We start from the raw sequence: 72,089 nt of genomic DNA on the forward strand, positions 1-72,089 counted from the left end.
TGTGGGTGTATAAATAAATAAATATATATATATATATATATATATATATATATATATATATATATATGTGTGTGTACATATGTATATATATATATATATATATATATATATATATATATATATACACACACACACACATATATATAATATACACTGTGTGTGTATATATATGCACCTGGGGATAGGTTGATTGGCAACACTAAAATTGGCCCTAGTGTGTGAATGTTGTCTGTCTATCTGTGTTGGCCCTGTGATGAGGTGGCGACTTGTCCAGGGTGTACCCCGCCTTCCGCCCGATTGTAGCTGAGATAGGCTCCAGCACCCCCCGTGACCCCGAAGGGAATAAGCGGTAGAAAATGGATGGAAATGGATGTATGTATATATATATATATATATATCAATCAATCAATCAATCTTTATTTATATAGCCCTAAATCACAAGTGTCTCAAAGGGCTGCACAAGCCACAACGACATATATATATATATATATATATATATATATATATATATATATATATATATATATATATATATATATATATATATGTACATGTATATACTTATATAAATTTGATGTAAAACAAATTCAGTTCACAAAATTCAAATGCCAAAAATTTGGTTATATATATTCAGTGTAAAAAAAAAATGTTTTCGTCGTAAAGACAGAAATTAACCTCCATATCTGCACCGCTCTTGTTATCTTCACTGATCATTATCATTAAAGATGATTAGACAATGGGGGACTACAACCTAAAATAACCTCTGTAGCATCAAATAGGGCCACATGTCACATAATGGTCGTGACGAACCCTAAGATGCAGAGACGGCAGGCTCGATGCAAGGAAACATGATTTAATGTCCAAAATAAGGCAAAACACAAACCAGGAACCAGGAACAGGCAAACTGGAGACAGGGGACAGGAACCAGCAAACAGGAAAACTGGAAACAGCTACAACGACAATACTCCAGCACTGACTGGAGGGCAAGGCAGGTATAAATAGCAGTCGGCTGATTGACACCAGGTGTGGCCAGGTGCCAATCAGCCGCAGCTGAGGGGAAACAGCGCTCAGGGAGACAAGCAGGAAACTGAACCAAAATAAGAGCGCTGACAGTAAATAAAAACAGAGGAAAAACCAAACCATAACTAAACTGTCAGTGACAAACCTGACACCACAGATCCAAAGAGCCTTGACAGTATGGATGCAACGACTATAGATGTTTATAGATCATAGTATGACTAATATTCACGGTTTCACGACTATCACGATTATTATCCATATTCTCTACTGTTCGCTCGTGTTTTGATTATTGTGTAAAATATGGGGAAGTGACTACAAAAGTACGCTTTATCCGCTAACCATTTAAAAAAACAAAACGTCAGATTAATACGTAATGTTTGCTATTGAGAACATTCAAATCCTTTTTTTTATTGAATCCAAAATATTGAAGAATGGACAACAATAATTTTAAACAAAAGAGGAGAAGTACGATTTATTGAATTTGTAATTTTAACAATCATTGTACTTATCTTTGCTTTCTTTTTACTGTGTGAAACATTTTATTGATTTTATGTTAGAGCGGAGAATGTCATATATTATTTTTATACTATATGACATAATATGCATATAATGTGCATATGAATTATTGAAAAAAGGAGACATATTTTGAGAGTTTACCAGGCAGGAATCTTAAGTAGTTTAGCTGCAAGCCTGACCATAGATAAAGCCAAAAGTAGTGATCCCTGGAAGTAAAAGCGATTAACCCTAAGTGGCACTTATCTTAGCAGTAGAAAACACAAAGAACGTTTAGTCAACTTCCTCAATGGTGGGTCCGGAAGATGCTCCGCCTCCTCCAGAGGCAGCACCAGCACCAGGGAAACCTGGCATACCCCCGGGCATACCCCCTGCACCCTGGTACAGCTTGGTCATGATGGGGTTACATATTTTCTCCAGCTCCTTCTGCTGGTACTCAACCTCGTCTTTCTCTGCAGACTGAAGGTAAACATGTTATTACCAACTGTGCATTATTTTATGTACAGTTACAGTGGGTTAGAAACAAAATCAAACATACCCGGTTTTTGTCCAACCAGCTGATGACCTCTTGGCACTTCTCCAGAATCTTCTGCTTGTCTTCATCGCTGATCTTGTCCTTCAGCTTGTCGTCCTCCACAGTGGACTTAACGGAGAAGGCGTAAGACTCCAGGGCATTCTTGGCCGACACCTTCTCTCTTTGCTCGTCATCCTGGGCCTTGTAATCTTCAGCTTCCTTCACCATGCGCTCAATGTCGTCTTTGCTGAGGCGACCTGTGCATGACAATATTCATTAAGAGACAATATACTGTAGGTGGTGCTATCATTTCTGACTTTGCAGCCATTTTAAGGCAATCAGAAGGCTGATGTGGGTAGAAGGTTTTTATATTTTCTTATGTAGTGCTTTTCCATAGTGAAACCCAATATCTAAGTTACATTTAAACCATTTAAACCAGTGTGGGTGGCACTGGGAGCAGGTAGGTAAAGCATCTTGCCCAATGACATAATGGCAGTGGCTAGGATACCGGAAGCAGGGATCGATCCTGGAACCCTTAAGTTGCTGGTACGACCGCTCTACAAACCGAGCCACGCCACCCACCCACAGAAGTTACTTATGACCTTTGAATAAATGGTTAAACCAACAAAGCAACATTTTAATAACAGTAAAGAACCAAACTGACCCTTGTCATTGGTGATGGTGATCTTGTTCTCCTTGCCGGTGCTCTTGTCGGTTGCAGACACATTCAAGATGCCATTAGCATCAATATCGAAGGTCACCTCAATTTGAGGGATCCCCCGGGGTGCTGGGGGGATTCCAGTCAGCTCAAATTTACCCAAAATGTTGTTGTCTTTGGTCATGGCCCTTTCACCCTCATACACCTACAGATATAACATGTCTAGGGTTATCATCACAAATTTCTTTATAGGAAGAGCTCAGCCATTGTGTGCATGTCTTACCTGAATGAGCACACCAGGCTGGTTGTCGGAGTAGGTGGTAAAAACCTGCGTCTGCTTTGTAGGAATGGTGGTATTTCTCTTGATGAGCGAAGTCATGACTCCTCCAGCGGTCTCGATACCCAGAGACAACGGGGTCACATCCAGCAGCAGCAAGTCCTGCACATTCTCCGATTTGTCACCCGACAGGATGGCAGCCTGCACCGCTGTAAAACAAAACATTTTACAGTTATTCATCTGCCGCTGAATAAGCTTTACTGCAGGGATGTAAATTTTGCCGATATTTATGATAAACCACGGTTAGTATTAACACTCGGGGCCTGATCTACTAAAGGCTTGAGTCTACTGAAAGATGTGTAAACTTGTTAGCATAGGGAATCTGTCGGTTCTGTCAGCTATCACATGGTCTTCCACTGCTTCAAAATACCCCTTCTGCTTAAACAGCTATGCTGGAGGGGTGAATTGAAGGTATAACGCTTGCTGACCTACAGCAGGAGACAGAGAAAAGCTGCAGACAAAAGACTGCATGCACAAGCTAAAGAAGGACAGAGCCTACACTGGAAAGACCACCTTGCCAAAGAGATTATGGCAAGAGAAATAGGGCGGCGCAGTCGCTTACAGAAACTGAATAAAGATTTACATATTACCCATAGTGTTAAGTCCTTTCTGTCAGGGTGTGAGAATGATACATTGTCAACACTGTCAGCTCCGCCCTCTACTGACATGATTCAGTTCCCTTGAGAACCGTTCAAGGAACACCTCTTCAACCATTGGTTTTTACCCAGCAATTCAGTGCTGCAACAGCCAAATACAGCCAAATCCATTGATTGCTCAAATACAACCTCCTACCTCTATTCCGTGATAGACATTGTCGTCAATCGCCAATCCTGTCAAGGCTGTCCAAACTTGTGTCTCTGCCATATTAGCCCCTGCTGCAGATTCTGTTTCTGTCACCTCGGCTGCATCTGTGTCATTCACAAGTCAACATTTGCCAGTCCTTCCCACATTTAGTTATGCATCCACTAGTATGCATTCGCCACAACACACACAGCTGTAGTGCCACAAACCTTGCAAAAGGCTGCCACAACTAGCTTCTTGTCCTAGTGGTAGGCTCAGTAAGAACTATACCACAACCAGTAGTCACAGCCGTGCTATCCCCTCCAACTGTGCAGTGTGCTAAATCCGCTATACCAACTGCAACACCAGTCCCAGCAGCACAGCCTTGGTTCTACCCGAGCATCAAGACACTGATTGCTACATCCTGTGGTATTCCCAAACTAGCACTTCCAAGGTTAAAAAATGGTCGGGAAAGAGATTTTGCTGAAACCAAGATGGCACAAGACAGCTTAATGGATAATCACCCTCACCTCAGCGAGCAATATAACTTTCAAATTCCCCTAAATCAGCTCAAACTCCATAGCACTGCAGTTTAAGTCATTCGTGTATGGCCCAAGACCGTATACGGCTGTTCTGCAAGACAAATGTGGCCAGCTTACACAATTAGTACAGAGTGAACAAGGAGCAATCCTTAACCTACTAGCTCTTAAATCGCGGATGCAGAATCATTCGACACCATTGCCCTCTCAGTTCAGTCTCGGAACACTTTGTATATGAGCTCAGGTGGGGTTCCCTCATTAACCGTCTGTTAAATAAGATTTATCCTGCTCATTGAGACAGCCACAAAGTTCTTCTAGCCTTTACACTTAAATGCACTTCACTGTTCTGCTTGAAACAATCCAAGAGTCATCAAGTGATTCAGCACTCGTTCGATGTGGACAATTTCCTCGACAGTATGGGTAAGGTTGAAGAAAGTTGAAGAAGTCGAAGAAGTCAAGGCTCTGATTGAGTCTGCATAAACTTCTTAGTAAGAGAGACTTTGAGCTACAATAGTAGACAAGAAACATGCCAGCGCGATTAGCTAGTAGTACAATGGGGTTATCCAAAGCAGGTGATGACCTAAACAAACCCGTTCTACGACTATGCTGGGTTTACTTCAAATAACACGCTGAGTTTCAAGTGTTACACTACTGAAACGTTGGTTGCCACTCTCCGAAATGTACCTTCCTAGGATTATTCGTGCCAGTAACCATCCAATGTAAGGTGCTTATCCATGGACATGTGGAAGTCCAACCTGGGCTGTGATGACCAGATGACCAGATGAACAGCCTAAAGACATATTTGACAAGTGGTTGAGCTTGGCACAGGAGTTTTCCACTCTACAACACCTCAAGTTGCCTCGTTCCTGTGTAACTTCGGCTGCTCATACTGCCACCGCAACTAGACACATTCACATCTTCTGCCTCTGAGCACGCCAATGGGTCAGCGCCCATGGGTCAGTGCCTATGGTTCAGTCACCTTCATGCAGACGGTGAATGATAATCAGCACACAGATGTGTCCTCACATGTTTCACAGTCTTTCACATAATCCCCCACTCAATTATGCTAGGTTGATTCTCTGAGAAATTCATCCATCCATCCATCTTCAACCGCTTATCCGGAATCGGGTCGCGGGGACAACAGCTCGAGCAGAGACCCCCAGACTTCCCTGTGCAGAGCAACATTAGCAACTTCCTCCTGTGGAATCCCGAAGCGTTCCCATGCCATAGAGGAGAGGTAACCCCCCCCCCCATCTGGTCCTTGGCCTGCCACGGGGTCTCCTCCCAGTGGGACGTGCAACGAGGACCTCCCTAGGGAGACGCTCGTGAACCGAACCACCTAAGCTGGCTCCTTTCCAAGCGAAAGAGCAGCGGCTCTACTCCGAGTCTCTCTCGGGTGACTGAACTTCTCACCCTATCTCTAAGGGAGATGCCAGCCACCCTTATGAGGAAACTAATTTCGACCGCTTGTATCCACGATCTTATTCTTTCGGTCATGATTTCGGTCATGGTTTCCATAGGTGAGAGTAGGAATGTAGATAGCTCGGTAGACCGAGAGCTTTGCCTCCTGGCTCAGCTCTCGTTTCGTCACAATCATGCGGCAGAGAGACTGCAATACTGCCCCAGCTGCTCTGAGAAATCCAGCAGACAATATTATTCATGGACTCACCCCGCAGGAATGATCCAGGAGCATCGCTAAAATAAAGGCCCACATTTCCCTTACCTGCCAGAAAGATTAGTAAAGACTTCCGTGGCCAGAATCTGCCCATCATGTTCAAACAAGTGACCACTATCCCTTCCCTACAGCGCACATTGCACATGAAGGCTGTGCTCTCTTAGGACAGTGATAGATGTGAAGATCCATAAATACAAGTGTCTAAGACAGAAAGTGAAACCGCATTTGGTTTTGATCATTAAGAGACACTAAACTTTTGGAAATTAAAACAGAAGAAGATAAACATACTTAAACACTTGAATAAAAATAGAATATGGCTTAAAATAATCCATAACAATATTTTATGCTTTTCTGCCAAGTAAACCAAATTCTGTGTCCATTCATGTGTGTATTGTTTTTAAGTAAAGCTTGGTTGAAAGATATCAGTGTGTGTATAAGTACTTTTTGAGCACATTTAACAATATCGTGATTATAATAACCGTAATAATTTTGGTCACGATGACTGTATGTGATGTGACTCATATTGTCACATCCGTACTTTAAAGTAATCTATTGTAGAAGATACCTGCTCCATAGGCCACTGCTTCATCTGGATTGATGCTCTTGTTGAGTTCCTTTCCGTTGAAGAAGTCTTGCAGCAGCTTTTGGATCCTGGGAATACGAGTGGAGCCTCCTACCAAAACCAGTTCATTAATATCACCCTTGTCCAGCTTGGCATCGCGGAGAGCCTTTTCCACAGGCTCCAGAGTTCCGCGGAACAAGTCTCCGTTGAGCTCCTCAAAGCGGGCCCTGGTGATGGAAGTGTAGAAATCGATGCCTTCGAACAGGGAATCGATTTCGATGTTGGCCTGCGTGCTGGAGGACAGGGTTCGCTTTGCCCTCTCACAAGCTGTGCGCAGACGACGCACCGCCCTCTTGTTTCCACTGATGTCTTTCTTGTGCTTGCGTTTGAACTCTGTGATGAAGAAGTTCACCATGCGGTTGTCGAAGTCTTCGCCCCCCAAGTGGGTGTTGCCTGCCGTCGACTTGACTTCAAAGATGCCGTCTTCGATTGCCAAGATGGACACATCAAAAGTGCCGCCGCCCAGGTCAAAGATCAGGACATTTTTTTCACAGCCAACCTGCAATTTTGGAATGATTTAAACATCAGATTTAGAAATGTCTTACTATAAATCATATTTGGTTTGGCTAAAATGACATACATCACGTCGCGCATCACAAATCACACATCAATTATTTTAAGATGGACCACTTGAACAAGGTCAAAGATGTTTGATACCAAAGGATTAGCAAGGAATGCCAATGTCCACAGAACTTAAAGAAAAAATGTCACTGCACACATTAACTGGCACGTATCTCTTCACCTTCTTATCCAGGCCATACGCAATAGCCGCAGCAGTCGGTTCGTTGATGATGCGAAGGATGTTGAGCCCAGAGATGGTGCCGGCATCTTTGGTGGCCTGACGCTGAGAGTCATTGAAGTAAGCCGGCACGGTCACAACAGCATTGGTTACAGTCTTCAAAAGAAAAAAACAACCCTTACTCTGTGTTCAAAATGTTCCAAAGGGCTATGGGAAAAACACAGCTATTTAAAGCGTGAAACACAGAGAGCCTCAATGTAATTTGTGCAACTAACATGTTAAATTTGAAATGATTAGTATGACAAAATATTCTTCAGAACCATAATTGCAGCCACAAATCCAACCAAATACAATGTAACGTCTCAACAAAAAACTTGCATCTTCTACACTGCAAACTGCTAAAGGGACACATGACTAGCTACGCAATGCTATGTTGCAGTTAGCTCACCTACAGACAAGTTGAGTATGTCATCAAGTTGGGAATCAGTCAGGCTACCTCTGAGTTTGGACATAGATTTCGAGGTTCATGACACCAAAAGTCTGCTCACAGATGTGCAGTAAGTGCTGCCAAACAGTAAAACCATCACCTGTGCATGTTTTTTAATTTGTGGGTAATTTTGCATTGTAAACCTTTTGGATTTACTGACATTAATGTATTGTTTGTATCACATTGAAAGTCAATCAACTCAATTTGAATATGCTCTTGGCTTGAAAAGTCAACTGCCACTGAAGACGGATGTGGAATTGCTGATATAGTTAGCCTACTAACTGCTAAATATGCTACTGTTCAAAATTACTCGAAGATGGTGGTGTACTAATGTTGTTTTTTTTATAAGTTGTGGGCTGCAGACAGCACAATTTAAGGATGTGGGAGACCATTTTCATACATGTTTTACATTTCCAAATGCCAAAACCAGTCAAATGTCAATACAAAGTATGCTAAGCAATCTGAGCAAACATCTTAGTTTTGTGTTGAAGGTGAAAAGTAAATATGTGTACTGTAATATCTGACTTAATAATATTTATGGCACCAACCCATGCTTTAAGTTGACTCAAAAACAAAGACTTTTTTTTTTTAGACCATCCTCATGCATCCATCTTTTCATCCATTTTCTGCCACGTATTCCCTTCATGGTCGCGGGGGGCGCTGGAGCCTATCTCAGCTACAATCGGGCGGAAGGCGGGGTACACCCTGGACAAGTCGCCACCTCATCGCAGGGCCAACACAGGTAGACAGACAACATTCACACTCACATTCACACACTAGGGCCAATTTAGTGTTGCCAATCATCCTATCCCCAGGTGCATGTCTTTGGAGGTGGGAGGAAGCCGGTGTACCCGGAGGGAACCCACGCAGTCACGGGGAGAACATGCAAACTCCATACAGAAAGATCCCAAGGCCGGGATTGAACTCACGACTACTCAGGACCTTCGTATTGTGAGGCAGACGCACTAACCCCTCTGCCACTGTGCTGCCTTCCTCATGCATCATTAACAGTAATCCAATCGATTTAACCCTACCAACACTAATAAAATTGTGTTGCTACAACTATTGAAATATGTTTTTAAATCAGTGGTTTACCAGTGACTTGGAAGATTTCCCTTCCAACATTCTCTTTTGTAAATAAAAAACATGCAGGCATACCTTGCCAAGGTATGCATCTGCAATCTCCTTCATTTTCAGCAGCACCATGGAGGAGATCTCTTCTGGGTAGAAGCTCTTGGTCTCCCCCTTGTACTGCACCTCAACTTTGGGACGCGAGTTATCATTGACGACATTGAAGGGCCAAAGTTTCATGTCGCTTTGAACATTGGCGTCATCAAACCGGCGTCCAATGAGCCGCTTCGCATCTGTGTAGCACAAGCAGGAAATATTGCGTTATCACGTAGAAAAATCATACATTCATTTGTCAACATAATCTTACGTACCAAACACTGTGTTTGTGGGGTTCATTGCAACTTGGTTTTTTGCAGGGTCACCAATCAGCCTCTCCGTGTCAGTGAAGGCAACATAACTGGGTGTGGTCCTGTTTCCCTGGTCATTGGCAATGATCTCCACTTTGCCATGCTGGAACACACCTACACAGGAGTAGGTAGTGCCCAGATCGATACCAACTGCTGGTGCCTTAGACATGGTTCCTGAGAATATTAAAGAAATGGCTTTGATGTCAGCCCCAATCCACAAGCTCCATGGGTGGACAACAGGAACGGTAATGGACATGGTAATGAAGCTATTAGCGGAGTCTGAACAACAAGTGGAAAGTGGCCACACCCCATTTGCGGCGCCCTGGTAGTATATTTTCCTCCCTAACGTCACTCACTCTTTGACGGTGCCATCCTACCAATTTCACCTCATATTGCCACAAAAAACACCAGCCACAGCTTATAATTGCAATTGATTTTTACTTAGAGTATAAGGGACGTGATAATTAAACAGCATTTTAAGATGAGGTTGAACTTGCAGCTTTGGGACCCACTGTTGGCTCATTCGGTTAATTCCCCTGGAGCAGAGATATTCAACAATTTTTTTAGGAGTACCACATTTCCAGAAAGCTAAGGACCTGGGTGCAAACTTTACTCTACAGGGCTCCACCTCTCACAAACTAAGGTGTTGCGCTTCCTGGTATAATCATAAAAAAAATATCAACCTAAAATAAGTTATTAATGTTATTTTGTTGCAAGCAATTTTTTTCCACACATAAAACGTTTTTTTTTTTAAAGTAAAACCTAAATTCTCTTATTAGATTAGTGATTTTAAATAATCAGTAAAATATTGAAACATAGACAAAAATATTGTATATATATATATATATATATATATATATATATATATATATATATATATATATATATATATATTAATATATGTAAATCTTACATAATAGCGTAACTGAAAATGTGCCTGACAAATCACATACTATTTGTTTGAATATGCACGACAGTATTAAAATCTGGCAATGTTGCGTAACGCTATAAAACCTGGAATGTTCCAGAAAGTTTTTGGCTCAAAGTGAAGCGCCACACCTTTTTTTTTACTTTTTATTAAAAATCTGTTGTAAGACAAATAACAACTGGGCTTACTTAAAATAAATGAAATGTAATGTATTCTATACATACCGTGTATATATATATATATATATATATATGTATACAGTATTTATAGAATACATTATATATACATTTAATTTATTTTAGATAAGTCCAGTTGTTTTTGTAATAATATTTGTCTTACAACAGAGACAAGAACTTTTTTTTTTTTTAAATAAAAAGAAAAAAAAGGTGTGGCACTTCACTTTGAGCCAAAAACTTTCTGGAACATTCCAGGTTTTATAGCGTTACGCAACATTGCCAGATTTTAATACTGTCGTTCATATTCAAACAAATAGATTGTGATTTGTCAGGCGCATTATCAGTTACGCTATTATGTAAGATTTACAGCATGCCATATACCAGACACAAGTTAGAAAAGTATCACATCGATACGGGTCATTTAAAGCTATTTATCTAGCTAGCACAAACAGTTCATGCTTGAAATCACCTGTTAAGCTGAACTTTCGTATTTGTAAGAACATGACCAAGCAAGCATCGATATAGTGCACTGTACTGTATGTGATATCGGAAGATAAATAGTAACTTTACTAGCAAGATAAATAAAAAAAAACATTTTCGCATTCACCTCTGTAGTCCTGGACTGGTCCACTCAGCTGGAGAAGGTACAGTAAATGAGCAGGGAGGGGCCTCCCAGCTTCTTAAAGAGTGCAGCATAGAGGTGTGTCAAAAATAACTCTCTCTTTCAATCTTTCTCTCTCTCTCTCTCTCTCTCTCTCTCTCTCTCTGCTCCAACGTGAAAGAGAACTGTTGCTGAGACACGTCTGGACAAATAATGCAAATAATACAAAGCATTTTATGACACAATCTCTGGCTATGATCAATATTTAAGGCTTTTGACAGCATGGAGACCAGATAATTGTGTGAATGTATGAGGGACCCTTAGGGACATTATTCAGAATGACCTCTCACATAAACAAATGTAATGTTTTTCTCTCACACACTACTGAAACAATCTCGCACACTACTGAAACACTGTCATACACATTACTAAAATGTTTTTCTCTCACACACACTACTGAAACACACACTACTGAAACACTCTCACAAACACTACTGAAACACTATCATACACACTACTGAAACACTCACACACAATACTGAAACACTATCATACACATTACTGAAATGTGTTTCTCTCACACACTACTGAAACACTCATACACATTACTGAAACACTCTCATACACACTACTGAAACACACACTACTGAAACACTCTATACACACTACTGAAACACTATCATACACATTACTGAAATGTTTTTCTCACACACACTACTGAAACACTCTCATACACAATACTGAAACACTCACACACACACACTAACACTCGCACACACACTACTGAAACACTCTCACACACAATACTGAAACACACACACAATACTGAAACACTCACGCACAATACTGAAACACTCACGCACAATACTGAAACACTCACACACTACTGAAACACTCTCATGCACACTACTGAAACACTATCATATGCATTACTGAAATGTTTTTCTCACACACTACTGAAACACTCTCACACACACTACTGAAACACTCACACACACACTACTGAAACACACACACTACTGAAACACTCTCACACACACTACTGAAACACTCTCATACACACTACCGAAAGACTATCATACACACTACTGAAACACACACACTACTGAAACACACACACTACTGAAACACTCTCACACACACTACTGAAACACTCATACACACTACCGAAAGACTATCATACACACTACTGAAACACCTATCATACACATTACTGAAATGTTTTTCTCACACGCACACTACTAAAACACTCTCATACACACTACTGAAATGTGTTTCTCTCACACACACTACTGAAACACACACTAGTGAAGCACTATCTTACACACTACTGAAACAACTCTCATACACATTACTGAAATGTTTTTCTCTCACACACACACACACACACACTACTGAAACCCTCAAACACACAACTGAAATGTTTTTCTCTCACAGACACTACTGAAACAAATGTTGCTGAAAACCTCTCACACACACTTTGAATTATTTTTCCACTACTATGTGTAAAAAGATTTCACTAAGAGCTTTTCACTAGTGCGTGTGAGATAAACAAGTTTCAGTAGTATTCGTAAAAGGATTTCACTTGTTTGTATGAGAGCTTTACACTAGTGCGTGTGAGAGAAAATATTTTCAGTGATGTGCTTGAAAGGACTTCACTTGTATGTGTGGGAGCTTTTCACTAGTGCCTGTGAGAGAAAAACTACTATTTTTCCAAGTTAAAAAAAATTCCAGGAATTCCCAGAATTCACGGTTTTCCAAACCCTATGTTCACAGTTTTTTCTTTCGACTAATCCTTCCACATTTTTCAACCCATTTCAACCGTTCCACCATCAAAACATTAATCTAAATCAGGACAAAAAAACTGAGTTGTTTTTTTAACTGGAAAATTTCCTGAAATTCCAGGAATTCCGTTATACCATTTAGCAATAAAAAATGTTACTATTTCACCATTTTTTGACCGATTAAAAACATTCTAACACCTGCAGTCTGCAGGTGTATCTAATACACAACTCCTCCAACACGAACATTATTGTTTTTGCACTTTTTGGCTTCTTATTAAATAACTTTTGTAACCTATTTTTATGGGCTTTCCTCTTTGTGATGTTAAGTTCCTGTTATGCGCTGTTGTACAGTATATGCCTTGAGCTCTTATTTTGAAGGTGCTAAGAGCGGAAGTGATGACACGGAGTGGAGCAGAGGTTTTTGAAAGAAGGTAAATAAAGTGGTCCTCGTGTAAACTGGAGCCTCCGTGTTTGTTATTTTGTAGTTTCATACAGTATAGGCGACATTTCTAAACCCTCGGTTACACTTTTTTAAATAGATTCAATCTTGCACGTAGAAAGTTTAAGTGAGGGCTTCAGTTGCGGCGCATGGACTTCATTTATAAGTAAAGGTAAGACCATAATAAAGTTTTTTTTATTAAATGTGCTTTTTTGTGTGCTACAGTTTGTATGTGTAAAGTTAAAGTTAAGTTAAAGTACCAATGATTGTCACACACACACTAGGTGTAATGAAATTTGTCGTCTGCATTTGACCCATCCCCTTGTTCACCCCCTGGGAGGTGAGGGGAGCAGTGGGCAGCAGCGGCGCCGCGCCCGGGAATCATTTTTGGTGATTTAACCCCCTATTCCAACCCTTGATGCTGAGTGCCAAGCAGGGAAGTATGCTGGTATGAGCTTTTAAATATAACCCGTTAACTGCTGCCAATCAAATGGTGAATAAGATACTCTTTAGGGTTCATATGTTTGTAAATCTGACTGTGATGAAGTCAGTGCCTCACCAGCCATCAACCTCACCGCACGTCACTGCTTTAAACCATAACCAAGCATGCATCAATATAGCTCTTGTCTCAAAGTAAGTGTACTGTCACCACCTGTCACATCACACCCTGACTTATTTTGACTTTTTTGCTGTTTTCATGTGTAGTCTTTTAGTTCTTGTCTTGCGCTCCTATTTTGGCGGCTTTTTCTCTTTTTTTGGTATTTTCATGGAGCAGTTTCATGTCTTCCTTTGAGCGATATTTCCCACATCTACTTTGTTTTAGCAATCAAGAATATTTCAGTTTTTAATCCTTCTTTGTGGGGACATTGTTGATTGTCACGACATGTTCGGATGTACATTGTGGACGCCGTCTTTGCTCCACAGTAAGTCTTTGCTGTCATCCAGCATTCTGTTTTTATTTACTTTGCAGCCAATTCAGTTTTAGTTTTGTTCTGCATAGCCTTCCCTAAGCTTCAATGCTTTTTCTTAGGGGCACTCACCTTTTGCTTTTTTTTGGTTTAAGCATTAGACACCTTTTTACCTTTTCTGCCTCCCGCTGTTTCCGACATCTACAAAGCAATTAGCTACCTGCTGCCACCTGCTGATATGGAAGAGTATTACACGATTACTCTGCCGAGCTCTAGACAGCACAGACACTCAACAACAACACACCATTTTCCGACTATAATTACTGGTTTGCAAAAAATATTTTTAAACCAAATAGGTGAAATTATATAATCTCCCACGGCACACCAGACTGTATCTCACGGCACACCAGTGTGCCGCGGCACAGTGGTTGAAAAACACTTGTATAGATAATATACAAACTCATTCTCCTGTACACAATTACCTTCATACTTGTTTAAGTTTGTCAAATAAAGTGTCTCTATAAAGCTTGATGTTCTCATGCAACAAAAAACTCTGATTAAATACGTTTAAATACGTAAATTAAATACGTCTGATACGTTTGATTAAAGAAACATTTGACATGACAAAAGTTGTGCGCTTTTCTGAATGTATTAATCACCCCAAGGTTTGTCTTCAATAGAACATGCAAAGTCAGAAAGAAAATTTGGTCACATTTATCAATTACAAAACATCTGTGGAAAAGTAAGCCCCACTCCCACCGCAGAAAAATAGTATCTCCAAGACATGAAAGTGATCCCAAAAATGAGAAGATAGAACAATACTAACTCAATTAATGTGTCATTTTAACAATCATTGTACTTTGTCGTTGTTTTCATTTTATTGGGTGACCTGTTTTATTGATTTTGCATTGGAGGGGAAGATGTAATATACAATTTAGTACCTAAATGTTTTCTTTATTGTGTGTATCTATAATAAAAGGGACGCATTTTGAGTTTATATAGCAGGAATCCATGAAAGCCCTCACCTTAGCAGTTAATCATAAAGGGGAACTGTATTTGTTTTTGTTTTAAATACTGCCTCACAACTCTAATGTGAGACAATCACACATGTTTCTTTTTTTATGCATTATAACTACTAAATAAACGTTAGCAAAAGTCAGCAAAAAATGGAGCCAATGGGAGTCGTTTGATTCCGCCTACTAAACAGCTTTAAATAAAACTCCATCAATAATTTCTATAAATGCTGTAAGTATATATGTAATGTAGTAACAAGCACATTCATAATATGTAATATTTATGTATTTTGATCATTCTAACAACGCTCGCTGTTCCCTTCAACAACAACAACTTACTACTGATAATCACTTCGGACTTCATGAGAGCCAACCTAGACCGCTTTGGACAAATGATCCAGAACCTTATATTTTGAAGTCTGAAGAAAAGCCGGATGAGTTATCAAGTTTTAGAAGCTTGGTCTGAACAAATCCAGCTTTAGTGAAACACTATAGCATTATGTCGCAGCATTGCCAACAGCTGAACAAGAAATACAAACTACAAATGTGATACAACGACCACTTACTGTACAATGTCTGCTCTCAATTAGATGCTGACTGATGGGTTGTGTGTATCTTTCTGTTTTGATGAAGAAATGATCATAATCCATCCGGAGTAAAAAAAACAAAAATCTCTGTGTTGAAGTTGGATGTAAAAGTACACCAACTTCTCAGTTTATGGCCACAACCTTCTACTGTCCAGGTAAGAGGCATGAATAATCATCTAGAATTGACTTTCACCAGCTCTCAGGCGATGCAGCAGCAGCTCACCGTAAATAACTGCATAACTCTTTGTGGTCATGCACCACTAAAATAATTGTGTCTGCGTTAGTCCTTGACATAATAATATTGCTAATACTCTATTATACAGGTCACGAGATGTAAATGTATTAATATTGTTGGCGCTTTTTAGATGTTATTTAAGAAGGCTTCGTGGGCACTCCTATTAGCTTGTCGTATTTTACGACTCGCATAAATGCAGACAAAAAAGAAAGACATGCGGTTCCTCTTTAAGTGACGCTTATCTTTGCAGCAAAAAACAGAAATACCATTTAGTCATATTCTTCAGCCTTTTTCTCTTTGCTCGTCATCCTAGGCCTTGTAATCTTCAGCTTCCTTCACCAAGCGCTCAATCTCGTCGTTGCTGAGGCGACCTGTGCGTGACAAAATTAATTTAGAGACAATGTGCTCGAGGTGGTGCTGACATGGGAGAAGCTACTTATGACAAGGTATGCACAAAACCCAAAAGCAGTGAAGTTGGCACAGAATACAATGATTTGCAAATCCTTTTCAACTTACATTCAATTGAATAGACTGCAAAGACAAGATATTTAATGTTCTAACTGAGAAACATTTTTTTTTGCAAATAATCATTAACTTAGAATTTAATGGCAGCAACACATTGCAAAAAAGTTGTCACAAGGGCATTTTTACCACTGTGTTACATGGCCTTTCCTTTTAACAACACTCAGTAAACATTTGGGAACTGAGAAGACACACTTTTGAAGCTTTTCAGGTGGAATTATTTCCCATTCTTGCTTGAGGTACAGCTTAAGTTGTTCAACAGTCCGGGGTCTCCGTTGTGGTATTTCATAATCCATCCATCCATCCATCCATTTTCTACCGCTTATTCCCTTTTGGGGTCGCGGGGGGCGCTGGAGCCTATCTCAGCTACAATCGGGCGGAATGCGGGGTACACCCTGGACAAGTTGCCACCTCATCGCAGGGCCAACACAGATAGACAGACAACATTCACACTCACATTCACACACTAGGGCCAATTTAGTGTTGCCAATCAACCTATCCCCAGGTGCATGTCTTTGCAGGTGGGAGGAAGCCGGAGTACCCGGAGGGAATAATGCGCCACACATTTTAAATATGAGACAGGTCTGGACTACAGGCAGGCCAGTCTAGTACCAGCACTCTTACTATGAAGCCACACTATTGCAACACGCGGCTTGGCATTGTCTTGCTGAAATAAGCAGGGGCGTCCATGATAACGTTGCTTGGATGGCAACATATGTTGCTCCAAAACCTGTATGTACCTTTCAGCATTAATGGTGCCTGTGTAAGTTTCCCATGCCTTGGACACTAATACACCCCCATACCATCACAGGTGCTGGCTTTTAAACTTTGCGCCTATAACAATCCGGATGGTTATTTTCCTCTTGGGTCCGGACGTCCACAGTTTCGAAAAACAATTTGAAATGTGACCATACCACCGAACACTTTTCCACTTTGCATCAGTCCAACTTAGATGAGCTCGGGCCCAGCGAAGTCGGCAGCATTTCTGGGTGTTGATAAATGGCCATGGCTTTGCGTAGTAGAGTTTTAACTTGCACTCACAGATGTAGTGACAAACTGTCGTTACTGACAGTGGTTTTCTGAAGTGTTCCTGAGCCCATGTGGTGATATCCTTTACACACTGATGTCGCTTTTTGATGCAGTACCGCCTGAGGGATCCAAGGTCCGTAATTTCATCGCTTACGTGCAGTGATTTCCCCAGACTCTCTGAACCTTTTGATGATATTACGGACCGTAGATGGTGAAATCCCTAAACTCCTTGCAATAGCTGGTTGAGAAATGTTGTTCTTAAACTGTTGGACAATTTGCTGATGCATTTGTTGACAAAGTGGTGACCCTCGCCCCGTCCTTGTTTGTGAATGGCTGAGCATTTCATGGAAGCTGCTTTTATACCCAATCATGACACCCACCTGTTCCCAATTAACCTGTTCACCCGTGGGATGTTCCAAATACGTGTTTGATTAGCATTCCTCAACTTTCTCAGTCATTTTTTGCCACTTGTGCCAGCTTTTTTGAAACATGTTGCAAGCATATAATTCCAAATGAGCTAATATTTGCAAAAAATAACAGTTTTCCAGTGTGAACATTAAATATATTGTCTTTGCAGTCTATTCAATTGAATACAGGTTGAAAGGGATTAGTAAATCATTGTATTTTGTTTTTATTTACGACTTACACAACGTGCCAACTTCACTGGTTTTGGGTTTTGTATATCGTTAGGATTTTATCAATACTGATACCAATATCGATATTCCTTACCGATACAGATACATTTATCAATTTTGTGTACTTTGTGTAAAGTAAAAAAAAACATTTCTTATTAGCATTTCCATTTGCACAAAAGGTTGTGCAACATCAACATCATGCTACAACGTCTCACAGCAGGGAAGTATGTTATCAACACCTGCTTTTTAGGTCTTAAACAAGTCAAGTATGTGTACATGTGCAAGGTGGAATGCAGTTTTGTAATCATCTTGTAAAGACCACACAGATCCATCAGTAAGTTTCTATTCATTACAATTACACAAAGATGGATGTCTATATTATTTTATAGACATCCATCAGTCTATAAAATAATAAATAATAAAATAAAATAATATTAATGTATGGTACTCATGTTCATTCACAGACCTTTAACGTGATATTTCATATCAAATACTGTATTTTCCGGACCATAGGGTGCACCGGATTATAAGGCGCACTGCCGATGAATGGTCTATTTTTAATATTTTTTCATATATAAGGCACACTGGATTATAGGGCGCATTAAAGGAGTCATATGTGTCAAAAGATTCAGATAACTGTTTTAATGACATTCAGACTTTACTAAAATCAATAAGTGTTTCGTAAATATGTCCCGTGAAAAGCCGTCCGACCGGAACCCTCTAATGACTAAAGTTCCTTGGGTGAATAATGTAAACTCAATAGACCGGTATGTTTTAGCGCTTTCATGGCGAGTTTACTGACAGATATAAGTAAGAACTTTACACTACTTTATATTAGAAATGGCAACAGCGGAGGATGAATATCCCATAACAAGATAGAGAAAAAGAAAAAGCTTATCGACCACTAGTCTGCACGGACTACAAAGGCGGACACGCGCAATTTTTCAGGATTCATGCAGATCCCAAATACAGATCAGCAGGTACCAGACGGTAAGAAAAGTTGCTTATGCATAGTATTGCAAAAAAAAAAACACCAGATAATATGTCTTACCTTATACACACACCATAATAACACTCGTATGTTGAAGCACAGTACAATCCATCAAGCGGTGCAGCTTCATAGCTTACCAAAGTCGTACTAAAACATTTTGATGGATTTGTGAGCGCCGTGTGTAATGTTCTATATTTTCAATGGAACATATAAAATGTTGGTCTTGTTTACTTGACTCATATTGCCATCAAATTGCAGTCTAAACATACAAATATCTTATGTTTGACTGGCATCTACAGGTCACACTTATTACACCATGTACCAAATAAAATAGCTTCGAGGTCGGTAAGCATAACCAGAATTATTCCATACATTAGGCGCACCGAGTTTTAAGGCGTACAGTCTATTTTTGAGAAAAAAACTTATTTCAAGTGTGCCTTATAGTCCAGAAAATACGGTGTTGAAGGGAGATGTGGCCAGCGCTGCCTGCAGGAGCAAAGGTCACCACCTCTGTCCATGGTGCTGAGGACAGAGCACCATCAGACAGGGGCTTGGCAGTGCTGACGGCGAGACACAGCTGGCAGGTGATTAGATTTCACAGGCGGTACGTGTTAATATAAGCGGCCGGGAGCAGGAGGAGAGAGAGGATATGGACATGGCTGAAAAGTCACGTTCTGCTGGAGAAAGAGTTGGACTCAAATCTATGCACATTAAAAACTTTGTTAAAACTGCACCCTTGGCTCTTGTGCCGTGTCTACAGTGGAGCTGCTAGGAGGCAACTTCCACAGCGGTACATAAACAAAAACACCCAATGATTATTTAAAATATTGTATTTTTTTTAAAGTGGATTAATATTAGCATTTGGATTAATGGATCGCTTAGAGAATGGTTGAGTCCATGAAGCACAGCACTTGTGACAAACTGACACTAACTCTGATTAGCGTGCGTATTTTAGGGGACTTGAAGGAAATGTTGAGTTACAAACTTTCGTGTGGCGTTGCTTCCTTATTTGTGATTATTCCAAAGTGATTATCTTTTACACGTGCGTAGCAGCGGCACTTGAACTGAATGTGACAGCATGTCAGCTGGATAAAAAAAGAAAAAATACTGATAGCTCTATCATTAGTTTTAACGGTCTTCCTGGACCGACCCAGTTAAGAATCGGTGCCAAAAAATACCACTTACTTATGACCTTTGAATTCATGGTTAACTTAGCAACCTAACATTTAAATGACAAACAACCAAACTGACCCTTGTCATGGGTGATGGTGATCTCCTTGTCGGTGCTCTTGTCGGTTGCAGACACGTTCAGGATGCCATTAGCATCAATGTCGAAGGTCACCTCAATTTGAGGGACCCCCCGGGGTGCTGGGGGGATTCCAGACAGCTCTAATTTACCCAAAACATTGTTGTCTTTGGTCATGCTCCTTTCACCCTCATACACCTGCAGATATAACATGTCTAGGGTTATCGTCACACATTTATTTATAGAAAGAGCTCAGACATTGTGTGCATGTCTTACCTGAATGAGCACACCAGGCTGGTTGTCGGAGTAGGTGGTAAAAACCTGCGTCTGCTTTGTAGGAATGGCGGTGTTTCTCTTGATGATCGGAGACATGACTCCTCCGGCGGAGACAACGGGGTCACATCCAGCAGCACAAAGTCCTGCAAATTCTCAGAGTTGTCGCCTGACAGGATTGCAGCCTGCACCGCTGTAAAGCAAAACATTTTACATTAGCTATGGATAAGCTTTAAAGGGGTACTCCGGTCCTAGTGGTCCTCCTGTATGGCTGCGAAAGCTGGACCCTGACACCCACCCTGCAGAAGTCCCGAGATGGGTGCTACAACAGAATGATACAAGCTGTTCTGAATGTGGACCAGAATATCCACATCACTAACAAGGACCTGTACAGGCAACTGCCTCAGCTCAGCAAGAAGGTAACAGCTAGGAGTATGAGGCTGGCCGGCCACTGCCACAGACATCGGGAGCTCCCGGCCAGCAGGCTGGTCCTATGGGCACCAACGCACGGGCATCGGTCGTGAGGATGTCCTGTGCTAACGTACATGGACATCCTGAAGAAAGATGCGGGAGCTTTCTACGGAGCTGGCCGGGTGTATGGAGAACCGCAATGATTGGAGACTCCGATGGAAGCTCGTCTGAGGACGACTGAGAGAGAGAAGTACTGCAGTTTTTTGGAAAGTTGCCCATCCACTACAATCCTAATGTGAAACGAGAACACATGTTTTTCTTTTTTAACTGGCCGGATTACTGTTCTGCTGTCTTCTCGGACCACTGTCCTTAAATACCTTTTACGGTACTTCGTAACTCTAGCCTTGGAGCCAGCCCGTCTGGACAAAAGCCCAACTTGTTGTTTGGCCAGTTAACCTATTTCCCTGTGATCAGCTTGAGTCGGACGACCTCCGATCCCTATCCTCTAGTCCTATCTTTTGGGGCTTCTTACCAGATGTTGCTAATCCAAAACTCCAAATAGGATCCCCAATTTCCTGGGGGCAAAAGCCACCACTCTCTCTTTCAATCTAATTAGTAAAAAGATGCGATCAAAAGTCCGCTTACAATGGAAACAATTGGGAGTCACTCTATTCTGCCTATAAAGAGCTCTAAAAACATCCAAACACCTCCATCAAGGTTTTAAATACATGCTGCAAATATATACAGTATGTAACGTAGTATCAGGCACATTTATTTAAATGCCATCGTTACGTATTTTAATCATTCGGCAGGGCATTCATTTCAAAAACGGACCACGGTGTTTGCTTTTCCCCTCTACAACATTGATTACTACAGACTTCATGAGAGCCAACAAACAATTTTAAAACATCAATTGCTGTACAAGGTCTGCTGTCACTAGGATGCAGACTGCTAGGATGTCCATATATTCCCAATTAGATATAGAATGACTCTTAATCTTCGTGACAAAAAAGGGGGGATGAAACCACGTCTTTCTGTGTCTTTCTCATCATTTCTGGGTCTAAATTGGATGATTATGTCTTCATCCTTTTAGTATCTAGGTGAGAGGCATTATTTATGATCTAGAACAAACTTATGAGGTATAAAAACAGCTTACCAGCTCATGATGTCAATAAAGCCGGCACAAGCTGTTAGCGCCCTCTCTGCCCCTAAAAAATAGTTTGCCTGTGTTAGCGCTTCTAATAACAATATTGCTAATACTTAATATTCCAGTCACACAATGTAAAGGGAGTATTGCTGGCGCTTTTTAGAGGGATTTATGGGCAGAATAGAGGATCTCTCAATAACTCCGTTATAAGCAGACGTTTATTCGCCGCTTATTTACGAGATAGAATGCGATTTTTTAAAAATACATCCGTTGTCTTGTCCCTCATAATGATTGTGAACGATTGGCAAAATCCCCCCAATGAATTGCAGTTCCCCTTTAACGTAGGGATGTAATTACCGCAAAACTCGCAAAGGTTAGCATTAACACTCAGGGCCTGATCTGCTAAAGGTTTGCGTGTATTGAAACATCAAGTGAATTAATTAACTCATATTATGTTTTGTATAAGGTGAATGTTTATCTTCATCTCGGAGAAAGCAAACCACCAGTTGAAATAGTGGTATTTCAGTTTGAGCACATAATACATTTGATATTCGCAGGTGGATTGGATCACTTCTCATAGGAAAGAGGCCCTAATTTGAACTTCGGAATGCAAACGTGATAGCCCTATCCTTGAGAAGAGACTACATGTTCAGCTCAACGTTTAAGTTATGGCTTAAAGCAGTTGTTTTTCAGACACGTACGCACAAACATCTCCTTTTATGGTCAGGATGTGTTCTCCTGACTGAGCACAAACACACAGACAGGAAGGAGGAGTATAAAACTGATGGTTTGGCTTCTCCAAGTTAGGAGAGACGTTTTTTGACTTGACCTCCTCCAGGAACTGCAGTCCTGTACGATGACGCTCGCTTGTAATAAAGCATTTTTTTAGTTCAGTAAAGCGTCTCCGTCGTCTCTTTTGATCCAGCCGCACTGCCGTGTCATCCTTCTGTCCGGGCGAGAGTGACGAGACCGGATATACACATTAAACACATGCAGACTTGCTTGCACAAGTTAAGCAATGCAGAGGACTGCATCTCTTAAGTGAGCAAATTAAGGGGCACAATCCTTTTAGCATGTCTGTCTTCATGTGTGTGCAGAATACATGCTGATTATCACAACGGCCACAATACTGGGAAGTAAAATGCATATATAGTTATTTAGCACACACAGTTTGATTTATCAAGACTATTATCCGATTATTATACTCCCTTCTCAACTGCCTGATGCCCAAATCTCCTTACTCCCAGTAGGACAACAAGGAGGGGGCTAACTAGAGCTAGGACATACTTGCCAACCTTGAGACCTCCAAATTCGGGAGATTTGGGGGGTGGCGGTGGGCGTGGCCGGGGTTAAGGGGGGAGGAGTATATTTATAGCTAGAACTCACTGAAATTCAAGTATTTCATATATATATACATAAAATAAATACTTGACTTTCAGTGAATTCTAGCTATATATATATATATATATATATATATATATATATATATATATATATATATATATATATATATATATATAAATAAAATAAATACTTTAATTTCAGTGTTCATTTATTTACACATATACACACACAACACTCCTCTCTACTCATTGTTGTATTTGAAAGTGCAATGCTTTGCAGCCAGTAGCACAGCCTTTGAAGGAGCATAGGTATGGGCAGTGTAATACTCTGGGTTGGAGTCAATAACCAGGCGAGGTGACGAAGTTACGTCTCTTTACTTCATATTTCAGAACCGACTCCCACACTTGCCGTCAGGGTGCGCAATACAACGTAAACCGTTGGCCTACCAAAAGGTAACCACAGTACACTATACGCTATAGTGTTCTGTGGTTACTTTTTGGTTGGCCAAGCGTACGGGACGACAGGCTGTCCTCACTCAGGTCCGCATGGACCTGGAGGGGGCGTGCCTTAAGTCCGCCTGGAAATCGGGAGAAATTCGGGAGAATGGTTGTCCCGGGAGAGGCACTGAAATTCGGGAGTCTCCCAGAAAATTCGGGAGGGTTGGCAGGTATGAGCTCGGAGCGCGTCAGGATATCAGTAATCCACTTCATCATGTCGATTCTCTGGGCTATCACATGGTCTTCAACTTTTTCAAAATATGATGTGGTGCGCACCACATCATATGGGATGTGGTGCGCCATTGTTGTTTGAATCAAACAGTCGCTTCGGCGCTCCGTCACATCTACGAAATCCCGCCCGGCGATGCTGATTGGTTCATTATTTTTTGCTATCTGGAAGGAGTTGTGCAATGCCTTCGAGCCCAGACCCTTGTGTGGAGCTCAGCGAACTACAAGGGTCTGGCGAGAGTCAGGTTAATTCTCGTGCACACCCAATCCATGTTTCCATGTACTTTCTCGTTTCCAGTTACATAAATAATGTAACAAGCGAGTAGTCGACTCTATTCACGGGCAACCCTGGGTCTCCTGTTGTTTTAAAAGACAAAAACCGTCAACTTATTTCTAGTTCGGCGCGATAACCAGTTTCTGTGTCGAACACTCGATTAACCTCAGGATTCACAGCTGATCCTTCAGAGCTGATTGCGGCGGCTGTACCGACGTAGCCATAACGGCCACTTCTTGACGATTCGCAGTGGTTTATCGTTAACAACCCTACAAGTGAACCCACGTTTTGCATCAATCATCAAGAGACACGAAAGACTATGGAAATTGAAACGGAAGAAGATAAACATATTTAAACAATTCAATAACAAAAAAAAATATGGCTTTTAAGAAGCCGGACCAATATTGAACGTTTCCTCTGCCAAGAACAATAAATGATGTGTCTATTTATCTTAGGTTTTTTTTTTTAAGTTAAGTTTGGTTAAAATATATCAGTGTGTGTAACTCCAAAGCACTTTTTGAGCACATTCAACACTATTGTAATAATAATAATAATAACCATCATCATTTTGGTCACAATAATTGAAATATGACCTTTTCATGTTGTTACAGCCCTACTTTAAAGTAATCTATTGTAGATGATACCTGCACCGTAGGCCACTGCTTCGTCTGGATTGATGCTCTTGTTGAGTTCCTTTCCGTTGAAGAAGTCTTGCAGCAGCTTTTGGATCCTGGGAATACGAGTGGAGCCCCCTACTAAAACCAGTTAATTAATTTCACCCTTGCCCAGCTTGGCATCACGGAGAGCCTTTTTCACAGGCTCCAGAGTTCCGAGGAACAAGTCTTTGTTGAGGCTCTCAAAGTGGGCCCTGGTGACGGAGGTGTAGAAATCGATGCCCTCGTACAGGGAATCGATTTCGATGTTGGCCTGCGTGGTGGAGGACAGGGTTCGCTTCGCCCTCTCACAAGCTGTGCGCAGACGACGCACCGCCCTCTTGTTTCCACTGATGTCTTTCTTGTGCTCGCGTTCGAACTCAGTAATAAAGAAGTTCACCATGCGGTTGTCGAAGTCTTCACCCCCCAAGTGGGTGTTGCCTATCGTCGACTTGAGTTCAAAGACGCCGTCTTCAATTGCCAGGATGGACACATCAAAAGTGCCGCCGCCCAGGTCAAAGATCAGGATGTTTTTTCCGGGGCCAACCTGCAAATTTTAAATTATTCAAAGAAACGTTAATCCTTCAGACTTATAAATTTCAAATTATAAATCATATTTGGTTTGGTTAAAAATTACGTACATTATATCACATCAATTGTTTTATGATGGATCAATTTACGTTGGGCTGTATCAGTCTAAAAGTTAAACAAGGTCAAAGATGTTTGAGGATTAGCAAGGAATACCAATGTCTACAAAACCACAAGAAACAACGTCAATCTACACGTTAACTGGCACGTATCTCTTCACCTTCTTATCCAGGCCATACGTCATAGCCGCAGCAGTCGGTTCGTTGATGATGCCAAGGATGTTTAGCCCAGAGATGGTGCCAGCATCTTTGGTGGCCTGACGCTGACAGTCATTGAAGTAGGCCGGCACGGTCACAACAGCATCGGTTACAGTCTTCAAAAGAAAAAAAAACAGCACACGTATTGCCTCCAAGGGCCAAAGTGTATAAGTGCCAAAGGGCAAAGATTTCAAGCGTGAAACACATATAGCCTCGATGTGAATAAAAAAAGTTCCTTTTATTAGTTATTAGTACAGCAAAATACTCTAAGGAACAAAAAATGTTCTACAAAAAAAAATCAACATGCATCTTCAACGCTGCAAACTGCTTGAAGAACAGATGACCAGCTTCTCAATCTTAAGTTGCACTTGACTCATTGACAAAGTTGAGTGGCATGAGTCAGTCAGGAAAACTCCAAATCTAGTGGGACAAATGAAGCTATGGACTGGACTATCACAACATTATGTTAGATCCACTATGGACTGGACTCTTACACTATTATGTTAGATCCACAATGGACTGGACTCTCACTGTTATGTTATATCCACAATGGACTGGACTCTCACTGTTATGTTAGATCTACTATAGACTGGACTCTCACAACATTATGTTAGATCCACTATGGACTGGACTCTCACTATAATGTTAGATCCACTATGGACTGGACTCTCACAACATTATGTTAGATCCACTATGGACTGGACTCTCACAACATTATGTTAGATCCACTATGGACTGGACTCTCACAATATTATGTTAGATCCACTATGGACTGGACTCTCACAATATTATGTTAGATCCACTATGGACTGGACTCTTACACTATTATGTTAGATCCACAATGGACTGGACTCTCACTGTTATGTTAGATCCACAATGGACTGGACTCTCACTGTTATGTTAGATCCACTATAGACTGGACTCTCACAACATTATGTTAGATCCACTATGGACTGGACTCTCACTATTATGTTAGATCCACTATGGACTGGACTCTCACAACATTATGTTAGATCCACTATGGACTGGACTCTCACAACATTATGTTAGATCCACTATGGACTGGACTCTCACTATTATGTTAGATCCACTATGGACTGGACTCTCACTATTATGTTAGATCCACTATGGACTGGACTCTCACAACATTATGTTAGATCCACAATGGACTGGACTCTCACTGTTATGTTATATCCACAATGGACTGGACTCTCACTGTTATGTTAGATCTACTATAGACTGGACTCTCACAACATTATGTTAGATCCACTATGGACTGGACTCTCACTATAATGTTAGATCCACTATGGACTGGACTCTCACAACATTATGTTAGATCCACTATGGACTGGACTCTCACAACATTATGTTAGATCCACTATGGACTGGACTCTCACAATATTATGTTAGATCCACTATGGACTGGACTCTCACAATATTATGTTAGATCCACTATGGACTGGACTCTTACACTATTATGTTAGATCCACAATGGACTGGACTCTCACTGTTATGTTAGATCCACTATGGACTGGACTCTCACTATTATGTTAGGTTCACTATGGACTGGACTCTCACTATTATGTTAGATCCACAATGGACTGGACTCTCACAACATTATGTTAGATCCACTATGGACTGGACTCTCACAATATTATGTTAGATCCACTATGGACTGGACTCTCACAACATTATGTTAGATCCACTATGGACTGGACTCTCACTATTATGTTAGATCCACTATGGACTGGACTCTCACTATTATGTTAGATCCACTATGGACTGGACTCTCACAACATTATGTTAGATCCACTATGGACTGGACTCTCACTATTATGTTAGATTCACTATGGACTGGACTCTCACATTATTATGTTAGATCCACTATGGACTGGACTCTCACTATTATGTTAGATCCACTATGGACTGGACTCTCACTATTATGTTAGATCCACTATGGACTGGACTCTCACAATATTATGCTAAATCCACTCGACGTCCACTGCACCGGTCGCCTGGGGCGGGTCCCAGATCTGCGGTCCACTCCAAGGTTTCTCATTGTCCCATTGGGTTGAGTTTTTCCTTGCCCTGATGTGGGATCTGAGCCGAGGATGTGGTTGTGGCTTGTGCAGCCCTTTGAGACACTCGTGATTTAGGGCTATATAAGTAAACATTGATTGATTGAAGCTAATATTTGGACATTACTAGCCTCTCAATACTGGCTCAAAGACAAGTTGAGTATTGCATCGAGGTAGAAATCAAACCGGGGTACTTTTGAGTCTTGACAAAGATGACACCATCACTTGTGCATGTTATCTATGTGTGGGTGATTTTGCATTGGGACTTGCGTATAAATCCTTTAGATTTAGTGACATTCATTTAATGTTTAGCTTAGTATTACATTAAATTTCAATCAAATCAATTGGAATATGTTCTGGGGCAAAAAAAAGTAAGTTTTGTTTTGATTTTTCTTTAGATTGTTGTGGCTGTTAAGAAGATTGCCGCTGAACTCAGGTGTGAAATTGTTGATTTACAGTACAGGCCAAAAGTTTGGACACACCTTCTCATTTCAATGCGTTCTCCTTATTTTCATGACTATTTACATTGTAGATTGTCACTGAAGGTATCAAAACTATGACACCTGTGAAGTGAAAAGCCTGTCAGGTGACTACCTCTTGAAGCACATCGAGAGAACGCCAAGAGTGTGCAAAGCAGTAATCAGAGCAAAGGGTGGCTATTTTGAAGAAAGTAGAATATAAAACATGTATTCAGTTATTTCACCTTTTTTTGTTAAGTACATAACTCCACATGTGTTCTATCTAGGATGAAAATAAAGAAAATGCATTGAAATGAGAAGGTGTGTCCAAACTTTTGGCCTGTACTGTAGATGCTAGCTGTTAACTTACAAGCTGATGAATGTGTTTTTTTCTAAATTACCCTAAAAAAAGGATGTCCAAATTATTTTTTAAATTGTGAGCCTTCTACAGACAAATTGAGGAATGTGCCAATCAAATGTCATATACTAAAAAAGATCTCGGCAAATTAAGGCCCGGGGGCCACATGCGGCCCGTTAAGCTTTTCAATCTGGCCCGCCGGACATTCCTAAATCATTTATTTAGATGTTTAAGATGGAAAGTGTAGCTGCCATTATGATGTGCAGTGATGTTTTCTAATGACTGTAAGTCTTCAACTATACTAAGTCTTTCAATGCTTGGAATCTGCATGATATACTAGTTACTATGGTCATCTAATGAGTTACTATAGTCGCTTAATTAGTTACTATGGTCATTTAATTAGTTACTATGGTAATGTGAGTTACAGCAGCTCAGACGAGGCACCAAGCAGTGTGGGTGGGGAGCGTTTCCACAGAGTGCTTCCAGAGCCTGAAGTGTGGGTGTCAGGGACAGACGTGGAAGGAGATTTTTACAACAAAGTTCTAAAGCTTAGTGATATATCACATATATCAGATTGTAGGTGGGGGTTTTTTTTTACCCTTCATGTTCATATTTCGCTGTGTTTATTGCGTTTCGCTTGATTATAAAATATGTGGATGGAGAGGGGGTGTAACGTTCATATGTTGTCAATATTCAGTGTTTTAGCCTTCATAGTTAATATTGTAAATCCCACATTCTTTATTTTCATGTACATTCTGAGTGCCTCATTCAGTAAAAAAATATAAAATTCCATTCTGTTTTTTAAGGCGGTCTGTCATAACGTTTTTAGCATTCAATCAGACGTTATTGTGAGGTTTTGTATTAGTGTTCCTAAAAATAGATATACCGGCCCCCAGATAAATTTGTTTCTCTAAATTTGGCCCGCAAGTCAAAATAATTACCCAGGCCTGTACTAAGCTATCTGAACAATATATCATAGTTTTGTGTTGTAAGTGAAAAGTAAATTGATCTAATATCTCTCATTAATAACATTTTTCATTTTAAAATAAAAACATGCTCATGCTGAAGTGGTCTTCTGCCCCCACCCCTCCTTTAATTCAATGCAAAAACAAAGAACAGATGTGAGAGAGTCATCTAATTATTAAAAAACAAAACAAAAAATTGGTCCTTCCTCCTGCATCATTAACAGTAATCAATTCATAAAATTGTGATTCTGGAATTATGGCAAAATGTTCTGAAACCATAGGTTTCTAAAGACTTTAATGGTTTCCTCTTCAAATGTTCTAGTTTTGCAAATAAAAAACATGCAGGCATACCTTTCCAAGGTATGCTTCTGCAATCTTCTTCATTTTCAGCAGCACCATGGAGGAGATCTCTTCTGGGTAGAAGCTCTTGGTCTCCCCCTTGTACTGCACCTCAACTTTGGGACGCGAGTTATCATTGATGACATTGAAGGGCCAATGTTTCATGTCGCTCTGAACATCGTCATCAAACCCACGCCCAATGAGCCGCTTCGCATCTGTGTAGCACAAGCAGGCATTAATGCGTTATTACATAGAAAAATCATTGTCAACATAATCTTACGTACCAAATACTGTGTTTGCGGGGTTCAATTCAACTTGGTTCTTTGCAGCGTCACCAATCAGCCTCTCCGTGTCAGTGAAGGCAACATAACTGGGTGTGGTCCTGTTTCCCTAATCATTGGCAATGATCTCCACTTTGCCATGCTGGAACACACCTACACAGGAGGAGGTAGTGCCCAGATCGATACCAATCGCTGGTGCCTTAGACATGGTTCCTGAGAATATGAAATAATTATCTTTGATGCCAGCCCTACTCTTAACAGATGAGTAACTCTCCACAGGGATGCAGGATGCAGTGCGTGGTAACGAGGCTATTAGAGTCCGAGCCACAAGTGGAAAGTGGCCGAGGGCCCTGGTAAAACATGTCCACATATTGTCGCGATCAAAAGTTTACATACACTTAATGTCATGGCTGTCTTGAGTTTCCAATCATTTCTACAACTCTTATGTTTTTGTGGTAGAGTGATTGGAGCACATACTTGTTGGTCACAAAAAAACATTCATGAAGTTTGCTTCTTTTATGAATTTATTATGGGTCTACGGAAAATGTGAGCAAATGTGCTGGGTCAAAAGTATACATACAGCAATGTTAATATTTGCTTACATGTCCCTTGGCAAGTTTCACTGCAATAAGGCGCTTTTGGTAGCCATCCACAAGCTTCTGCTTCAATTGTTGACCACTCCTCTTGACAAAATTGGTGCAGTTCAGCTCAATGTGTTGGTTTTCTGACATGGACTTGTTTCTTCAGCATTGTACACACGTTTAAGTCAGGACTTTGGGAAGGCCATTCTAAAACCTTAATTCTAGCCTGATTTAGCCATTCCTTTACCACTTTTGACACGTTTGGGGTCATTGTCCTGTTGGAACACCCAACTGCACCCAATACCCATAATATTGGCTGCATTTCTGATAGTTGTTGGTATGCCATGTTGTTCTAGACCAAAGCAAACATTACCCAGCTTGCAAAGATCGTAATAAGAAGACAGCCTGTCGTTTCCTTTAACTTGAACACACATCTATACCTTTGCCCATTAAAAGCCAGTAATTTCCAGGAGTTATCTCATCATCTGAGAAGCCTCAGTTTTACTAATGTTTTCCAATGTTGTAAAAATGTGTAGAATAAATATTACATTTCAACATTTCTGTCAACGAAGATTTGCTTCAGTTTGCAACACTTAGTCATTTTGATAGTAGGCTAATATAGCTAATATAGACACATATAGAGCCCCCCCACCCACCCCCCAATGTTTACCTGATCTCAACTTTTTTGTAAGGGGCGCCGGAAATTGGCAGACCCGTCAGCGATCCTGTTCTGTCTCCCTGTAATGTGTGTCTGATCTTGAATGGGATTATGCTGTAAATTGTAATTTCCCCTCTGGGATTATTAAAGTATTTCTGATTCTGATTATAAGACTTAGTTCAGGCTTTCATTTAATTTCATTATTTTTTCCAATATGGCTCTTTCAACATTTGAAATGGTTCCAATAGAATCAACTATGATGGGTGCTGCAAATTGTGAGTTAAAAATGTTTATTTTTTTATGGTTAATTTTTTTTTTTTTACCCGGATGCAGGTTTATTGATTTTCAAATGCGGCAAAAAATAGCCCATTTGGTGCACTATTGAGGTGATTCAATACAAATGTGTTTCTGTGTAATATTGTTCCTGCTGTGGTCGTAAATGATGGACTACAAACGTACATAAGACATCACTTGAGGCCTGGGTGTGACATGCATGACCCGGCCACTGCCATAGGGCCACACACTGAAATGAAGTCTTGCAGGTTTTTACACACAAATATGTTCAACTTCCAACTCCCTACAGACATTTGAACGTGGCTTTACAGACCGCTTTGTATCATACATTTCATTATTACACTAAACAAATATTTACAATGGACCTTAATAAACTCTAATAGTCGTATTTAATCAATTATTGAAAGTAACAATTGCATCAATGATCAGAATATAATAGAAGCTTGATTTGCGCGTGCACATTGGGGCTCCACCTTTCACCAATGCTAAGGTGTGGCGCTTCTTGGCATTATTATAAAAAAAATACTATTATTCTGTGGCAAGCAAAAATTTTCAAACCTAAAATTTGACTTTTTTTTTTCAAGCGAAACCCAAATTATTTTATCAGGTTAGTGATATTAAACTATTAGTAAAATCTTGGAAAATATTTTTTTTTAAAAGAAAAAATGCATGAGGTTACTGTTTTTATTAAATACATGTTATTTTTTCAAATGTCTCACAATAAAGAAATAATTTTACTTTTGCTTTCTTTAACAGGTTTTGTTTGTGTGTAGATTGTATTTGGTTAATTTTATTAAATTACATTTCTTAACCTGTTGTCAAACATTGAGTTGTATTGGAAATGTTTTATTTTGTTTGCATATGCATTGTTGTTTGTCCAATAAAAACAATTTTATAAAAAAGTGAGGCGTAAAACTTTCTGGAACATTCCAGTTTTTATAGCGTTAGGCAACACTGACAGATTCCAAGTACCGGTAGTTTGAATTCAAATAGTATGTGCACTTTTATACCTATACACAATAGTGAAGTGAATTATATTTATATAGCGCTTTTCTCTAGAGACTCAAAGCACTTTACATAGTGAAACCCATGATCTAAGTTCGATTCAAACCAGTGGGAGCAGGTTGGTAAAGTATCTTGCCCAAGGACACAACGGCAGTGACTAGGATGGCCGAGCCACGCCGCCCCAATTAATAAGCAATTAGTCATACAGCATATGAAAGACCATACAAATGTCACAAGTTAGAAAAGTAAAATATAGAAAATATATAAAACATTTAAAAAAGAAGAAAAGCTCTGAAGTTCTTTATTGGATTGATTGTATTTCTCTTAGATAAGCCCAGTAGTTTTGTAATGTTATTTGTCTTAAGGAACAATATGAATATTCATGAGATATTGTCTTTAGTATTTTTACAAGTTTTGTTTGTATGTGTATTTTATTTAATATGCTATATTTTGTGTATAAATATTTTCTCTATGTAAAATTCTCAACCTGTTGCCTAACATTGAGTTTTATTGGTGGTTACTTATCATGCTTGTATATACATTGTCGTTTATTCCATTGTTCAATAGAATTTAAATAAAACAAAAAGGGGGGGAAAAAGGTGTGGCACTTTCTTTCGAGGCGTAGAACTTTCGAGAACATTCCAAGTTTTATAGCGTTTCACAACATTCAACATTCACAACTAATAATCTCGGTCGTATTCACAATAGTCAGTATTTGACTTACTGGTACATCTTTCGGTCATACTAATATTTATGATATACGTAGAGCATATAACAAAAAACATTGAGAACGCCAGAAGTTAGAAAAATAAAATCTTGAAAAAAAAAAAAAAAAAAAAAAAAAAGAAAAGCCTTTAAGTTTATTGGATACATTTTATTTCTTTTGGATATGTTATTTGTCTTAAGAAACTATTATTATTTTTACTTATATTTTCTTCAACTGGCTTTCTTTGTTTGTGGATTGCATTTAATTTATTTGATATTATTTGTATTACATTGCTTTGTCAATTTCTCAACCAGTTGTCAAATATGTTCAATAACATTTAAAAAAAAATAAAAATAAAAAAATAAAAAGTGTGGCGCTTCACTTTGAGGTGTAGATCTTTCCGGAACATTCCAGGTCTTTTTTAGTGTTACGCATCATTGACAGATTCCAATACTGTAGTTCGAATTTAAATAGTGATTAGTCAGTCACGATTAGTTACAGACAATAAGAACGTCACAAGTTACAAAAGTAAAATCTTGAAATTATATTTTTTTTTATTTTTTTTTAAAAGAAAGAAAAAAGAGCCCTTAAATTTTTTATTGAATACATTTTTTTTTAGATAAACCCAGTCTTTTTGTAATTTTATTTGTCTCACGGAACAATATAAATATTCATATAATATTGTCTGTATTATTTTTACAGGTTTTATTTGTATGTGGATTGTATATATTTATGTACAATTCAATATGTTGTCAAATATTGAGTTTTATTGTAAGTGACCTTTTTTACAATAATAGGTCAATTTTCAATTGACCTATTATTAAAATAATAGGTCAAATTATTGAAATTTTTCAAATCAAAAATTGAACATTTTTGATTGAAAAATTCTAGTGAACGAACAACAATGTTTGTCCAATAGAATTTTCAATATTTTTTTTTTTAAGGTGTGGCTCTTAATTTGAGGTGTAGAACTTTCTGGAACATTCCAGTGGTTCTTATCAGTGCAAGAGCTGGCGCGTCTTTCGGTCACGCTATTATAAATGATAAAGAGGATACACCAGAGACATTAAGACCACCGCAAGTGAGAAAAGTAATAAGGTGTTCAACATTAACTACAAACCAATACGGGTCATTTTAAAGCTATTTATCTAGCGAGCATAATGTGTTTAGCGCTGGAAAATACATATTTTAGCTGAACTTCCGTATTTGTCAGAACATTACGAGGCAAGCATCGGTATACTGTGTATGATATCGAAAGACATTGGCTAGATAAATAAAAAAAATATTTTCACATTCACCTCTGTAGTCCTGGACTTGTGCACTCAGCTGGATGGAGCAGGTAAATGAATAAGGAGGGGCGTCAACTGCTTCTTAAATAGTGTATCATAAAGGAATGTCGAATAATTTGTGCACCGAGCAGGGGTGATAAACAGCGCCTGTCAGCTCCACTTAGACTGATAATTGCTGAAATGAGGAAAAACAGGCTCATGTTTCAGCCTTATCCTGGTTTGTCAAATATGGTATTTATATGGCCCATGTTCACGTGACTCAGGATCAAGATGTTTTTTGTTTAACCACAATCAATGTGTGGCAAAGTGGACGAAGCAAAATTGTCGCTTACATGACAAATGACAGATTAACATTTCAAGGATAGCAGGAAGTTCGCCCCAAGGAAATTAGGTCAGAATACCATAAAGAAACACAGGTTTATAACACCCAATGAGGGGCAGAGGACATGAAGCCTCACCTAGCCACGACACGACCAATGCGGCCAGCTGTCTGAAGGCAGGGTGGTCCTGAGCGCGGGTCATAAGGTCCACCAGGGGCCTGGTTCATCTGGGACGTGCAGGTCAGCCGTGGACCGCTCCAAGGGCGGTGCCTGTGAAATACATTAAGGCGGTGAGTGGTCTCTGTAGAAAGAGTCCAGGTTTCAGATTCATACAGGAGACTGCCGTGCTGGGGCTTTGTGACAGATGGGGTGAGGGCCGGATGAGCGGGATCTGAAAAGAACAAAGAAGAGATTACCCCAGCCACATGTGGCAACCACACACAAGTGAAAAAACACAAAACCTAGGGAAGACACAGGACCCGTTACGTTACCTTCCTGCTTGGCACTCAGCATCAAAGGTTAGAATTGGGGGTTAAATCACCAAAAAATATTCCCGGCACGGCCGCTGCTGCTCACTGCTCCCCTCACCTCTCAGGGGCTGGAACAAGGGTATGGGTCAAATGCAGAGAATAACTTCGCCACACCTAGTGTGTGTGACAATCATTGGTACTTTAACTTACTACGCGGCATGGCGTAGTGGGTAGAGCAACCGTGCCAGAAACCTGAGGGTTGCAGGTTCGCTCCCCGCTTCTTACCATCCAAAAATCGCTGCCGTTGTGTCCTTGGGCGGGACACTTCACCCTTTGCCCCCGATGCCACTCACACCGGTGAATTGAATGATGAATGATAGGTGGTTGTCGGAGGGGCCGTTGGCGCAAATTGCAGCCACGCTTCCGTCAGTCTACCCCAGGGCAGCTGTGGCTATGAAAGTAGCTTACCACCACCAGGTGTGAATGAATGATGGGTTCTACATGTAAAGAGACTTTGAGTACTTAGAAAAGCGCTATATAAATCCCAGTTGTTGTTTTTTAACTTTAACTCAAAAAGCAGCAAATTCCAAATGCAAATAAATCACATTTTACAAAATACTAAACCGAATGATGACACAAACCTAACAAAAAAAGCAGTGAAATAAGGAACACAGAAGAAAACAAGCCACATGTCAGTGGTTTCTCTGGAGAATGCATATATTTTTAAGAGTTATTTATTCATAGTCATGTCTAAAGCAGCTAATATTTTCCCATGTGTACTCTTTTTGCTTGTTTCTTATGTCCGCAAGTAAACTGTGCTTTACCTTGAAGGGGTTGGAATGTGAAAGTATAGCATACTCCCTTTTTGCCTGGGCAATGTGGGGGCTGTTTAAGTTGTCTCTTGCAGTTTGATTTTCAGATCGTTTCTAGATGCCGCTATCAACGGACTGTAGGACTGGTCTCCAAAAGCTTTAGTAAAACTTAATATTCCTATTCTGTCTTGATGGTGAAAGAACTTGGGATTGACCAGTGACTTGTATTCCCTGAGAAAAAGACTGGTCAGACGCAAACATTTCAAACATCCATCCCAAAAGTCTGTTAGGGCCCGCAAAAAGGTTTAATCCAGCCCGCAAGATCAGTTTCCTAAATATAAAAATTAGCTGTACTTTTTTTTAAATTATACAAGAAACTGTTCTAAATCTGTCCACATGATGTCGCCATGTGTAACCAACGTCACACATGACAGTGTTTAATAGTAGCAGTAGAGCGGACAAACAAGTTGCCTCTATATTGAAGCTATTATCATAGATGTCTGATGTATGTGTCAGGTAAAGGTGGTGACAAACCCCAAGATGCAGAGATGGCAGGCTTGGCGCAGGAAAATATGATTTAAGGTCCAAAATTCAGGAAAATCTGCAAACCAGGAACAGGCAAACTGGAAACGGGGAACAGAAAACGAGGAACTAGAAGACAGCAAGCTGCAAACAGCTATCAGCATAAAGCTTTCAATACTCCAGCACTGACTTGAGGGCAAGGCAGGTCTAAATAGCTGTCGGCTGATTGACACCAGGTGTGGCCAGGTGCCAATCAGTCGCAGCTGAGGGGAAACAGCGCTCAGGTAGACAAGCAGGAAACTGAACAAAAATAAGAGCCCTGACAGGAAATAAAACAGAGGAAAAACTAAAACATAACCAAACTGTCAGTGACAAACCTGACAGTAGCCCCTCTTCTGATAACGGATACCAGATGTTCTACAAAAACAAAAAAAAGCAGACACTTTTTTGCGCTCGCGAGCCCGGTACTTTCCATCAACCGCCGTGTTGCTGTAGGGAGGAAAAGCAGAATGACACAGATTGCAGAAATAACATTAATCTCCGTGCGTCGGCTAAATACAAATATATTCCACAACACCAAACAGGTCTTTTTCAAAGCCTGCAGTGAAGAGAAAGGTTAGTGATGAGCAAAGACAATTCCAGGAAAAGTGGGAGATGCAATATTTCTTTGAGTTTGGCACCCCGACGTGTCTTATTTGCACAGAGAAAGTTGCGGTGCATAAGGAATACAACGTGAAACGTCATTATACAACTAGATATGCTGAGGAGTATGCAAAATACTAGGGAGTTGAGTGAATTGGGTTGAACATTTTAAAACCAGTCTGAGTGAATTGGGTTGAACATTTTAAAACCAGTCTACTGAAGCAACAAGATTTCTTCAAAAAAAGCAACCGGCGAGCGATGCAGCAGTCAAAGCTAGCTACATGGTGAGTGAGATGGTTGCTAGGACAGGAAAGCCATTCAAAAGGTGAATTTATTAAAAAGTGCAGGTTAATTTTTTTTAAGAAAAATGTTCTTGTGGCCCAGCCTCACCCAGTGGCCCCCAAGTAAATTGAGTTTGAGACCCCTGTCTTGAGAACAAATAAATTAAATCCAAGACTTCTGTAATTGCTTGTCATATTAAACAGGTGTACGGACTAAATGTTCCACTGCAAAAAAAAATAATGTTTGACTAAAAAAAAAAAGACATTTGACATGACAAAAGCTGTGTGTTTCTCAGATTTTATTAACAAACAAGGTGTATTTGCAAAAAACACTGCTTCTATAAAACATGCAAAGTGTTTAGTTACTTTTATCAATTACACGAAGCGTGTGGAAAGTGTTAAACCCACCCCAGTTGTAGAAAATAGCATCTCAAAAACATGAAAGTGATCCCAAAAAAAAGAGAAGGCAGAATCAAATGATTTAATGAAATATGTAATCAACAATCATTGTACTTTTCTTTTTATTGGGTGACAATTTTGTAATTGAGGGGAAGATGTCATCGTTTACTTATAGTACATCAGAATCAAATGTTAATGATTGAATAATACTAAAGGGAGACAACTGTTAAGATTTCTGCCTGGTGAACTCTTACGTAGTTTAGCTGAATGACCATAGATAAAGCCAAAAGTGGTGATTTCTGGAATTTAAAGCGATTAACCCTAAGTGGCACTTATCTCAGCAGTAGAAAACACAAAGAATGTTTAGTCAACTTCTTCAATGGTGGGACCTGAAGATTCTCCGCCTCCTCCAGGAGCACCGCCAGCGCCAGGGAAACCTGGCATACCTCCTGGCATACCCCCGGGCATACCCCCTGCACCCTGGTACAGCTTGGTCATGATGGGGTTACATATTTTCTCCAGCTCCTTCTGCTGGTGCTCAAACTCATCTTTCTCTGCAGACTGAAGGAAATAAATGTTTTCACTAGTTGTACATTTAATTTACAGTGGGTTGAAAAAATAAAAATAAATCAAATGTACCTGGTTCTTGTCCAACCAGCTGATGACCTCTTGGCACTTCTCCAGAATCTTCTGCTTGTCTTCATCGCTGATCTTGTCCTTCAGCTTGTCGTCCTCCACAGTGGACTTAATGTTGAAGGCGTAAGACTCCAAGCCATTCTTGGCAGACACCTTCTCTCTTTGCTCGTCATCCTGGGCCTTGTAATCTTCAGCTTCCTTCACCATGCGCTCAATGTCGTCTTTGCTGAGGCGACCTGTGCATGACAATATTCATTAAGAGACAATATAATGTAGGGGGTGCTATCATTTCTGACTATGCAGCCATTTTAAAAAGGGCAGTCAGAAGGCTGATGTGGGGAAAAGTTACCCATGACCTAAGAATACCGTATTTTCCGCACTATAAGGCGCACCTAAAAACCACAAATTTTCTCAAAAGCTGACAGTGCGCCTTATAATCCGGTGCGCCTTATATATGGGTTAATATTAATATTAATTTTCATAAAGTTTAGGTCTCGCAACTACGGTAAACAGCCGCCATCTTTTTTCCCCGTAGAAGAAGCGCGCGGTGCATGCTGGGATATGTGACGTTTCATTTCCATTTGTGTGTTTATGTAAAGACCCCAAAATGGCTCCTATTAAGTGTGTTGTCTGTCTAATTATAAATAATGCAGACGAGGCGTGTTAACTGAGTTCTCAACGTTTACTCACAGCGTGCTCATAACCACATTCTAACTGCCAGCACATACAACAACGCTTCTCAGGGCTACCGCGCATGCTCGTCACTATCGTTGCATGCTGGGTAGTGTAGTTGTTATATTTGCTAGCTCATAACATTACATTAAGAGACGCGCTTAATTCAATACTTGCCGTCATTCCGGGTGGATTGACAAAAGACCTCCAGCCGCTGGATATTGGTGTCAACAGGGCATTCAAATCACGACTGCGAACGGCGTGGGAACAATGGATGACCGAAGGCGAACACACCTTCACTAAGACAGGCAGACAGCGCCGGACGACATACGCCAACATCTGCCAGTGGATCGTAAATGCCTGGGCAGATATTTCGGTCACAACTGTGGTCCGAGCTTTCCGGAAGGCAGGATTCACAGAACTGCTGGACAACAGTGACACTGACTCCGATGACTTAGACGAGACGGAACCGGCCATTTTGGATCCCACATTTGCCCAACTTTTCAATTCGGACACCGAAGACGAAGAATTCGAAGGATTTACGAATGAAGAATAACTTCAGAAAGTGAGCGCTATGTTTATTTTGTGTGTTGTGACATTAACGTTCGAGCAACATTATGTTGCTATTGCTCTGCACTATTTTGAATTTTACTGTTTGTGATTGCACATTTGCGTACATTTTGGGACAGAGTTGTTAGAACGCTGGTTTTTAATATATTATTAAAGTTTGACTGACCTGACTGTTTTTTTGGCATTCCCTTTAGCGCAGCGTAGGCGCGGCTTATAGTCCGGGGCGGCTTATAGGTGGACAAAGTTTTGAAATATGCCATTCATTGAAGGTGCGGCTAATAACCCGGGGCGGCTTATAGTGCGGAAAATACGGTAATTCAATACTCGCCGTCATTCCGGGTAAATTGACAAAAGACCTCCAGCCGCTAAATATTGGTGTCAACAGGGCATTCGAAGCTAGACTGCTAACTGCGTGGGAACAATGGATGACCGAAGGCGAACACACCTTCACTAAGACAGGGAGACAGCGAGACGGAGCCGGCCATTTTGGATCCCACATTCGCCCAACTTTTCAATTCGGACACCGAAAGAGAAGAATTCGAGGGATTTATGAATGAAGAATAACTTCAGAAAGTGAGCGTTATGTTTATTTTGTGTGTTGTGACATTAACGTTCGAGCAACATTATGTTGCTATTGCTCTGCACTATTTTGAAATTTTACTATGTTTGTGATTGCACATTTGCGTACATTTTGGGAGTGAACAGAGTTGTTAGAACGCTGGTTTTTAATATATTATTAAAGTTTGACTGACCTATCTGACTGTTTTTTTGACATTCCTTTAGCGCAGTTAGATGCGGCTTACAACACGGGGCGGCTTATAGGTGGACAAAGTTTTGAAATATGCCGTTCATTGAAGGCGCGGCTTATAACCCAGGGCGCTTTATGGTGCGGAAAATACGGTAGATTGAAATTAGCAAAGAAACATAAAAAAAACATACCTTTGTCATTGGTGATGGTGATCTTGTTCTCCTTGCCGGTGCTCTTGTCAGTTGCAGACACGTTCAGGATGCCATTAGCGTCAATGTCGAAGGTCACCTCAATTTGAGGGACCCCTCGGGGTGCTGGGGGGATTCCAGCAAGCTCAAATTTACCCAAAATGTTGTTGTCTTTGGTCATGGCCCTTTCACCCTCATACACCTGCAGATATAACATGTCTAGGGTTATCATCACACATTTCTTTATAGGAAGAGCTCAGCATGTGCATGTCTTACCTGAATGAGCACACCAGGCTGGTTGTCGGAGTAGGTGGTAAAAACCTGCGTCTGCTTTGTAGGAATGGTGGTGTTTCTCTTGATGAGCGAAGTCATGACTCCTCCAGCGGTCTCGATACCCAGAGACAACGGGGTCACATCCAGCAGCAGCAAGTCCTGCACATTCTCTGATTTGTCACCCGACAGGATGGCAGCCTGCACCGCTGTAAAGCAAAACAATTCCATTTAGAACTTGTGTTCATTCATCAGCTGACGAATAAGATTTTAAGTACTGTTCATTTATTGTAGATGATACCTGCTCCGTAGGCCACAGCTTCATCTGGATTTATGCTCTTGTTGAGTTCCTTTCCGTTGAAGAAGTCTTGCAGCAGCTTTTGGATCCTGGGAATACGAGTGGAGCCTCCTACTAAAACCAGTTCATGAATATCACCCTTGTCCAGCTTGGCATCACGGAGAGACTTTTCCACAGGCTCCAGAGTTCCGCGGAACAAGTCTCCGTTGAGCTCCTCAAAGCGGGCCCTGGTGACGGAAGTGTAGAAATCGATGCCCTCGAACAGGGAATCAATTTCGATGTTGGCCTGCGTGCTGGAGGACAGGGTTCGCTTCGCCCTCTCACAAGCTGTGCGCAGACGACGCACCGCCCTCTTGTTTCCGGCAATGTCTTTCTTGTGCTTGCGTTTGAACTCAGTAATAAAGAAGTTCACCATGCGGTTGTCAAAGTCTTCACCCCCCAAGTGGGTGTTGCCTGCCGTCGACTTGACTTCAAAGATGCCGTCTTCGATTGCCAGGATGGACACATCAAAAGTGCCGCCGCCCAGGTCAAAGATCAGAACATTTTTTTCAGAGCCAACCTGCAAATTTCAAATTCAGAGCAACATGTATCCATCATTTAAAACGGTCTTAATAAAAATCATATTGTTAGGTTAGACATGATGAAGATTTTATGATGGATCCGTTTACTTCAAGCTCTGTTAGTCTGAAAATTGAACAACTAACAGTCTACAAGCCAAACAGACTATATGTTTGATTACTGAGGAAAGCAATAGTCTACTAAACCACAAGAAACATCGTCAATCTACACATATCTCTTCACCTTCTTATCCAGGCCATACGCAATAGCCGCAGCAGTCGGTTCGTTGATGATGCGAAGGACATTGAGCCCGGAGATGGTGCCAGCATCTTTGGTGGCCTGACGCTGAGAGTCATTGAAGTAGGCCGGCACGGTCACAACAGCATTGTTTACAGACTGCAAAGGGAAAACAACACTTACTCTACAGACTTGACTTACAGCTATACATACATTGATCTACCGTTAACCTAATATCAAATATTAATATTGAAGTCATTTGTACTAGACTTTAGTGTCAGTTATTTTAGATTTATTTTATAATATATAAAATTAATAAAATATGTTATACTGATATTTTATCCGATATTTCTTACTCATTGTTCTTACTCTTTTCACGCATTTTACCATTTTTACTTTCCATCATTCCTCAGAGGAAGCCCCCTGCCTCAAGGATGATAACAGCCGTGGTTGTGGGGTGCTTTGTATCAGCGTACCGACTGCAGACTGCTCTTTGCCCGAATGCCTTGCTGTATTCAGTAATGCATTTGTGTGTAATTGATAATGGGATAGTTGAGTCATCAGAGCATTTAAGTCTGCAAAGCACTTTTTCTTGTAATAGTTTTATGTATAAAAAGCCAAAATAAATAAAGTTTAATGTGATTTTAACAAAAGGTGCGTTTTACATTTTCTTTTGTTAGTTAAGGTCTTTGCAGATTTCAACTAGTCAAATTCAAGACTGTTAGGGCTTTTAAGACCATATCAAATAAAATTAAATATACTGACAAAAAGTACATTGCCGAAGGAAAACCAGAGGTCCTGCAAGTATTTGAACTCACTCAATGCCCTTTCACTTTGGAAAACAAAATGTTTAATCTGTACTAAAAACACCAGAAGCCTCTCTAGTTTAAACTCAGTTTAGAAAAAGTATTGGCAAACATTGCAATTGCCATTTTTCAAATTGCTATTAAAATCCAACACCTTCCTGTTCAATATTCCAAAAGTTCTCCTGTGCAAGGTACAGTGTACTTCATAGTGTTTTCACGAAACAGAAAAGTTAGCCATGGCCCAACAGTAGATAATCTGCGAAAATTACTGTTAGCACCTCTGCTAAAGCTAAATAGTTCACTTTGGCAGTGTTTTTGGCTGTCAGCAAACATCTGGAGTACTACGGTCTGACCCAAAGTTGTGACAAAACAGAGATGGTAGAGAGAACAATTGTCTAAACAGAAAGGTGATTATGGATCACAAGCCTCAACACAGAATGTGGATGCAAGAATGATGATAACATTCAAATTTGCTAAGCCTATTTTGTATCTGTACATGATGTATTTCACGTTAACTACATTTTCACCTGCTTTTAAAAGCAAAGAAGCCTACCTAGGAAATTACAAAAATGTCTGACGGAGCGGAGAAGCAGGCATATATTAGGGCTGAACGATTAATTGCGACACAATATGCAGTTTACCAACTGCAAAAGCTGCATTTTGACTGTCTAGCAAGCGAACGGAGCAGAAAGGGAGAGAAGAGAATGCTGCGATATTTTGTGGAGTTAAATACCAGAGTTTGTCAAATTGTAAAAGGAGAAATAAATATTGTGTCAGTGTTAAAGACATTTCAAAATAATTCAGCCCTAGCATATATCATTAAAAGTATGCAGGCATACCTTTCCAAGATACGCTTCTGCAATCTCCTTCATTTTCAGCAGCACCATGGAGGAGATTTCTTCTGGGTAGAAACTCTTGGTCTCCCCCTTGTACTGCACCTCAACTTTGGGACGCGAGTTATCATTGATGACATCAAAGGGCCAATGTTTCATGTCGCTCTGAACAACAGTGTCATCAAACCGCCGTCCTATAAGCCGCTTCGCATCTGTGTTGCAGAAAAAGGCAATATTGCATTATTACGTATAAAAAAAATCAGTCATTGTCACCATTAACTTTGCGTACCAAATACTGTGTTTGTGGGGTTCAATGCAACTTGGTTCTTTGCAGCGTCACCAATCAGCCTCTCCGTGTCAGTGAAGGCAACATAACTGGGTGTGGTCCTGTTTCCCTGGTCATTGGCAATGATCTCCACTTTGCCATGCTGGAACACACCTACACAGGAGTAGGTAGTGCCCAGATCGATACCCACTGCTGGTCCCTTGGACATGGTTCCTGAGAAGATAAAAAAATAGCTTTGACGTTAGCCCTAATCCGAAGAGATCAGTAACTCTCTACAAGCACAATGTGGGGCTACAGGGATGCATTGTGGTAACGATGCCATAACAATCTGCGCCACCAATGGAAACTAAGTGTCCACAGCACCCGTTTTCAACACTTCGAGTACCTTATGGTGGAAAACTGCAGTCAGTGTGTGAGTGAGTGAGAGAGAGTATTTTAATAAATACTAAGGCCTAATACACTACTGTAATTTAATGTTGGTCATTATGGTGGTACTTGTAGAGCCAAGTGCTTTCTGAGGTGGCACTTGAAAATGTTTTGAGAATCAGTGCCTTACTTCATATAGCATTGTGTTTATGCAAGTTTATAAAAGGAGAAAAGCAACACAACCGTGTTAACAGTGTGATTAGAGCATATGAATTTAAGTTAAATAAACAACTCCAAAGGCATCAATGCCTCACCTGTTGTGAAGGTCACCGCAGAGCACAGCTTTATTTGCATGTGTGATTGTGTTTATTTCATTAGATTACATAATACATTGAACTTAAGTAGCTGAGATATTAAAAACGTGTATTGCATTTATTATAATCATGCTTACACAGCCAATTATGCATATTTAATTTTTAACCCAGCGCCACAGCTGGAGTGCAATGCTGTGGTTAACACCGCTTTATATCATGCATTTAATTACCACAATGATTGTAAGAAAATTATTAAATGTATCAAGGAGATAATTGTCAGAATAGTCTCAGTCAGTGATTCCCAACACTGCTTCATATCATGCATTTAATTACAATGGTTGTAATAAAATTATCAAATGTATCAATAATCAAGGAGCTCATTGTCAGAATAGTCTCAGCTATTGATTCTCAAAACTGTGGTACAGGCTCCCTCTAGTGGTAAGTCAAAACAATGCATTTAATATTTAAACAGTCTTACTGTTGAAACTGTGTTTGATGTTAGTGGCCCCATAATTAAATATAATTATTAAATAAAACATCTGCCCTGTTTATAATAAATGTTTAGGATTGCTACGCCAGTGTTTTTCAACCACTGTGCTGCAGCACAGTAGTGTACCGTGAGATTGTTTGGTGTGTCGTGGGAAATTATGCAATTTCACCTAATTGGTCGGAAAAATATATTTTGCAAACCAATAATTATAATCCGCAAACAATGCGCCGTTGTAGAGTGTCTGTGCTGTCTGGAGATCAGCAGAGTAACCATGTAATATTCTTCCGTACCAGTAGGTGGCAGCAAGTAGCTCATTGCTTTGTCAGCCTACTTGGAGACAATAGAATGAATGATGGTCATGGGCGATGAGGTGGCGACTTGTCCAGGGTGTACCCCGCCTTCCGCCCGATTGTAGCTGAGATAGGCTCCAGCGCCCCCCGCGACCCCAAAGGGAATAAGCGGTAGAAAATGGATGGATGGATGGTCATGGTTTGAAGTCAGATTAAACAATTGCGTCGGGTATTTGATGAGAACGACTTCATATTGTCAATACAGGCTATTGAGTTTCGTTTGAACATTTTCTGCTGGTGGTGTCTGTCATGTATTGGTTACTCAGGCCACAGAACAATACCGGAACCATTGTAAGGGGAACTTAAGGGCGGGGGACAAAGGATATGACAGACATCTTATAAGTAGACGCAGCATTGGTGCTGTGACGCGAGAAATTGGGCCGCCATCTTGAAGTGGTGACGAGGAGCCGGTGAGCAGCCTAAACTGACAGTTGACAGGTAGAAAACAAAGATGTCGGGCTGGTGTTCAGCCTTTTCCTGTTCAAATGAGCGGACTGCTGAAAATAGGAATCGGGGGATTACTTTTCACAAGTAAGATTTAACATTAACGTACTATTGGTTGTATTTTGTGAAAAGAATATTACCACAGAGTTGAGAAGGAGCAAAGATCTTCAATAGTACTGAAATCGTAGCAACTAGCAAACAAGCGTATGACCATAAAATAATTGCTTGTCAATTAAATTAATTACATTTAAAAATGTCATACTTGAATGACAAAGTTGAAATAAATGATAAAGACTGTAAAAGCCAACAGGGGTAAAAGTTAGGACCACAGTCCAGATTGTGTACAAAGTGTCAAGACAGATTAAACTCTCTGCTGCAGCAACAGAGATACAGTCAATAGGTCACTAAGATATCTAATGTGTTCATAAATTGTTTATGTAGGATGTACGCATGCACACACACACACACTGTGTACAAAGTGTCAAGACAGATTAAACTCTGCTGCAGCAACAGAGATACAGTCTATAGGTCACTAAGATATCTAATGTGTTCATAAATTGTTTATGTAGGATATACGCATGCACACGCACACACACAACCCAATCATAATATTTCTTCAAATTAAAAATAGCTGACAGTTTTTTCTCTTCTCTGGAATTATATTCCCAGTTTTGATCTCGGATGTCTAGTCACTTATAGCTCTATATCTATAAGAATATTCTATTACAGTAAAAACTATGAATAATAAAACATGTGTCCTTTATCATAGCTACATGCATGACAAAAAAGCACGTGAAAATCAGTGGTATTCAGTGAGGTAAAATGGATTAAATGCACAAATTGCTCCTGACAAAAGAATTGCACTGAGTGGAGCGGATCACCACTCCAAAATGGCGGCCCCGCGTGTCGTCAGCGCCAGGAGACAGTAGCGCACGATGCTGCGTACCCTTATAAGATGTCTATGGGATATGACATGTGCTGTGTGTCGGGCACCCGGAAGTGGAAAAAGTAGGAGCGGGAATAAAAGGCAGAAAAATACAATACACTTTCTTTTGGTGTATTATTAAGCTTAGATTGCCAATAAGTGACAAGTTTGGCACACAACAATGGCGACGAGGATGGGATAGTGTCTCCCTGGATTTTTTCAATGAACAAAAGTGCCTTGGCTCAAAAAAAGGTTGAAAAAAAACTGCTACGCTATTGTTTTTCAATGTTGGTCTTTATGGTAGTACTTGGAACAGCCAAGTGTTTTCTTAAGTGGTGCTTAGTGGAAAAAAAAGTGGTATATAAGCTTGAAAGAAATGCATTACGACGTCTGCGCATGCGCCAGGGTGCGGCTCTTCGCTTCCACGAGGCATGAAACTTCCTGTACCATTTCATCTTTTTTCTTAGCTTTGCGCAAATTCGACAGGTTCTCGGTAACTACGACATACTTAATATTTATACAGAAAACACTGGTCAGTATGTGGTCACGCCATAATTTATGGTATACAGCAATAATCGCCATTAATAACAGTAACGGTGTACTTCAGGCCTAAACTACAAGTCAATGCGTATTTTAGCTAATCTACCTGCTAGCATTTCATTTGAATTGTTTTGTAACTTGAAAATGATAACCTCGGTAAATAAATAAAACACGACTCACCTGTTTTTACTTTCGGCCTTTATGGTCCTGAACTGGTCCGCTTTCCGTGTAGAGGCGCAGATGAATGACCGAGCAAAGGTCTCACACGAGTCTTTAAAGATTGCAGCAGAGAACGTTCTCGAAGGCTCTCGCAGGGAAGGCGGGGCATGCAGTCATTAATGGTCCAATCAGAAGCGAGCTTTTTCCGTACGTCATATGGCGCTGCCCAGTCTGTTTGCGTAACAACTTTCTGCCGTAACTGCTAACATGGAAATGCCGGTCAATATTATGCTTCAGGCTAATTATTTTTTATATACATAAATGTCGATTTCTTATAGTAAAACCGACATTTTCACATTGGCTTAATGCTTTCAATGTATCAATTAAATTCTGTAAAATGGTTAAAAGTACAAAAACCCTTCAATTGATATCTTTATTGGAGAAATTTAAAGTGCTTGAGATGAGCCTTTTTTTGTATTTTTGTATTTGGTATCTTATCCTATGTTTTTATTATTATTTATTTAATTGTATTTATTTTTTTCATATTCAATTTGTATTTGCTTTTATTCTGTTTTGTTAAAGACAATAATTGCTCAACCTGGCGGATGTTGAAAAATGTTATGTTGAAAGTGCCTTGTTTTTTTGTGTACATTCTGAATATATGTTTGTATGTACAATTGTTCAATAAAAAAAATTAATAAAAAAAAAATCTGCCGTACGTGCGACTACAATTTTACGACTTTGCTGAAATATGTTGATGATATGTTGGGTCAATTATGTCACGCCCCAAAAGCCTGATTTTAATTTCTAGAATTAGTGATTGTACTGTCTAAATTGTTTTGTTTTTTTAATGGATTACTCCTATATGTCTATATATATATATATGTCTATATATATATATATATATATATATATATATATATATAGACATATAGGAGTAAATTTTTTTTTTTTTTTTAATGGATTACTCCTATATGTCTATATATATATATATATATATATATATATATATATATATATATATATATATATATATATATATATATATATATATATATATATATATATATATAGACATATAGGAGTAATCCATTAAAAAAAAAAACAATTTTCACAACATTCACACTCACATCCACACTATATATATATATATATATATATAAAATATATATATATATATATATATATGTTTTTAATTTATATATATATATATATATATATATATATATATATATATATATATATATATATATATAAATTAAAAACATATATATATATATATTTTATATATATATATATAGTGTGGATGTGAGTGTGAATGTTGTCTGTCTATCTGTGTTGGCCCTGCGATGAGGTGACGACTTGTCCAGGGTGTACCCCGCCTTCCGCTCGATTGTAGCTGAGATAGGCTCCAGCGCCCCCCGCGACCCCAAAGGGAATAAGTGGTAGAAAATGGATGGATGGATGGATGGATGGATATATATATATATATATACATTAAAATATATATATATATATATATATATATATATATATATATATATATATATATATATATATATATTTTTTTTTTTTTATATATATATTTGTATATATATATATATATAGAAATTAAATATATATATATATATATATATATATATATATATATATATATATATATATATATATATATATATATGTATATATATATATATGTATAAAGAAAGCACGGTTGAAGAGAGGTTAGTGCGTCTGCCACACAATACGAAGGTCCGGAGTAGTCCTGGGTTCAATCCTGGGCTCGGGATCTTTCTGTGTGGAGTTTGCATGTTCTCCCCGTGACTGCGTGGGTTCCCTCCGGGTACTCCGGCTTCCTCCCACCTCCAAAGACATGCACCTGGGGATAGGTTGATTGGCAACACTACATTGGCCCTAGTGTGTGAATGTGAGTGTGAATGTTGTCTGTCTATCTGTGTTGGCCCTGTGATGAGGTGGCGACTTGTCCAGGGTGTACCCCGCCTTCCGTCCGATTGTAGCTGAGATAGGCTCCAGCACCCCCCGCGACCCCGAAGGGAATAAGCGGTAGAAAATGGATGGATGGATATATATATATTTTTTTGTTTTTGTTTTTGTTTTTTGCTGTTGTTGTATTTAAAAATATATATTTACTATCTGTTTATTTTATATTATTTTATTTCTGATTATTATTATTAATTTATTATTTATATTATTATTATTTATTTTTTCTTTATTTGAATGATTTATCTGTAAATATTATTATTTTGTTTTCTTGCTGTTTCTTTCTTTTGGGGGGAGGGCGGTGTCATCGTTGGGATATAAACAAAAACATATTTGGACATTTAGGGCAGACAACAGATGTATGATGTATATAAATATGGTGTAATGGATAGGAATGTCTGATGCTGGATGTCAATAAAAATTAAATGAAAAAAATATATATATATATGTTGATGAAAGGTTGATATTGGTCACACTCCTGTACATACATACATACATAGCACCATACACATTATCTTTATATTTAGACACACATCTCTATAAATGTACATCATGCAGGATATCTCTGCCATGAGGTAACTGATTCCAAAATACCACATCAATGGTCACATAATATGTATCCTTTAATGAGGGGGCGTTTCTGTTTTAAGGAAAGGAGGGGGCCGGAAATGATGACGTGTACCGGCCTACCACGTGACCCGGTTCACATTTTGCGGGAAAATTGCGCAACACTTCAACCGCCCAAACTCCATTGAAAATGTGGGATATGATAAAGTTGCGGTCAGTTTGGAATTTGGATAGGGAATCTATATATCAATATATATATCGAAGAATAACAGGGGTGCGTGATACTACATTGGTGGTGTAATATGGCGTACACAGTGCCTTTTATGCTATTTGATGTTTGATCGACTCTCGCCAAAGTAAGTTCCCGAATGTGCGTACTACTTCAAACATATTACGCGTAATTTACTCGGTATATATACTCATTTAACTAGCCACCAGAAATGAAGAGGGAAAATAAAAGGGTTTAAAACTAAAAATAAGATGAATATCCCCTCTTCTGTACATCATTGTCCAAGTTATATTACATTAAGACTCTTTAAGACCATGTGTCATTCTCCAAGGTGACAAAAACGCATTATCCTGCCATATCATATATTAGTACCATGATGGTAAAATGTAACACACAAAATATTTAAAAAAACATATTGTAGTTATACATGTGTTAATATAACGAGCAAAGCATTTTATTGTGATTCATAAGTCATTTCCAAGAGCATAACAGACGCAAAAATCTCAATGGCTCACACATACAGCTGTATGTAATAATACATTTGGCCAGCAGGTGGTGTCTTGTGCCAACAAATGCGAATTCTCGAACTTATTAAGTGATTAATTTGACGATCGCTATTCGGGGTGTACCCTGCATTCGGGACAAGCGGTAGAAATGGATGGATGGATATACAACACCATGCTAAGCAAAGTTAGCAATGTACAGTATTGTAGCGGTTGGCTACAGGGTGTTAGCCAATGAGTTTGGCGGGGGGGGGGGGGCGGGACTTCCGTGGAGAGATAGGGAAGTGACGTTTAAGTATTGCCGGGAAAACAGGGAGACACATTGGGTTGGGGAGGGGTGTCGTTGGTCACGTGTTAACGAAGGCGGAAGTAAACCAAGGAGTGGTGGCTAACAAGTGAGATGTTTTGTGACTGGATCGAGATAGAAGGGGATAGTGACGGGATGTACGAGGAAAGTATGGACGTGGATAGGACTAGAGGGGAGAGAGGAAAGAAGGGGAGTGGAGGGTATGAAGGAAAATCGAGTGCTAGAAGAGTACACGAAGAAGATGAAGAAGTAGAAAAGAGGAAAAAGACTATGGAAGATAATTACAGGATCATATATACATTTAAATCAGGTCAAGACATGAATGACATAAGTCTGATGACACTGGTTAAGGGGTTAAAGAATGACATCGGAGAGGTGGAGATAGCGAAGGTGCTCAGGGACGGACGACTTTTGATTAAATGCAAACATGGAGAGCAAAAGAACAAAGCAATGCGGTTGCAAAAACTGTGCAATAAGATAATAAAAGAAAAAATGGAAGTGGGGGAACGAAGGGCAAGAGGAGTAGTGACAGGAATCCCAAGGGGTGAACATTTAGAAGAATTGAAAAGACAAATAAAAGGGGATACTGTCAAGATGATGACAAGAATGATGGCATTTAGAAATGGAGAAAAGACGGAGAGCGAATCTGTATTAGAACAGTTTGTCGAGGAAGTCCTACCGCAAAGAATTATGATTGAGTTTTTAAGCTTTTACGTTAGAGCTTACGTCCCACCCCCAGTACGCTGTTTCAAGTGCCTACGCTATGGGCACATAGCCAGTGTGTGCCATGCTAAGTTAAGGTGTGGAGGAGAGCATGAATATGGACAATGTGGAGACAATATCCTGGTCAAGTGTTGTAACTGTGGCGGGAATCACACAGCAGCGTATGGGGGATGTGTCATTAGGAAACAGGCAACAGAAGTACAGCAAATCAGAGTAGAAAGAAATATTACATACGCAGAGGCAGTTAAAGTAAGAAATCAAGAAAGTGCAGAACAAGATAGAAGTGAGAATAGTTCAAGTAATAAAAAACAAGAGGCAGCAAATACAGGACTTTCCATGGACAAGCTAGTTGTGTTCTTGGCATATGTAATAAACTGCACAGAACAGGCAAGAAATAAAACTGAGAAGATCAAAATAATTGTCAAAGCAGCAGCAAAGTTCTTAAATTTAAAAGAACTATCTTGGGAACAGGTACAAGGTGAACTACGGAGAGTAGACGAGACCGAGTCATGTTACCACAATCCAACGCCATGTTAATTGTTCAGTGGAATGCCAGAAGTTAAATAGCAAACGGACAGGAACTAAAGGGATATATTAATAATATGAAAAATAAACCACATATAATATGTATTCAAGAAATCTGGCTGAGGCCAAAATTGAGCTTTATAATAAAAGGATACATAACAATACGTAAAGATAGGAATGATGGGCAAGGAGGAGGATGTGCCATATTTATTGAAGAAGACATGCAATATACAATATTAAAAGAAAAACAAGAACTAGAAATAGTAGGGGTAGACGTATGGAATAATAAAGAAAGATACAAAGTGCTAAACTTCTATAATCCGTGCAAGAAATTACAAATTCATCAACTAGAAACAATAGTTGAGCACTGGAGTGGCAATATCATTTGGTGTGGTGACTTTAATGCACATAGCACAATGTGGGGTGAAAGGGATGACTGGAATGGGGAAACATTGGAAGCATTTTTGGAGGAAAAAGAACTGGTGTGTGTGAATGATGGGTCGGGAACAAGGTTAGATGTAGTTACGGGTAAAGAAACAGCAATAGATTTAACACTATTGTCACAAGGGTTAGCAGGAAAGGTAGAGTGGGAAGTAAATAAAGACAGCACTATAGGAAGTGATCACTACCCAATCTTCATTCACATAAACATAAACCAAAGGACAGAAAGCACAAAAATAGAAGGAAGATGGAAGTATAATCACGGTGATTGGGGACAATTTAGGGAAAGTACCGACATGACATTAAAGGAAGTGGATATAAATCAAGATATTGAACAACTGAATACAGATATTACAAAGTGCATAATGGAAGCAGCCAAAAAGAGCATACCAAGGAGTAGTATGGGAAAAGAAGGAAGATAAGTGCCGTGGTGGACACAAGCGTGCACAGACGCAATAAAAGAACGGAATAGAGCATTTAGAATATTGAGAAGAACACATAATTTCCAAGATATGATCCAATATAAAAGGCACCAAGCTAAAGTAAGGTACGTTATTAAAAAGACAAGAAAACACTACTGGAGAAAGTTTTGCGAATCATTAAATAGAACTACTCCTTTAGGCCAAGTGTGGGGAATGATCAAGAAAATGTCAGGGATCAGAAATGAACATAAAAATCATGTGATGAAAGATGGGACACGGTGTATGGTAGAAAATAAAGAAAACTTTTAGCAAAAACATTTGTTAAAGTGCACAGTAATGATAATTTGAGAAATGTAGAAATACAAAAGAGAGAAGAAACAATTAGTTTAAATATTGGGGAAATGATGGAAGACAACGATAATAGGGTAACCAACATTATAGATATGAAATTTTCTTTGAATGAAATGGTTCGAATATTGAAAAAGGTTAAAAATACAACACCAGGAAAAGACCAGGTGAGTTATCAGATGATCAAAAACTTAAGTAGGATTGGCAAAGAAGTGGTCTTGAAATTATATAATAGGATATATGAAGAAGGAAAATTACCAGCGGAGTGGAAAGAAGCTGTAATAATTCCAATATGCAAACCAGGGAAAGACCCAGAAGAGGCAGGTAATTATAGGCCGATAGCATTGACCTCAAATTTGGGCAAAGTAATGGAAAAAATGATTAATGAAAGACTAGTATATTATTTAGAGTCAAAAGAAAGTGGATTTCGCAAAGCAAGAAACACAAATGACTCAGCAGTGCAGCTGGAAGAGGAAATTAGAAAGGGACAAATAAATAAAGTATAATTGCAGTATTTTTTGATATAGAGAAAGCTTATGATATGTTGTGGAAACAGGGGTTGCTGATAAAACTAAATAAAATTGGGATTAGAGGGAAAATGTATAGATGGATAAAAGACTTCTTAACAAGTAGAACAATATTAGTGAAAATAGAGAATGAATACAGCATGAAGTGGAAAATGGGACCCCGCAAGGAAGTATAATAAGTCCAGTATTATTTTCAATAATGATAAATGAAGTTTTTAGTGAAGTAGAAGGGTTAGTGGATGTGGCACTGTTTGCTGATGATGGTGTGATGTGGAAGAGAGGTAGAAATAATAATCATATAGAAAAGAAGATTAAAAAAGCGGTAAATAATGTTCAAGAATGGGGAACGGCTTGGGGTTTAAGATTCCTTGTTGGAAAGACAAAAGTCATACATTTTACAAAGAGGAAAGTACAAAACAAGCTCCAATTAAACTCTATGGAGAAAATATAGAAGAGGTACAAGTATTTAAATATTTGGTTTGATAAAAATATTAACTGGTCAACCCACATCAGCAAAATAGTGGAGAAAAGTAAAAAGGTGTTAAATATAATGAGGGCTTTGAGGGGTAAAGATTGGGGGGCTGATAGGCAGACATTGAAAGCAATATATATCACTTTAATTCGATCTGTTATTGATTATGGATGCATTATTTATCAATCTGCTTCAAAAACATTACTTGGGGAAATAGACAGGATCCAATCACATGCTTTAAGGTTATGTTGTGGAGCTACAAAATCAACCCCAATTGCAGCATTACAAGTAGAGATGAATGAAAACCCTTTAGATATGAGGAGAGATCAATTGTCAGCAGTTTATTGGGCAAACTTAAAAGGGTCCAAGCAAGGACATCCAACCCATCAAGTGTTACTAAACTGCCAAGAAAAAGAGAAGAAAAAAATGAATAGTTTCGGGTGGATAATAGGAGACATATGTAATAAAGCTCAAATTGATAATATTAAAGTTAGCCCTACAGTACCAATCCCTGCAATACCACCGTGGATGTATGAAAACCCAAATGTAAACATGCAATTACTAAAGAATAGAAATTTAAATAGTTACCAGATAGAACAATGGATTGAGGAAACGTTTTTAGACAACATCATATGGTGTACACAGATGCATCAAAAACTATAAATAATAAGTTAGGAGCAATAGCTGTTATCCCACAAGGAAAGATAGTATTAAATAAAATGATTAGTGATAAGTTATCTGTTTTTACGGGAGAATTGGTAGCAATTTATACGGCAATTCATTGGATAGAAGAAAATAAAGCAAGAAAAGCAGTCGTGTGCTCAGACTCCAGCAGTGCATTGATGAGCATAAAAAACATAGCATCAGAAACAAGACAAGATTTAGTTTATGAAATAGTTCAGGCAAATTACAGAATAAATAAAGCGGGAGGTGTGGTAACATTTCTTTGGGTTCCCGCTCATGTGGGAGTTGAGGGGAACGAATTAGCGGATAAGTACGTAAAACAAGCAACCACTAAAACAGAAGTAAACATGGAGATTAAGCACAGTAAAGAGGAAGTGAAGAACATAATTAAGATGGAACACAATAAAAAGTGGCAGGATAATTGGAATAAGGAAACAAAAGGTAGAGAGTATTACAAAGTCCAGAGGAGAGTAGGTGTAATGAGAGGAGGCAATACAAATAGGAAGGAAGAAGACATTATTACTAGAATGAGATTAGGACATACATATCTAAATAGTTCATTGAAATTGATAGGGAAACATAATACAGGACTGTGTGATTTTTGCCAATAGATAGAAAGTGTAGGACATGTTTTAATACATTGTAGGAAATATAATAGAGAAAGGGAAATACTGGAAAGTAAGTTAGCGAAAGAGAATATTAGGTTAGCAGTGAAAGATATATTAGGACTGCACTCAGAACACATAGGTTATAAAGCAATATACACATATTTAAAAAATACTGGGTTAAATAAAAGAATATAGAGTAGGGATCCACCTCGGTCCACACTCCATTACAGTAGGTGACGGTAATGCACACCACAAGGTTGCTTGCCAACCGCCATAAAAACAAAAAGAAGAAAGAAGAAAGAAGAAGGGAGACACATTGGAGTTGTTGTGTGGTTGAATTGCATCTTGTACAATAAAGACAAGACAAACAATGAAGTTGTATGAGTCTTCATTCCTGGATTATTACAGTATATACTTAGGTAACGCCGCGTAGCATGGTGGTGGCTAACTCGTTAGCGATGTTCATACTAATACTCCATAATCACGCATATATATTATTTGAAACACATTCATACAACGAGAATGACATTGAACGTTTACCACCTAGCAAGGAAACATCAAATAGTTATACAAGCGATGTAAAAAGCCGGTGCTCGTGGAAACGTAGTCAAACTGTTGGCATGGAGACGAGTTAGTTCCCCATTCCAATAAAGACGCTGTCATAAACCGTTGTGGCTGTCGTAAAACTGCCATAAAGTGATGTCATCCTATTTCCAAAGTAAAATACAAAAATAATATACGGTGTACTAATAGATCGTTAGAAATTAAAGCTTTGTTACAATATTCCATCCATCCACTTCCTACCGCTTGTCTCTTTCGGGGTCGCGGGGGGGTGCTGGACTCTATCTCAGCTGCATTCGGACAGAAGGCGGTGTATGAGGTGGCGACTTGTTACAATATTATTAGATTAATATAATAACAGTTGAATTGCATGGTATATATAAAACAATAGTTTTAATACCACTTAACAACTGGGTTACATATGGATACAAGTTTTTTAAAGGTTTATTGTTGTCGACTGTTGTAATGTTAATGTGCCATTTTTGATCAGGCAGCACCGTGACCACCATAGACATCTTCTAAGGGTACGCAGCATCGAGCGCTACTGCCTACTGGCGCTGACAAGACGCAGGGCCGCCATCTTGGAGTGGTGATCCACTCCACTCAGTGCAGTTCATTTGGCAGGAGCAATGAACTGTCAGCGCATTTAATTCTTCTTACCTCACTGAATACCACTGATTTTCACGCGTTTTTTTTGTCATACGTGTACCTATGATAAATGACACATATTTTGGCGTGTTTTATTATTCATAGTTTGCCTAACAGTAATAGAATATTCTTATAATATGCTATAAGTGAACAGACGTCCGAGATCAAAACTGGGAATATAATCCCAGAGAAGGGGGGAAAAACGGTCAGCTATTTTTAAGTTAAAAAAACAATCTGATTAGGTTATATATACATGCGTATATCCTACACAAACAATGTATGGATACATTAGATATCTATATATTTTAGGGACCTATAGACTGTATCTCTGTTGCTGCAGCAGCAGAGAGTTTATTCTGTCTTGACACTTTGTCTTGATATTTTGTATCACATTCTTCCCTTAAATGATCATGTTTACAGTCATTGTTTTATATGTATTTTTTATGTATGTCGCTTTGGATAAAAGCGTCTGCCAAATACATAAACATAAACATATATAAACACCTGAAAGTCTTTATATCAACTAAAACCACCAATTTGTTTCACTGGATTCAGAATAAAACCAAAATCTGTTTTACCCAATCTATTCACAAAATACAACCAATAGTACGTTAATGTTAAATCTTACTTGTGAAAAGTAATCCCCCAATTCCTATTTTCAACAGTCCGCTCATTTGAGCAGGACAACGCTGAACACCAGCCCGGCATTTTTGTTTTCTACCTGTCAACTGTCAGTTTAGGCTGCTCGTCGGCTCCTCATCACCACTTCAAGATGGCGGCCCAATTTCTCGCGTCACAGCAGCCAATGCTGCGTCTACTTATAAGATGTCTATGGTTTAGAGCAGTATATTACAGGTTATTAGTAGATACTTTGGCGAACCAGTTGCTGTACAAATAGATCGATAAAATACTTCCGTGCTGTGAGATGTGCTAATAAAAATGGCAATACATTTTTATTTTTATTTTATTAGCAGTAAGAGTACTGATGAATAGCGGTATCGATAAGGACTATCGATATTTGTATTGGTATCGATAAAATCCTACCGATATGCATCCCTATTTATAAGCTCTGCTTCTTCATACTCCTTTTCGGACAATAATGAGAAACTTGAGTTAGGTGATGTATCAGATTTTAGTTGTATGCATGTTCAAAATAAACCAACGCCATAACCATAATTTATATTTTTATTGTAATACAGATTCCTGTGGTACCTGTTGCTGGAATTAACTTCAGCTCTGCAAAAAAAGAGAAGAATGGATGAAGCGCTGACTACTGGTCACCCATAACTGCAAGAGAAGACTTCTACTCTACCATGTCTGGTTCTGCTGTCTACAACAAATTCTTCCAAGACCTCAGGAAGAACTACGGAGGAAAAGTACCACAAGAAATTTGCTCCAAAATCAACGCACTCCCTAAATTTACTATGGATTACAAACGTACATCTCATTAAATTCTTTCTCCAAGTGAACTAGAAAAGCTGTGTAAAACTTTCAGAAATAAACATGGAATTAACCACAATAAAGAAGAAGTGAAGAACATAGTTAAGATAGAACACAATAAAAAAGTGGCAACATAATTGGAATAAGGAAACAGAAGGTTGGGAGTATTACAAAGTCCAGAGGAGAGTAGGTGTAATGAGAGGAGGCGGTAGAAATAGGAAGGAATGAGATTAGGACATCCATCCATCCATTTTCTACCGCTTGTCCCTTTCGGGGTCATGGGGGGAGCTGGATCCTATCTCAGCTGGTGACATACATATCTAAATAATTAATTGAAATTGATAGGGAAACATAATACAGGCTGTGTGACTGTTGTCATCAAATAGAAAGTGTAGGGCATGTGTACAATGTAGGAAATACAATAGAGAAAGGCAAATACAGGGAAATAAGTCAGCAAAAGAGAAGGTTAGGTTAGTAGTGGAAGATATTACCTGACCGCTTCTATGTTTATTACCTGACCGCTTCTATGTTAGCTACCCCTCTTGTTTATAATGCATATTTTCTGTTGGATCTACTCTCTATTTTATGCCGCCCTTTTTTTTATTTTCTTGTTTCGCTGCAGCTGTTACATATACTGTAATATTGTACATGGTAATTGGGATTTGTTATCCATCCATCCATTTTCTACCGCTTGTCCCGTTCGTGGTTGCGGGGGGTGCTGGAGCCTATTTCAATTGCATTCGGGTGGAAGGCGGTGTACACCCTGGACAAGTTTAAAATTTAAGATGTACCGTATTTTTCGGACTATAAGTCGCAGTTTTTTTTCATAGTTTGGCCGGGCTCCAGTGTGACTTATATATGTTTTTTTCCTTTTTTATTATGCATTTTCGGCAGGTGCGACTTATACTCCGAAAAATACGGTAATATCAACATTTAGTTTTAACATTGATATTTACATTTAATGTTTATATTTAGATTTTAGATTTAGAATTAACATTAATATTTCCATTCAACATTTGTATTCATCTGCGATGAGGTGGCGACTTGTCCAGGTTGTACCCCGCCTTCTGCCCGAATGCAGCTGAGATAGGCCCGAGCACCCCCCGTGACCCTGAAAGGGACAAGCGGTAGGAAATGGATGGATAATAATATATCAGTATGTACTATATACTGTATATATAATATGTAAATATTACATATATGTTATATTTTATATTGCTACTATGGTACATTTTTATTCTACAAACCCCATTTCCATATGAGTTGGGAAATTGTGTTAGATGTTGGGAAAGGTGGCAATAAATACTGATAAAGTTGAGGAATGCTCATCAAACACTTATTTGGAACATCCCACAGGTGAACAGGCAAATTGGGGACAGGTGGGTGCCATGATTGGGTATAAAAGTAAATTACATTAAATGCTCAGTCATTCACAAACAAGGATGGGGTGAGGGTCACCACTTTGTCAACAAATGCGTGAGCAAATTGTTGAACAGTTTAAGAAAAACCTTTCTCAACCAGCTATTGCAAGGAATTTAGAGATTTCACCATCATTACGGTCCGTAATATCATCAAAGGGTTCAGAGAATCTGGAGAAATCACTGCAGGTAAGCAGCTAAGCCCGTGACCTTCGGTCCCTCAGGCTGTACTGCATCAACAAGCGACATCAGTGTGTAAAGGATATCACCACATGGGCTCAGGAACACTTCAGAAACCCACTGTCAGTAACTACAGTTGGTCGCTACATCTGTAAGTGCAAGTTAAAACTCTCCTATGCAAGGCGAAAACCGTTTACCAACAACACCCAGAAAAGCCGTCGGCTTCGCTGGGCCCGAGCTCATCTAAGATGGACTGATACAAAGTGGAAAAGTGTTCTGTGCTCTGACGAGTCCACATTTCAAATTGTTTTTGGAAACTGTGGACGTCGTGTCCTCCGGACCCAAGAGGAAAAGAACCTTCCGGATTGTTAAAAGCGCATAGTTGAAAAGCCAGCATCTGTGATGGTATGGGGGTGTATTAGTGCCCAGGACATCAGTAACTTACACATCTGTGAAGGCGCCATTAATGCTGAAAGGTACATACAGGTTTTGGAGCAACATATGTTGCCATCCAAGCAACGTTACCATGGACGCCCCTGCTTATTTCAGCAAGACAATGCCAAGCCACGTGTTACATCAATGTGGCTTCATAGTAAAAGAGTGCAGGTACTAGACTGGCCTGCCTGGAGTCCAGATCTGTCTCCCATTGAAAATGTGTGGCGCATTATGAAGCCTAAAATACCACAACGGAGACCCCCGGACTGTTGAACAACTTAAGCTGTACATCAAGCAAGAATGGGAAATAATTCCACCTGAGAAGCTTAAAAAATGTGTCTCCTCAGTTCCCAAGCGTTTACTGAGTGTTGTTAAAAGGAAAGGCCATGTAACACAGTGGTGAACATGCCCTTTCCCAACTACTTTGGCACGTGTTGCAGCCATGAAATTCTAAGTTACGGTAACTATTATTTGCAAAAAAAAAAAAAAGTTTATGAGTTTGAACATCAAATATCTTGTCTTTGTAGTGCATTCAATTGAATATGGGTTGAAAAGGATTTGCAAATCATTGTATTCCGTTTATATTTACATCTAACACAATTTCCCAACTCATATGGAAACGGGGTTTGTACTTAATACCTGGGGACGGTGTGGCACAGTTGGGAGAGTGGCCGTGCCAGCAACCTGAGGGTTCCTGGTTCAATCCCCACCTTCTACCAACCTATTAACGTCCGTCGTGTCCTTGAGCAAGACACTTCACCCTTGCTCCTGATGGGTCGTGGTTAGGGACTTGCATGGCAGCTCCCGCCATCAGTGTGTGAATGTGAATGTGGAAATAGTGTCAAAGCGCTTCGAGTACCTTGAAGGTAGAAAAGCGCTCTACAAGTATAACCCATTTATCCTTTCCAACCTTACCCTGTACATCCTTGGAAACTGAGCTACTGTGTGGAACAATTTCCCTTGTGGATCATTAAAGTTTGTCTAAGTCTAAGATATTTTAGGTTTGCACTCAGAACATTTAGGATACAAAGGGTTACATACTTAAAAAATAAATATTTGGGTTAAATAGAAGAATATAGAGTAGGGTTCCAACTTGGTCCGCACTCCATATCAGAAGGTGGCGGTAATGCACATCAGAAGGTTGCTTGCAAACCACCATTAAATAAAATAGAAGAAGAAAGAAAGGAGGCAAAAGAAGGAGAATATAGTCGCTCAGTAAACCAGACAGTGGCGGTAATTATAATCAAGTGAAAACACTCAACATGTTGAACGAGTTGGTGAAGGAGCGACTCACGGCGGCAGCTGACGAAATATGCGGGCTGTTTGAAAGAACGATCGCGTCGTACGCCGAGGAACTTTCTCGAACAAGAAAGGAAAACGAACGACGACGACAACAACTGGAAGCGATCTGCAAGACACACATTGTGATACACGTTGAAGGTGTGTTTACTGATCATTTCCATTATTTATATTCTTTGTGCTGGCGACGATGTGCTAACGTATGCGTTTATATTGCAGTACTAATACGCACATCAGTACCGGTGTGAATGTTACAACAAACATTAAAACCTTAATTTCAGACGTTTTTTTTTTTTTTTTGACAGCACACATGTAACAAACGTTTGAGGCAAGCATGTAAAAAAAAATATATATTTTGAATTTTATAACCCTTTTGTAAATTGCAACATTTACAAACAATTGAGAAATAATGATAATCAAAATAAGTACAAAAACAGTACAAAACAGCGCCAGGGGGTTGTAAACTCAATAAAGTAACTAAAATAGAATATATATATATACATATATATTAGGGTTGCACATCTCTCTCTGATAAACGATTCGATATGCATCTAGATACACAGGTTACGATTCGATTAAAAAACGATATCCTTTTATTACAGACCGATTCGATTGGATTCGATTCCGAACGATACCATACCTGCCAACTACTCCGGTTTTCCCGTAATTAGTACGGGTTTCATCAACCTATTCCGGGTTACGTTTGCAGTGATAAAAAATACGGTTTTTCATTAATTAAAAAATATATTTAAAAAAAAGTTTTATTCACGAAATCGCGTAACAACAATGACAATCGCCACTGCTTCCCGTAACTTCCTATCGAGCCATTCCGAATGCCATGCGCGAGGCTATTTATAGCACCGCTGCCAAGCACGCGGCACCTGTTGCCATTGTTTCCAAACGAGCGAACGATCATGGAATCAGCCGGAGAAAAATCGCAAACGAGTCTTAAACCGAAAAGAAAACTGCAGTCATTCCGTGAAGAATATTCAAAAGCCTATCCGGGAATAATTATCCGTTCCAAAAAGGGTGAAAACTACGCAAATTGCACCTTGTGCAGACAAGATTTTTCGATCGGACACGGAGGAATTAGCGATGTAAAAGACCACGTTGGGACAAAAAAACACAAGTCTAATGCCGTTGCTAGCGATACAAGTGGAAAACTTTCAACGTTTTTTGGATTTTAGCCACAAAAAGGTAATGACACCAATGTTATCTATTGGAATTGTTTAGTACTGTTATACTGTTAAAAGTGTTTATACTATTTATGCTTTCAAGTCCAAGTTGAAGAAATCTTGTTAAATGTTGACATCATAACTACCAAAATACAGAAGTATGTCCTTAATATTTTTGCAGTGCTATTTCTGTTGAAAAGTTAAAATGATTACATTAGAGATGTGATGTGCCACTTTTCAAGTGTCTGATGGCTTAAATTAATTTTCATTAATTTTTCATATTTTGAATTCTTTTGAAAGGCTTACCAAAAAACTACATTTGAATTGTAACTCCATGCTATTGACAGGACTATTAATTTTAATGAAGTTAGCTTACCATGTTTACAGTATGATAATTGTGATAGAAATGTGAATTTTAGGCACAGAATATTTTTTACAATTGAACAAGGCAGTAGATTATACAAGCTTGGACAGAAAGTTAATGACACCAATTTTTTTTAATGGAATTGTTTAGTACTGTTTTACCATTTGTTTACTGTAAAAAGTGTTTATACTGTTTATACTTTCAATTAACAAATTGAAGTCTTGTGAAAGGTTGACAGGATAACTGGCATTAACTGTCAAAATAATTTCAAACTATTGAAGTTAGCTTACAGAATAAACATGTCAATCAACCCATATGATTTTTGCTGTAATATTTTTGTTTTGAAAAGTCACTGTGACTGATAGAAAAGTGATGGTTTTAGCAACATTTTAACCTGTCTGAATGCTAATAATCATTTTGCGTCGGGGGGCGAAGCCTGAACCCCCCACCAGGACTTTGTCCTGGACCTACCGGGGCCTGCGGCCCCTGGACCCTGGCTACTAGGTTTTTCTGATTTCAAAAGTTGGCAGGTATGCGATACGATTCGATTTGGCGGTTAATATTCAAGACTCCAAATCCCCAAGCATTATGGCTTTATGGCACTGGCAAAAAAAACAGAACAACAAAATCACATGTCAATGTATTTATTTTTAGACATGGACCAAAAAAAGTCTGGCTGAATTGTAGGATGGGAACTCCAGAGGTAAAAGTAGCACAGAATAGTAACAACAGAGTGCAATATTTCAGCCTGAGCATAGTTTTGAACACTAGAGGTAGGTAACAAAGATTCAATATTTCAACCTGCTGCCAGTGTACGTCAACGATGCTCGACACAATTTACAAATAGCATGGCTTCTGTCGAGCTTCCCTTCCTTCTTATAAAACCCAAAAACTTTCCACACTTTGGATTTCTGTCTCCCCGATGCGTTGAAAATCTTTTTCGGTCCATTATCACCTTCGGTCAGACTGACGTTTTCGTTCTCCTCCTTCATTTTCCGTGTTGTCCCTTGTTTATCACTCGTGCTAATACTAGCTAGGCGGCTACCGCGTTTGGCAAGTAGCTTCAGCTCTCGCGTTGTTTTAGAGACGCTGGCGCATATTGTAATCTAGCCAACCCATGCAAAGTCTCGCGATAACCGATCCATGACTCTATAACCGATTGAGCTAGGAATTCATGAATTATTCGCATTGATTGAGGAGTCTGCTACCGATGCAGCCTAATCGCTCACTTGTTGAATCGTATACTCTGTCGCATCGGTTTATCATTCACAACCCTAATATATATACACACACACACACACACACACACACACACGCATACATACATACATACATACATACATACATACATATATATATACATATATATATATATATATATACACACACACACACACACACACACACACACACACATCAGTGACGTGCAGTCACTAGAGGCAGGTGAGGCGGGGCCTCACCTGCCATCATGGAAAGAAAAAAAATGTAAAAAGAAAAAAAATTTATTAAATTGTTATATGTATCCAGTGATTATACTATAAAGTTATTTTCCATTTAACTTCACCAGTTTTAGATTATTTTTATTCAAAATCGCTGAATGTTGACATTTGCCGTTCAAATACTGAGAAGAGACGGTGCGGTGATCAGCAGCCAGTTGAGGCACGTCACTCAGTGCTTCAACATGGATTCCGGACTCGGCTAACTGCTGGCCTGCTGTGCAGTGAGACCGTATTGCTATATGAATTATATTATACATTTCCATAGTTTAGTTAGCTGAGGTATATAATGTACAGTGTATTTTGTCAACAACTGTATGTGTGTAACGTATTTCTTGTGCTGAGCGATCATAAAACGGCTGCAAAAGACGCACTGGCTGAGGCTCCAGTAATCCCGCCTCCTGCACCCCCGCCGTAGAATTTTTATATCAACTAAAGCCCACACTTAAACTTTCCACGTGCAAGATTGAATCTATTTAAAAAAGTTAATTCATAAGAAGCCAAAAAGTGCAAAAACAATAATGTTCGTGTTGGAGGAGTTGTGAAGGACTGCAGGGCCACAACATTAGGTACACCTGCAGACTGCAGGTGTATCTAATTCACAACTCCTCCAACACGAACATTATTGTTTTTGCACTTTTTGGCTTCTTATTAAATAACTTTTGTAACCTATTTTTATGGGCTTTACTCTTTGTGATGATAAGTTCCTGTTATGCGCTGTTATACAGTATATGCCTTGAGCTCTTATTTTGAAGGCGCTAAGAGCGGAAGTGATGACATGGAGTGGAGCGGAGGTTTTTGAAAGAAGGTAAATAAAGTGGTCCTCGTGTAAACTGGAGCCTCCGTGTTTGTTATTTTGTAGTTTCATACAGTATAGGCGACATTTATAAACCCTCGGTTACACTTTTTTAAATAGATTCAATCTTGCACGTGTAAAGTTTAAGTGAGGGCTTTAGTTGCGGCGCATGGACTTCATTTATAAGTAAAGGTAAGACCATAATAACGTTTTTTTTATTAAATGTGCTTTTTTGTGCGCCACAGTTTGTATGTGTAAAGTTAAAGTTAAGTTAAAAGTACCAATGATTGTCACACACACACTAGGTGTAAGGAAATTTGTCGTCTGCATTTGACCCATCCTCTCTTTCACCCCCTGGGAGGTGAGGGGAGCAGTGGGCAGCAGCGGCGCCGCGCCCGGGAATCATTTTTGGTGATTTAACCCCCAATTCCAACCCTTGATGCTGAGTGCCAAGCAGGGAAGAATGCTGGTATGAGCTTTTAAACATAACCCGTTAACTGCTGCCAATCAAATGGTGAATAAGATACTCTTTAGGGTTCATATGTTTGTAAATCTGACTGTGATGAAGTCAGTGCCTCACCAGCCATCAACCTCACCGCACGTCACTGACACACATACATATACACACACACACACACACACACACACACACACACACACACACACACACACACACACACACACACACACACACACACACATATATGCATACATACATACATACATATATATATATATATATTAGGGCTGCAACTAACGATTAATTTGATAATCGATTAATAATCGGATAAAAGAGACAAACTACATTTCTATCCTTTCCAGTATTTTATTGAAAAAAACCAGCATACTGGCACCATGTTCTGGACATTGGGGATGCAGCATACAGCAATAATAACACAGAAATGTAACTCATCAGATCAGAACTGAATCAGATATTGTACATGTTTCTGTTGTGAATAATAAAGGATACATTTTAGGCTGCCTCTGAATAATAGCATGCAATATTACAGTACCTTCATAACATTTAGTTATACTAAAGCGTCACTCAAATCTAAATAGATTTATATAGCTTTATCGGGCCCGGCTACATTGATCCATTATGAAACCAACCTGAGATATTTCTGTCCGTTACGTTTATTTCGAAATTGGTTAATGTGCGTTTTCTCTCTCAAAACGGAGTCAAATGTGCCGGAGAATGGGCCCCTCCTTCTGGTCCTCTTCAGCACATGAGCGTATGAGTTTTGGATTAATTTAAGTGAAGTGAAGTGAATTATATTTATATAGCGCTTTTCTCTAGTGACTCAAAGCGCTTTACATAGTGAAAACCCAATATCTAAGTTACATTTAAACCAGTGTGGGTGGCACTGGGAGCAGGTGGGTAAAGTGTCTTGCTCAAGGACACAACGGCAGTGACTAGGATGGCGGAAGCGGGGATCGAACCTGCAACCCTCAGGTTGATGGCACGGCCACTCTACCAACCGAGCTATACCGCCCCGAAGTGGTTTTGTACCTTTTTTAGGAAGACCAGAAAGCAAGGCATTACTTTAGCTAAGAACACACTTATTTACCCCCAAACACTTAAGCACACTCATATGCTGGGTTGCACTAAGTTACTATCAAATGACGATCCAGTAGATCAAGGGTTGGCAATTGAGTTGGGTCTTGAGACAAATACTTCCCAAAACATTACATGGCAGGCCAGAAGGAAATGTTCTGTTTCTTGTCTTGCAGACCTCCAGCAGCTGATTGGTTGTCAAGATGAACTTCCCCTTCCGCCCCAGCAGGTGCGCTCCACTTTGAAGCAGGAGGATCCACAGCCCACCTTCGTTAAAGAGGAGGAGGAACTCTGGATCACTCAGGATGGAGAACGACTTCTCGGGCCAGAGGAGGAGGATGATCTTGCCAAGTCGCCACTGACTAGTATTTCTGTTAAGACTGAAAACCATGAAGACAAGCCACCCGAGTCCTCGCAGCATCATCACAGTCCAAGTGAGGAGACCAAAGGGGCGGAGCCTCCAAGCAGCAGCTCTCCACAACACATCACAACAGAAGATGATGAAGACCACTGTGGAGGATCACATCTATCACATAGTGATGACACAACATCATACTCTTCTAAAGATGGGGACGCCGCCAAAGAACCTTTGAGCAGCGATACAGACTGTATCAAACACTCTATACGCTCCGAAAAACAGACGGGTAAAAACCATGGGATTTTAGGGAACGTTCACAGGAGAACACACACAAGAAAAAAACCCTTTTGTTGTTCAGTTTGTGGAAAAAGATTAACGGATAGGTCAGCGGTGGCGTCACACATGACAACGCACACCGGAGAAAAACCTTTTAGTTGTTCGGTATGTGGTAAAAAAATCTCCCATAAGTCAACCATGGTAACACACATGAGAATACACACGGGGGAAACACCTTATAGTTGTTCGGTGTGCTGGAAAAGCTTTTATAAAAAGTCCTCCGTAATAAGACACATGAGAACGCACACGGGCGAAAAGCCTTTTGGTTGTTCATGGTGCGGCGAAAGATTCTCTGTGAAGTCAAATATGGTACAACACCTGCGAACACACACAGGAGAAAAACCTTTTAGTTGTCCTATTTGTGGTATAGGATTCTCGCAAAAGTCAAATATGATAAGACACATGGCGAGAGCACACACAACCTTATGATTGTTCTATATGTGGTGAAATATTCTCTTCATAGCCACAAATGGAACTGCTGGGTTGCAACTAGAGATGTCCGATAATGGCTTTTTTGCAGATATCCGATATTCCGATATTGTCCAATTCTTAATTACCGATTCCGATATCAACCGATACCGATATGTACACTTGTGGAATTAACACATTACTATGCCTAATTTTGTTGTGATGCCCCGCTGGATGCATTAAACAATGTAACAAGGTTTTCCAAAATAAATCATTTCAATTTATGGAAAAAAATGCCAACATGGCACTGCCATATTTATTATTGAAGTCACAAAGTGCATTATTTTTTTTAACATGCCTCAAAACAGCAGCTTGGAATTTGGGACATGCTCTCCCTGAGAGAGCATGATGAGGTTGAGGTGGGCGGGGTTGGGGGAGGCTGAGTTGAGGTGTGTGTGTGGGGGTGGGGAAGGGTAGCGGGGGGTGTATATTGTAGCGTCCCGGAAGAGTTAGTGCTGCAAGGGGTTCTGGGTATTTGTTCTGTTGTGTTTATGTTGTGTTACCGTGCGGATGTTCTCCCGAAATGTGTTTGTCATTCTTGTTTGGTGTGGGTTCACAGTGTGGCGCACATTTGTAACAGTGTTAAAGTTGTTTATACGGCCACTCTCAGTGTGACCTGTATGGCTGTTGACCAAGTATGCTTGCATTCTCTTGTGTGTGTGAAAAGCCGTAGATATCATGTGATTGGGCCGGCACGCAAAGGCAGTGCCTTTAAGGTTTATTGACGCTCTGTACTTCTCCCTACGTCCGTGTACCACTCCGTACAGAGGCGTTTTAAAAAGTCATACATTTTACTTTTTGAAACAGATACCGATAATTTACGATATTACATTTTAAAGCATTTATCGGCCGATAATATCGGCAGTCCGATATTATCGGACATCTCTAGTTGCAACCATGTGACTTAAAGGCCTTTCCCCTAACTTAAGGTTCCTAAATGGAACTTAATATGGCTATTGTTCATTTAACCCTTAGCCACGCACATGTGAGCGTGTTTCAAAAGTGTATAAGTATACAGTTGCAATTCTAAGACATTAAATGGCAGTTGTGTATAGGCTACGGTGTGTTGCGTAGTCAGGGAGTAGTCGTCGCCATGAAGCTGAATCGAGCCTTCTGTTGCTCCCTACAAAGTGTTTATACTGTAAGTAGGGCTGGGCGGTATTGCGGTGTTAAAGTTTATACTGGTGATATTTTAAAAAGCGGTATTTGAGACAATACCGCCATGCAGGTATATTTTGATGTGCCTTTGTTACGGCTGTTAGCGGTCCGGTGTGTCCCGCCCAGCAGACACCGTAGCGGAGGAAAGATCCGGCAGGCGGCAAGGGCCCTCTGTGCATTGCAGAATGCACTGTTAAGGTCATTTTATTTAGAATTTTTTTTACATTTTTTTTTAACAAATTGTTAATAATCACAAATAAGTGACATAGTTAAAATCTAAAATGATTTGTGTGACTACCTGTAATGTATTTTGTGGACTGGATTACCATGAATGAGATTCTGTAAAGTAATGATAACAATTATTTATATGTCCGATTTTATGTCATTTATGATGTTCTTGGTTGGTCACTTTATCAATAGTTTTCCAAAGTTGACTTCAAAGTTTATCCTTTGTTTGTTTAAATAGGTGAATAAAAAAACATTGTGACTTTTTTCAGTGTTGCATCTTTCTTAACGTCAATAATCCAAAATTTTACAAAATGTATAAACTTTAGTTTTATTCTTTAAATATGATTAAATATGGTTTCCAACCTGTGGCTCAAAAACGTTTTCATGCACTTCTACCTTACAGTTTTATTCTATTTACAATATGTTTATATGGCATTATTACTCATCAGTTCTCATGTGACATATTGAGCGAAATATGAGCATGTAAAATATATATTATGAGGCACATATTTGTCACTATTCACAACCGTCTGTTGGTGTACTTATCGGTCAAATTATGGTAAATATTTTGGGACAATTAAGATGAAAAAGTTAAAAACTAAGTCACATTTCCATGTCTGGCAAAACTCTAAACACTGATCAAATTCCCAATAATGTTTTTGAATAATCAATGATATGGGTTGGTAGAGTGGCCGTGCCAGCAACTTGAGAGTTCCAGGTTCGATCCCCGCTTCCGCCATCCTAGTCACTGCCTTTGTGTCCAAGGGGAAGATACTTTACCCACCTGTTCCCAGTGCCACCCACACTGGTTTAAATGTAACTTAGATATTGGGTTTCACTCTGTAAAGCGCTTTGAGTCACTAGAGAAAAAGTGCTATATAAATATAATTCGCTTCACATTTGTTTTGTTGTTCCATTGTTTTTTTTTTTTTGGTGATCCGTAGAGGATAATATGTGTCTTTATTACCAAAGCTTTCTTTTTGGACACTAAATTTATGTAACTAAATTGTTTGCGTTTGAATTTTGTCAACTGATTTTATTTATTTTTATTTTTTTACAGCAAATTATGCCGACAATTTTATGTATTGAGGTTAATTTATGTGTTCATCACAACTGAACAGGCTGCTTGGAATGGTTTGCACCAAAGAAACCCAAATTCAGAAGCTAGTATTTATTGTATTTAAGAGTATCTACGCCATTGTGTTGTGTCGTTAGATTTTTTTAAATAAATGTCCTCAAAACTAGACTTTGTTTCTTTTTTTAAAGAGACATTTACGTACCTCTGCTTTCTTCTTCAACAGTCTTCAATACCGCCACAAGATGGCAGCAGAAACAAGTTCTACGGCAAAATGACTGCATGATAGTACTGCCCCCACCTCTTCGTTTGACTCAGTCCGAATTACTGTGGGTTCCCTCCGGGTACTCCGGCTTCCTCCCACTTCCAAAAGACATGCACCTGGGGATAAGTTGATTGGCAACACTAAATTGGCCCTAGTGTGTGGATGTGAGTGTGAATGTTGTCTGTCTATCTGTGTTGGCCC

General features: G+C 39.5%; 3 protein-coding genes and 1 pseudogene across 3 annotated transcripts; 1 reads left to right on the forward strand and 3 right to left on the reverse strand.

The window, feature by feature from the left end:
- Positions 1–932: 932 nt before the first annotated feature.
- On the reverse strand, positions 933–11,202 carry LOC133614774 (heat shock cognate 71 kDa protein-like). Its single transcript, XM_061973009.1, has 9 exons — positions 11,074–11,202; positions 9,327–9,536; positions 9,043–9,248; positions 7,401–7,553; positions 6,602–7,157; positions 2,989–3,191; positions 2,712–2,910; positions 2,072–2,304; positions 933–1,992 (listed from the first exon to the last, which is right to left on the reverse strand). Exons 2-9 carry the CDS (start codon positions 9,529–9,531, stop codon positions 1,807–1,809), a joined length of 1,941 nt encoding a protein of 646 aa, XP_061828993.1. The 5' UTR covers positions 9,532–9,536; positions 11,074–11,202; the 3' UTR covers positions 933–1,806.
- A 5,124-nt stretch (positions 11,203–16,326) lies between these two features.
- Positions 16,327–30,815, reverse strand: LOC133614775 (heat shock cognate 71 kDa protein-like; annotated as a pseudogene).
- A 7,656-nt stretch (positions 30,816–38,471) lies between these two features.
- On the reverse strand, positions 38,472–48,463 carry LOC133614776 (heat shock cognate 71 kDa protein-like). The gene is made up of 9 exons (XM_072915015.1): positions 48,298–48,463; positions 44,692–44,901; positions 44,409–44,614; positions 42,770–42,922; positions 41,972–42,527; positions 41,677–41,879; positions 41,404–41,602; positions 39,226–39,458; positions 38,472–39,147 (listed from the first exon to the last, which is right to left on the reverse strand). The coding sequence occupies exons 2-9, from the start codon at positions 44,894–44,896 to the stop codon at positions 38,950–38,952; spliced, it is 1,953 nt and encodes a 650-aa protein (XP_072771116.1). The 5' UTR covers positions 44,897–44,901; positions 48,298–48,463; the 3' UTR covers positions 38,472–38,949.
- A 14,035-nt stretch (positions 48,464–62,498) lies between these two features.
- On the forward strand, positions 62,499–69,533 carry LOC133614265 (uncharacterized). The gene is made up of 2 exons (XM_061972107.2): positions 62,499–62,755; positions 68,177–69,533. The coding sequence occupies exons 1-2, from the start codon at positions 62,578–62,580 to the stop codon at positions 69,121–69,123; spliced, it is 1,125 nt and encodes a 374-aa protein (XP_061828091.1). The 5' UTR covers positions 62,499–62,577; the 3' UTR covers positions 69,124–69,533.
- Positions 69,534–72,089: the final 2,556 nt, after the last annotated feature.

The sequence above is a fragment of the Nerophis lumbriciformis genome, linkage group LG17, assembly GCF_033978685.3.
Source record: "Nerophis lumbriciformis linkage group LG17, RoL_Nlum_v2.1, whole genome shotgun sequence".
In the NCBI taxonomy this organism is placed as follows: Eukaryota; Metazoa; Chordata; class Actinopteri; order Syngnathiformes; family Syngnathidae; genus Nerophis; species Nerophis lumbriciformis.

What these genes read in the sequence shown, in the direction of transcription:
- LOC133614774 (XM_061973009.1), bottom strand. Translation starts at nt 9,531, where the DNA reads ATGTCTAAGGCACCAGCAGTTGGTATCGATCTGGGCACTACCTACTCC. An exon ending in AGCAGTGGCCTATGGAGCAG is followed by an intron (nt 3,192 to 6,601) that starts GTATCTTCTACA and finishes TTTGTTTTACAG; the next exon opens with CGGTGCAGGCTGCCATCCTG. An exon ending in GCTGGTTGGACAAAAACCGG is followed by an intron (nt 1,993 to 2,071) that starts GTATGTTTGATT and finishes GTTTACCTTCAG; the next exon opens with TCTGCAGAGAAAGACGAGGT.
- LOC133614776 (XM_072915015.1), bottom strand. Translation starts at nt 44,896, where the DNA reads ATGTCCAAGGGACCAGCAGTGGGTATCGATCTGGGCACTACCTACTCC. An exon ending in AGCTGTGGCCTACGGAGCAG is followed by an intron (nt 41,880 to 41,971) that starts GTATCATCTACA and finishes TTTGCTTTACAG; the next exon opens with CGGTGCAGGCTGCCATCCTG. An exon ending in AGCCTGGTGTGCTCATTCAG is followed by an intron (nt 41,603 to 41,676) that starts GTAAGACATGCA and finishes TTATATCTGCAG; the next exon opens with GTGTATGAGGGTGAAAGGGC.
- LOC133614265 (XM_061972107.2), top strand. Translation starts at nt 62,578, where the DNA reads ATGTTGAACGAGTTGGTGAAGGAGCGACTCACGGCGGCAGCTGACGAA. An exon ending in CATTGTGATACACGTTGAAG is followed by an intron (nt 62,756 to 68,176) that starts GTGTGTTTACTG and finishes CTTGTCTTGCAG; the next exon opens with ACCTCCAGCAGCTGATTGGT.